Raw genomic sequence first — 66,563 nt, forward strand, 5'->3', positions numbered from 1 at the left:
AAAGCGGCTGGAATAGTCATGTTTGCTTTTTTTAAATAGCAGAATAGCAAACACCACAAGTTTATCACTGATTCTCCCAGAATGCCATTTTACTGAACATCACCAAAACAGCCTGAAATTGTTGAAAATAGACACGAACCAAGGTGTGACTCTCCTTGGTTTGTATGTGAGCCTTCTTCATAAATTTCAACGGGAGGCATAACAAGCTTCACTGTGGTTTAGATGGGTAGATGAGTCTTCTTCTCTTAGTGAGAATTGTCTCCCTTTCCCATAACCAAACCAAACAAACTCCTACCCACCGAGATCCCATTCCTACAAGGAAAGTTAGCCTTTGGAGTCAGGGAAAGCTCAGAGACGTGATTCTGTGGGTCACTCCCTCACATTTAAGATTCATTTTATATAAGAGGGGGTGCTGTGATGCTGTAGTGAAGTGCTCAGATACTGTTGTGACATGCTGTAGACGAATGTAAAGAGACAGACCTCTGCCGCCTTGTGCAAGAGAAATGGAATCCTGGTGCTTGTCCTAAGGTCCCTGAACATGAAAAACAAATGTATCCACAGGATAATTCTCCAAACAAGCTGGAGGAATGGAGGCTGCGAGGATCTCAGCCAATGGAGGGTTTCATGTGAATTCTAGTCAATGTTAGCAATTGTGTGGAAGTGTTAACTGCTTGGCACAGTTGCCCCTGTGAGGCAGGTAAGTATTGTTCCCATTTTAAAGATGGGGAAACATAGGTAGAAAGGTTAAATAAATAGACTAAAGCCACAAAGGGAGTCAGGATTAGAGTGCAGCAGTCCCTTCCTATGTTACTCACTTAGTCCACTAGACCACACTGATTCTCACAACTGTAAGCTGTACCCTGAGGCCATATTAGCTGTACAGGAGAGAGGCTAGTTCACCTGCAAGCAACCAGGGGATAGGAAGCCTGAGGCAGCCCTAGTGCCATCAGCTCAGCTTGGACAGTACCACCCTTTCCAACTGTGAATTGATCCACACTCTTCCCAGAAAGAGACTCATGCTGGTGCCAAAGGCAAGCCCTGGATGGCTCTCAGTGGACCCTCATAAATAAACTGGTCTTAAAAGAAAAAATAGTGACACGGTATGAGGAGTAGTGACTGACGTCCTCAAGGCTGACTTTTCAAAGAAAAGAGCTAGAGGACTTTTTAAAAAAACTGAATGATGAGATTATCCTTTATATTTATAGGTCCCCAAAATTAAGAGGGAAGCTATGACGATGGGCTTCCTGTATCCCACAGGCTGGATTTTGGCAGGAGAAACTATACAATTTCCTACCACTCATCAATTCGCCTGGTGTGATTTACAAAAGCCCCCAAAGGGTAAGACGATAACATTTTCCAAACAAAGACAAACTTGGGTTGAGCAGTAAGCTAGTCCTTCACAGGGGACTGATGTTTATGCACGCCACTGAGCTGCATGGTCATAAACATAATTACCTTTGTAATTTAACTGCTGATATCAGACCAAAAAATATTGACTATTTCAACATTAAAACATTCCTGCCAGCCCAGCGATGCACGAATAGCAATCATCTTAAAGAATTACACTTCCCTTGTGTCATTGCCAGGACAGCACTTGGAGTGGCGGAGAAGGTGACACGGAATTCAACTCTATATACAGGGCACTGCTTCAGTCACTCACTGCCCATTTCAGGCAATTTTAATTTAAAACACTAAAGATAATGCAACTTAGTGCACTGTTAGAGCTGGGTTTTAACCCTTGCATTACTTCTATGATTTGTATACATCTTTATTAAAGTTGGATGCATTGCACACTTGTGCAGCATGCTGTGCTACCATACAGCTGCCACAGCCAAGGGTTGGGCCTAACGTGCAATAGTTTTCATGATGAGACATAGCCTTGAGCTTTCCAGCATGGTGGATACCAGACATGCCACTGATCTGACATGTCAAGAGATGATAGCCTGATGTAGGAAGATATTGCAGCTATGTACACCTGACACACATAGACATATAATGCAGTGTAAATCCTGGAGAAAATCCACCATGGTGTAATACCATGTGGTTAGGAATGTGATAGGTCTCAACCATGCTTTTTTCACCTGATTGTGCACTGGTGGCATCTCAGGCTTGCTAAAGAGAGGGACAGGTGAGGCATTCAGGGTAATTGGCATGGTTGGGCTGCTCCTCCAGTGTGATTGCTCAGGAAAGAACAGCAGGACTCACATCTAGGTGTCTGTGAATTCCTTCTGTCCCGTGTGCCTCTGTACCAGATGAGGAATATTTCCCAGGAAGAAAGAGGACCAGTGAACTCTGGGGATGTGTAGTGCCCTGTACCTCAGTCTGGTATTTGGTCTTCTACTCAAATGCAGAGTTAAATCAGTGGCTGGGACACAAGGATTACGTCTGGCAGCTCTGAGGCTGTGTCAGTCAGACTCCCAAGAGGCTGTCACTGAATAAACAAGCCAAGACAAAATCACAGTTGAAATGTGAGGAGGAAGAAAAATGTGCCCCAGGCAAGCACTCCTTCAGTCTCTTCTGGAAAATCTGATGGACTGTGGGGAGGTGATACTTGAGAGGGCACATTTGTGGGAAGGAAGAACACCCAACATGCGATCACATGTCATCAGTCGAAAAATCATCTTCGACAGGAGTGTAGTCTCCTTAAATATGGGAGGGGAATTCAAGCTTTTGGCACATCGAATCCTCTGTCCCTCACCTGATATCAGTTTAAAATGGTGATACCCCTAATTGTAGAAGAAAACAATGTGGTATATAATTCCCCAATGCAGCCATGTGATGTGTGTCACTCTAATAGTACACTGAGTGCTTGATGGACCCAGGGGAGAAGTCACAGTGCATTATTGTATGTGACTGACAGTGATAGTATTTTCCAGGTAAGAATAATGCCTGTTTGTGTGTGTAGATCTGTTTCAGCTGAAGACCTTGTTTAATAGTCCTTTTATCACTGATATTTTGGAAGCACAGACTCTGCACAGTATCAGAATGATAACTCTTATCCCCATGATGCTTTTTGGGGGTAAAACTGGGGGTAAAACTGTACAAATCAAGCATTTTGTTTATTCCCCTGAATATCAATTATCCTGATGCCTGATTCTTGGTTGTGTCTCTTCTCTGATAATGAGACTTGGCTTCCTTTGGAAGATCTGCCTACATGTTGTTAATAAAAAGACTGATCAGTTATCCAGTTGTTTTGCTACTAGAAAAATTAAACTTCACAAGTTAAAAGTTATTATTTTTGACACACTTTGCTGAAAATGCAGTTGGGGAGGACGGGAATAAAAAAATGGAATTCTTAGTGGCAAAGCTAGGTGAGGAGGGAAAGCAAATGCAACTATCCATGTTATTTTTCTATAAACCAAAATCAGAGCCGTCATTATGTAGCAGTGTTTTCTTCATGTAGCGATTATACAAGCCTTAGACAAGCAACGATCTGCTTCTCTCTGTTATACAGGATTCATGTTAAATGGCCAATTTGTCTCTTAATGAAAAATGTGAAATCTCTGAATCCTGCTTTTAACTACTTACTTCCAGAAGCACTGCTCACAACTTTGGTCTGTTCCTACTAAATTAAAGTGACAACTGGCTCTCTGCTTCTCATTAAAACACTGCTTTTTTAGCACTCATTCACAGGAATAGGAATTACATTAGATCAGACCAGCGAGCCACCCAGTCACAGTGTTCTCTCTCTCATCACAGCCAGTACCGAATATTTCAGCGGAAAGGCAAAAAATCCTGCTGTGCCAATTAGGGACACACCTGCCCAAATGGGAAGTTTCTCCTTAAGCCTGTCTTTTAGTGGTAGTTTTATATCCTGAGATACAAAGGGCTCATAGCCTTTATTATATTTTTAAAATATCCTCCCTAATCTAATTGTGGATGTTCTCATTCTCCATATGAGAACCTCCAGTCCTGTTTTGAATCTTACTAAGACCTTGGCCTCAATGGTATCTAGCAGTAAGGAGTTCCAGGGGGGTGAATTGTTTTGGTTTTCAAAAAATATATAGTACATTTTTTTTAGTGTTGTTGCCTTCCTGTTTCATTGACTGACCTCTTGTTCAAACATGATGAAGAGAGGGAATTGGCAGGGCCTGACTTATCTTCTCCATACCATTCATCATTCTGTACAGTTCTTCATGTCTCATCTTATCTACTTTTATGCAGCAGTTATGAAGGGGCTATAATGGGGGAGCATTAAATGGGGGCAGCAATGGAGGGATATTCCTGGCACTACATCCCCAATTTTCCCCTTCCCTCACATCCCTGTGCTCTACCTACCCTCATTCCCCCCATGTTCCTGCACCCCAATGTCCCCATGAAGTGTGTGTTTGTGGGGCAGGGAGTTATCTGTGCCCTCCAGTGAAACCACTTAGCACTGAGCCCCAGTGACACCCTGTTTCACATCAAAGCTAGCAGTGCTGGTATGACAAGCCTCCTGTGGTTCATATGAGGAGGTGCTTGGGGAAGCTGTCTGCATGGCAGGTCTGGCTCTGTAGCACCAAAAACAGTTTGAGTGACATGCCTTCCCCCTCTTCAAGCCATTGTTATGCCCCTGATTTTACCCATGATTGGCCCAGTCCTTCCTGAGCACCCCCACTCCCACCCCATGCAGAGATCACTCTATTCCTAACAACCCTGGCCCCCCACTGCTCCTACACATCCCTACTGATGTCCTAACCCCATTCTTCCCCTGCTTCCCTGCTGCCAAATCTTCCTCCCTGGGCTCTGCTGAGCCCCTCTAGTGAGTTCAGGAGGCTATGGGAGAACAGAAGTAGCTGACAGAGCAGCAATTGTTCAGCTGTGACACCTGCTGGCAACCATTGCATGCAGCAGCAGATCCTTGCCTGAGCAAGGAAGCTCCACCTCCCTCCTCCTTCCCAGCTTCTTTCTGTGTCACCACCTGGGAGGAAGTTCTTGTTCTCTTTTTCCCCAGCCAATTCCTGTGCAGCCGGCTTTGGAGAAGTAAGGAGCAGCAGGGCCTCCAGGGTCCTTGTAACCCCCTTTCTTTCTTCCTTTTTTCACACACAGTGAAAGTAAGAGAGCAATTGCGTGCTGGAGGGGAGGTGATACTGTGAGGGAGGAAGCAAGCGGAACCAGTGAAGTGGTAGAGTGAGATGAATTGCACTCATTCATTTCACCCACACAGTAAAAAAAAAATAATAATAGAAGGAATATTATAGTGGCAGCAAAATAGCCTCCTTTTGTGTATAAAATGAGTCAGTTCGATTGGGATGAAGTGAGTTCCCAATGAATCATCTGGCTGACCATTCCCACACTCCTACAACTGACATGGTGCATAGTGATGTGACTTCACTGGACAGGAGTCTGAGAAGTTTGGGGTGGGCCAAAAACGTTGGTAAGCTCCCCCCAAACTGCTGTGTGAATCAGCATTTCAAATAACAGGAGGTCAGACTAGATGATCCCTTCTGGCCTTAGACTCTATGAATAACCATGCAATGAATTCTCAGGAGCCAGGTTCAGCATGCTGTGGTTTATAACCCTTGATTCAAAATATGTGCCCGGTTTTCCACTTCACTCAGTTTTTGTCAGAAAGCTGTACTATTTTTCATCATGACTGAAATTACTGCCTTCCAAGCAGAAGATGAGGGCTGCAGATCAGTAACTCCTAAGCGTAGTCACTGGATTTTTAGTATCTGCTCTCTGGCTTTTTATCAACTGTAGGCAGTCCTGTGCTATATCAAGACATCTGCACAGTAAATCCATCTTCACAGGTATAGCAGTCTCCTGAAAACCAGGAACCAAAATTGCTGGTGCCTCATCCTTCAAGAAGTTTGGTGCCTCTTGCAAGAAGTAGGCATTGAAGGTGCTCACTACCTTGCAGGATTAGGTCTTTGAAAAGGATACAGCACCTTGGCTGCACTAGTTTATTTATTACACCATAAAACTACCAGTGTAGCACATTCTGAAGCATCTCAAAACACTCTGCAGGTAGATAACCCAGCACGGACTCACAACCACCTCTACGGTGAAATGCAACAGCCACTTAAGGTCAGTATAATGGTTAATCTCCACCCCTAACCAAAAAACAATGTTGGGAAGAGCTGGTTGGGAACTCAAATTTCTGTTCTGTGGGAGATTCCAACAGTTGAGGTGCGGGGTGGGTGGAGGCAATTGCTCCCAGTTAGAATGAAAAGCTAAAATTTTGAAATATCCCAAGAAACACACCTTCTGAACATTTTTTTTTATTTGGAACCATTGAAATGTTTCATTTCAGTTTGTTTAAACCTTTATATTAAATATTATATAGCTATTAAATATAATATATACAATTAATAAAATTAATATTTTGATATCAAATGAACCTAAACAACATCAGAACAAAACGGTAGCTTTCAACCAAAAACTGTTCCACTGAAAATGTTTCCGACCAACTTTAGTGTCAGGAGTCCTCTGTTGTATCCCTGACTTTGCCACAGTCTATGTGTGTGTAAAAAGGGTTGGCTGCCTCTCATATACACCCCCTCTTGTGGCCAGTGGTGGTTCTTCAACACACTGCCTCAGTTTCCTCTCTTGGTTTATTAAAAAAAAGCACACAGAAAGCTTTCACAACTCCAATAACAGCCCTTCTTGGGGTCTGATTTTATTAAAACAAAGTTCCAAAACAAAGAGAGCATCTTTCATATACAGACATAAACTGGGCACAGCCACTCCTTCCCTAGGTACTGTCTCCTCCTGCTCTCTGAGCAGCTGGAGATGATGCAAGGCCTGCTCTGCCTTCTTCCCAAAAGGAAAACAAAAAACTTTCAGCTGCATCTTCTCCATCACAATTCCCTTTCTCGGGGACCTCTGCAAGAGACTCTCCCTGCAGCTTCATTCAGCAGTTCCACCCCTTTTGACTATCTACTGGCATCTGCTTTTCTATCCCCTCAGAGGCCTGGTTTAGTCACATGACTTCCTATCACATGACTTGCTTCTTTCTCTCCAGTCCACCTGGGGAGATAAATCAGCTGCATCACAGATGGGGTGACTTATCTCCCTTTGGAAGGGCCAGATACCCTGTAACAGTTCATTATCATGGACAAGTCACTTACAGTGGGCATGTCTTTACTACCTTGCAGGGAAGCTATGAAGCTAAACTGATGGATATTTGTAAATCACAAGATCCTCCAGTGGATGGAGGATAGAAGAGCTATTACTATATAACAGCACACACAAACATTACACAACTCTTTAAGATGAGTAGTAAAGAAGAATACTATCACAATGAAATCTCAGGCAGAATGTAATTACTCCAGCTGAAGGCTAGGCAGGACTCTTACTCTGGAAGCATCATGGGTTTTCCTTGGAGGTCTCTCATCCAAGTATTGACCAGGCCTGACCTAGATTAAAGTGTTAAAGCTATTAAGATCACATGTCTATAGGCCATATAGATGCTTCAATACAGTGAAAGAAACTTAGCTCTGCCCATAAAAGGTTGAGGATGTAATGTTCTGAGTTATAACTTGATTTAATATTTTATGTCACCATGTTATAACTAGGCCACTGGCTTCAGAAGCATGGAGCATTAGTAAGCAAGCCATCAGTGACACCATGTCAAAATATCTTTGTCCTTATTTAGTGGAAACACACAAGCCAACTATTAATGCTTTCAGATAATCTGGCCTAGAAATATCTTTGCAAAGTTATTTTACATTGCAGTTATTCCTATTTATACACACAGTATCTTGCCAAAAAGATTAACTGTTGAATTTGTTTTAACATGAAAATGCAGAATTAGATACGAGGTCAGATTCTGTTCTGTCTCAGTGGTGCAAATTCACATTAACTCCATTGACGTTAGTGGAGACTCTCCAGTAGTAAATGAGAGCAGAACTTGTCTCTGTTTCTTTCAGTATTCAGTATACTGAATCAACCCTGTCCATGCAGACAGATTACTTTTTTATCTCAATGGTATTTAGAGATCAGTACAAAATCTCTAAGGCTTAAATTCTACCCTATGCCTGAATTACCTGCACAGGGGGAAAGTGAGAGTTTTCATGGATTCTGAGTCCAGAAGGCACTGCTGTGATCATCTAGTCTGACCTCCTGTGGGCCATAGAACTTCCCCAAAATAATTCCTAGAGCAGATCTTCCAGATAAAACATCCAATCTTGATTTTAAAATTGTCAGCGATGGAGAATCCACCACGACCCTTCATAAATTGTTCCAGTGATTAATTACGCTGACTGTTAAAAATTTACACCCATTTCCAGTTTGAATTTTTCTAGATTCAAATTCCAGCCATTGGATTGTGTTATGCCTTTCTCTACTAGAATGAAGAGGCTGTTATTAAATATTTGTTCCCCATCTAGATACTTATAGACTGTAATAAAGTCAGCCCTTAACCTCCTCTTTGTTAAACCTAATAGATTGAGATATTTGAGTCTATCACTAGCAGGCATATTTTCTAATCCTTTAATCATTCTCATGACTCATCCCTGAACTCTCTCCAATTTATCCACATACTCAGTTTCCTCCAAATCATGGGAGGGTCATGATTTGCCTAATGAATTGGCAAAAGTTTCAGTCTTCTAAGCCTGCTGATGTCCTAAGATCTGCATGAATCTTGAGAAACTGAGGAACTTCAGAGCCTTCGGCATGGATCCTCACCACTCTGTACTGCTTCCCAGCTGCCTTACTTGCCTGGCTCATTCAGGAGCCATGCTTCCATGAAGGCCCTACCAGCTGTTGCCTCTGACACATCCTTTCATGATGAGGGTTCACACATTAGAGGAGACACCACAATTTGGAGGGGAATAGAGTCAGGCCTGTAATGGGGGACAATGCTATAGAGAAAAATATTCCTGCAGTCCAGACCTCTCCAACCCTTGGTTCACTCCCCTCTTAACCACAAATCCTTAACTCGATAGATGGGGATTTGCAAAGGTGTTCCCATGGGCTGAGGGAAAACGTCGAGCATGATATGAAGGTGGGCATTTCCTCCTCCCACTTTCGCCCTGCTCCCTCTGATCCACCCAATTTTGTCCCTTCCACTCTTGAAAATGGAGAGGCTCATTGGGCCCTAAAGCAGAAACCTGGATAAAGTGACATTTTCTTTGTTTTCTTATCCAATCAACAAAATACCAGCATCAGTCTGGATTCAAATTTGTTTAAATCCTTCAAAGCTTGGATTGAGATCCCTTCCCCAAAGCTCCAGGGGTTTCAGACCCAGGGTTCCAATTCAGATCCAGTGTCTCCGATATCATCTAGTGTAATATTCCTTCTATTAATTTCTTAATTCATACTAATGCACCAAAATTCACATTACTGGGATTTGAGAGAAAAATCAAAGGACAATTGCCTATATAATAATGAGATTAAATACTAAACCATATTAACTCCTGTTCCATCAGCAGGACTGAATTCAACACTCAATATGATTTTATTGATAGATTTTTAAATCTAAACAAAAACCTAATAATCTTCATCTTTCCTCCAGTAGAACTCAGGCCCTAGAATTTCACCCACTAATTCCTCAATCAAAGTTGAACTAAAGCATACCATGTAGAAAGACATCCATTCTTCATCTGTAGTCTTTAAGCGATTTTATTTTTTATTTGTATTGGGGTATTGTCTACAAAACCCAATCAGGATATTTTGTTATGTATTTGTATTGCAAGTGTCCCAAATGAAAGAGAAACCCCACTGTGCTTAGTGCTGTACAAAAACACAGTAAGAGACAGACCATGACCCAAAGAGCTAACAATCTAAATAGATAAAGAGTGAGAGAAAGGGATTATTATCCCTATTTTACAGATGAGAAACTGAGGCATGGATTAATAGCCTCATTTCAAAAGGGCTCTGTTCCCATTTAGGCACCTGTCACAGGCTGGCTGGCCCTTAAAGGGTCAGCCTGTGATAGATCAACTACTGCCCACCCCCATGCCCTCCCAAAGCTAATTCTGACTGGCTGGAGATCAGCTGGCTGAACTTAATTATTAGATGCAGCTGGGGAAAAGAAGGGGCTTGTCTCATAAAGAGCTGGGTGAGCTCAGTGGGAGAGAGGAGAAGAGGTGGGACACGGTCTCTCTTTGGAAGCAGGCTGAGATGAGGCAAGGAGAGAAAAGCAGGTAGGTTACTTCCAGGATGAGCTGGGAGCCTGACTGGAGGCAGGAAGCCTGAGGAGTAGCAGTGTGGCTGAAGCCCTGAGTGTGCAGAGAAGTGTGCCAGGCCCTGGACAATGGGGTTGTTTGAGGCTCAGGAGCCTGGGACTAGGCATGGAGACAAACTCTAGCAGTCAAGGCATGCTTGTGAGGAAGAGGCAGCCTGCTTAGCCCAGCTGGGCTGAAGATTCAATTGTTTTGAGTATTTCTGTTAGACTTTGATAAAGGACTCCATGGCTCTGAAAGGGGCAGGACTTTATAATGTGGTCTATCTGGCAGGCCAGAACAATCCTATGCCTGGAGTGGGCTGAAGGACAGTGGGGGGAACAGAGGCAAAACTTGCTGCAGTGCCCCATCCAGCCAGTAGGGGGGGTGTTGGGGTAGCCATTTTGCTACAGTCCCTAAACTGAGAAGAAGAGACGTGGATGCTGAGCACTATAAAAATCTGACCCCAAATGATGTGTTCAAGACCACTCAAGAAATCTGTGGCTGAGCTAAGAATTGAGCACAGCTCTCTTGAGTCCAAGTCCAGTACTTTAACCCCAAGAATAACATTCCTACTAGGATCAGGGCCTCATTGAGTCCTGTACAAACACATACAAATGGTACCTCTACACAGCTCTGAGCTACTAATAGTTAATTGTGTGGGGTACACTCAGCTGATCTTGACAGATTTGCCAGTCTAGAGAGAAAGGCAAGACACTATTCAGCACCTCCTCCCAACCCGTCACCCCCAAGTCCTACCAATGTGCTGTGGAAGAAAATTCCTTTTCATCCATGCAGATTGCAGACTCACTGGGGCCAGGACTGTGTCTTACAACTGACAGATGTAATTCCCAGCTCTGGGAGATGTACATGCCCCAACTTTACTTGAGCTAGCATGCTAATAATAGCACTGTGCCTACTGCAGTGTGGGAGGTGTCTTGGACTAGCTGTCCCCCTACAATCCCGCCTCACACCCACAGTACATATTCAGATGGCTAGCTTAAGCTGCCACCTTCACTGCCATGGGCACAATGCTACGTTTAGCATTGTGCAGGCAGTTACTTGCTGGCAATGCTACGTCTACCAGAGCAGGCAACTACTTGCAGGCTAAACTAAACTTAAGTCTATTGCATCAGCTGGAAACTCAAAACAATATTGTTTTGTAATAGAACCAGCCTTTTGCTACATCAAAAACTCCCCCTGCCTTAGCACAGGCTTTGCCAAAAAATAAATAGAAGCAAACACACGTGCACTTGACTAATGGATCAACGAAAATGCTACTTCCCATGTGGTTATCACTGGGAAACTTATTTTTTAAAATGACTTCATTTTTTTTTAAACCTGGAAGTGCCTTTCAAATTCTCATATGATTCATTTCTAGGTGAGCTGTTACATATTACATCCCATGGAGAATATAATCCTGCGTATTTGTACTATCACTCATAATACTGCTAATCAATCTTTTAGAAATTCAAAATATTTTCAGTGCAAGTTAGCAAACAAAATCCAATTTGTAAAGCACTTTGAGTATTACTGATTAAAAATAAAATAAGATGGACAGTTTAACAGCAAACCTACAATCATGTTGCTTTGTATCATATCTATTGTATGTCACCTAAATTCTGCAGTGACTGGCACTCTATAAGAAGATAGCCAGTGATTCTTGAATAGAGAGGACTCAATAGATACAATACGTGCTTGAAAACATTAGCTGGAGCTTGGGGAACGGATTTGGAGTGACAAATCAATCAGGATGGTGGATCTGTGCACTTATGCATTTGCTTGAATAAAGAATTCAGCTTAAACCTGCTGGTTGCTTGCTTGCGTCAGGCAAAATGCAGCATACAGAAAAGAAACCTGTACTAAAGAGAATTCCTTGTGGCTTGTAAACAGTGTATTTGATAACTGGATATAGAACTTCCCTATCAGAGAGGTTGGTTCAGCCATAAATTGGTTGTCATTCTGTGGATCTCAAAACTCCCTTTGAAATAAAGGATTGATTTTTAAGGTGTGGCCAGTGGAATCTAAATCTGATTCAAAAGTTTACTCTTTAAGAAAAGAGTGCCTCCCATTGGCATGCAAATTGAATACTGAGTTTAGCATTCCCTACTACCCACAGGGCTGTGGCTTCATTGGAAATGATAGTCACTACATAGGGGAACTCCAGGGAGTAGATTTACAGAGGAAATGCCTTATCCCCTTCCAGGTTAGCTAGGCTCTTCTGCCTGAATTTAGCCAGCAGCCATACCAGAGCTCATTTAAAGGTGCAGGCAACCCTCAACTGCCCAAAAAAACCTGGAAACACCCTCAACAAAAGCATAATTGTCCCACTGTAGGCAGGGGTGAAAGTAACTTACAGGACTTACTGGTACTGTCGGAGTCCTAAGGGGGCGTGGCCTCATCCGGAAGAGGCGTGGCCTCTCAAGATTTAAAGGCCTTGGGGAACCAGCTGTGGCTGGGAGACCCAGGGCCTTTAAATCAACCAGGGGCTCCCAGCTGCAGAGGTGGCTGGGAGCCCCCCGGGGCTCAGGGGCAAATTAAAGGGCCCGGAGCTCTGGCTGCCAGGGGAACCCCGAGCTTTGCGGGGCTGGGGCAGGGATTTAAAAGGCCCAGAGCTCCTGCCACTGAGGGAAGCCTGGAGCCCTTAAATCCTGGCCCCAGCCCGGCCGCCAGAGCCGTGGCTGGGATTCAAAGGGCTCTGGGCTGCCCACAGCCGCGGGGAGCTTTGAGCCCTTTAAATCCCTGCCCCAGCCCAGCCGCCGGAGCCGCGGCTGGGATTTAAAGGGCTTTGGGCTGCCCGCAGTGGCAAGGAGCTCTGAGCCCTTTAAATCTCAGCCGTGGCCGGGATTGAAAGGGCTCAGGGCTGCCTGCAGCCGTGGGCAGCCCAGAGCCCTTTCAATCCCTGCCGTGGAAGTCAATGCAGTCCAGCACGGCGTACTGGCTCTTGCTGGTACGCCGGACCGGACCGGCTTACTTTCACCTCTGACTGTATGTATGTGTATGTGTATGAATGTGTCACAAACAATGCAGCTGCAGCCTGCCACCGACCAGCAGCGACCCCAGCAATGGGCCCCTGTGGGCTGCTGCCTGCAGAGAGCCAGCAGGTGCCACTGGGCTGGATCTGCCAAGGAGTAAGTAACCAAGGCAAAAACCACAGCCAGCCAGCCAGGGAGGGAGCCGGGGGTAGGGGAGGGGAAGTCAGGGGTGAATGAAAGACAACTGGAATAGCCTTCATGAAATATACAAGATATTTAGAGAGTTTTGTCAATTTCAGCCTCTGCGCTCTGCAGGCAGGACAAAACAAAAAGAGATCTGAGATTCCACCCGATGTCCTAAGGACATTTCAGGTGTTTAAAACAATATATAAAGAGGGTGGATTGGAATGAAAACTGCTATTTCTTTCAAAGGAGGCACAATAATTTCCCTGAATATTCAGTTTTCCCCTCCAATCCCTTTGTGGTTTTGTCTATGGGGGCTATTTGCTTTCCCTGTGAATCTTTAGTTGCTTTAGCAAAATTGCTTTGCCCAAAATAAACCCTAATCATCATGACACATCTTTCTACTATGTTCTCCATGTTTTCTGTGTTTTTTTTTTAAACAGTAACATTTCAAAGAGGATCTGCAAACAGTTTGGGCATCACAACCATGATCCTCTGCTGGGGAGGGAATGGGATAGATTTGAACTTGGAAATGGTTCCTGATTTTGATTGTGTTTAGGAGATCCCCTCATCCCAGGGGCAGTCACACACACCCAACAACAATTGGGAGTGAAATTAACAAGGATGCCAGAAACGGCTCCGAACTCTGGGCACTGAACTGCACAGGGAACAGCTGAGCTTAAACTGTTCTTTTGCAGACAGCAGCAGCAGGCATCTCAGCCAGTGTCCCTATTGCAAGCTAGAGCCTAGAGGAGAACCTCCGCTGGAAGGGAAGGAATGCAGAGCCTTGTCTGCAGCCTGGCTGGAGGAGGGGGAGGGAGGAGCCGAGAAACCAATGTGACAGTGAGTTTTCCCCTTTCACCTGCTTTTATTAGCTCTGGATTTAAGCTGTGCAGCCAAATGCTTGTATTTGTTGTGTATATTAGTATTGGAGAGAGATCCCCTCATCCCGGGGGCAGAAAAGGACTGCCCCTGCCATGGTCAAACACACCCTCCCCTCAACCTCCTCCCCCCAGCTACTGTGAGTGAAATTAACAAGGATGCCAGAAACCTAGGCCTGGGGGCTGAACCATCAGGGAACAGCTGAGTTTAAACTATTCTTATGCAGGGAGCAGGCTTCTTTCTCCCTCCCTCAGTCAGTCTCCTTTTCTTACCGGTCCTCCGTACCGGCCCGTACCAGCTTACTTTCACCTCTGACTGTAGGAGGCTAGATGGTATTTCTTTAAATAGATTAAAATCTGAACTTGTTTCCTATTATGTGGCTGTAAAGCTCTTCTATTAGAGTAACTGTGTGAGTGGACTGGAAAATTGGAAATGAGGTTTCCCATCTGTCTGTCTGCTTGACTTCAGTTTCAATGTGATGGCTGTTTGAGACCGCTAACTCATTTCTAACAGGTCACCAATCCAGGTCAGGAGTCTACATTAAAAAAACAGACTCAATAATCTCAGTAGGGAGGAGGAGGATTGACTGAGCATAGAGACTAAATCTGTTCTCCTTCAGATCACTGAACTTTCATCCTTGGATGATGTCGGGCAGCTTGCGCCATCTGAACTATACCAGTTTATGTGAATAAAATAGAGGATTCTAGACTCCAAGCCTTGTCCAACAACTGCCTTTAGAGGAATACTATTACATTTGTACTAATGGATCATTGGGTATAGGTGCACATATTGTGATGAGTTCAGCCACCCTGCTCCTCTCTCATGCTCAGATGTTTGGTGTTGGAGGAGATCATGTTGTTGTTGTTTTTGTTTTTTTTAAAAAAGCACTCCTTGACAATTTTTCTCTAAATTATTAGACCATGGGTGAAACTGTTTCCTCTTAATTATATAATCTTGTGCAGGCTTCAGCACTGCTGATGCTGGAATGTTTATATAAATGTATTGCCCTTGAAAAATATCCAAAGGTTTGGTATTGGGAGAGTTAGGGGGCTGTCACATAGAGCTTTTCATTGGTAGAAAGAGGGTTGATTCTAGCCCATATCAATAGTGACCCAAAGTTGAATTAATATGGTAATGCTAATAATTTTCATGTGTATATAGTGCTTTTCCAAGTGTTAAATGATAACGCTGTTGTGAGAGCTGTTCTGTGATCTATGAAATGAGTGGGCTGCCTCAATACAGTTCCTAGTGGACAGGCACTGTTGTTTACAGTGTGAGCTAAAAGGTAATAGACAAATTTAACTTAAAATGGTCCCTTCCTGTTCAGAGTTTGAGGTAAACCAAGGCAGCGCAGATAATGTATCTTTGTAAGTACTTATTAGACTCCTATCACTGAAGTGCCTGAGCCTCTCACAAACATTAATGAATTCACCCTCGTCTTCCTTTTGAGGCAGGGAAGTGTTATATGGCCATGTACTCCCTGGGACTGAGGCATGCAGAGATTAAATACCTTGCCCAGGGTCACCCAGGAAGTTTGTGGCAGAGCCAGGGATTGACCCGAAATCTCCTGAGTCCATCTCCATTTTACCCCTGCTCTCAGGATAAAATGGGGATGATAGCATTTCCCTCCCTACCAGTGATGTTGTGAGGATAAATACATTAAATCTTATTAGGTGTTTGGATACCTCAGTAGCGAGGGATACATAAGAACTAAAAAAAGGTTCAATATTTTTAAAACTATAAAATAAAACTGAAGAACACAAGTGAAGTGGCAGGTCACTGTAAAATGGATATTAAGAAGGCAAGAGGAATTCTCAATTACAGATAGGCAAAACCTCAGGCTTTCAGTACCTCTTAGATCACCAGAGAGTAGGGAACAATCAGTGAAGAGATGGAGGCTACAGAGAATGTGAATTATTTCTTTTCATCAATCTTCACTATACAGGATGGCTGATAAATCCTCCGGTGGTGCAAGGAGTAGTTAAACAGTGGTGAACTACAATGGTGCAAGTGGTGCAGTCATGCCAGAGACCGTGAGGTTATTGGGGGTCCTACCAGAGGGGCTGCCAGGGAGCGCATGGCTCACTGGTCCCCCAGGGCAGGGGGAGGCTAAGAATGGGACCCCGCTCCAGCCAGGGCCACCCTGGGCCCTGGACATGAGCTGCTGGCAAGGATGCACAGAGAATACATCTGGGGGATCACAGCAATGGGGGATGAGCAGGGATGGGAGGCAACCTGGACACAGGAGCATCCATAGAGATGGAGCACAAGGTAAAAGTATCAGCTGCTTTGCATGGGGAGGGGGAGGTTGGCAGAGGGGCAATTTGATGGAGGATAAATCAGAGCTGGGTGATTGGGGGGTTGGAACAGAACTGGGGAGAGTTGGGGATCTGGATCGGAGCTGTTGAGGGTGCGGGGGAAGGGAGTTGGAGTGGAGCTTGGTGGAGGTTTGGTCCAGAGCTGGGGGAATAGGCATGGAAGCAGAGCTGGAGGGGATTGACAGGGAACTGGAGGAGGGCCTGCGGGGGCCTGAAACAGGGCTGAGTGGGGTGGATCAGGGCAATAATGGAGCAGGAGGGGAGTTAAAAGAGCCTGGGGAGGTGATTAGACTGGGGTTGGGGGAGATGAAGGTTGGACAGAAGGGGACTAGAGGGGGGCTGAGGAAGAGCTGGGGCAGCTAGAGCAGAACTAAAGAGGGCTAAGGCAGGTGCAGGGGGAGCTGGTGGGAAGCCATGTGGGAGCAGGTGGATGGGAGAACTGGATTGGGACTATGGGGTAGCTAGGCATGACTTGGAGGTCAGGAGGAGCAGGGAGGGGTTTGATTGGGGCTAGAGAGGAGCTAGGCAGAAACTAGGGGGTTGGCGGTTGGATTGGAGCTATGTGGAAGCTAGAGGGTGGTACATTTTGGAATCAGGAAGTAGGCCTGTTCTGGGCCTCGTTTATGCCATTGGAGTTAAAGCTGAAAATGTCTCAGGCCTGTTACTGGGGAATCTTAGGGTATGTCTACACTGCAATTAACCCTGGGACCCTGCGAGGTGGGAGGGTCCTAGAGCTCAGGCTGCAGCCTGAGCCTGAATGCCTACGCCTGAGCCAGCTGGCATGGGCCCACTGCGGGTGTCTAATTGCAGTGTAGACATACCCTTAGACTAGCATAGAGCCAACATAGTCAACTATGTCCTCCATCCCAATATACAGGGTAGGAGGGGGCTGAGGCTGAACATGCTACGTTCAGGCAGTCTCAGCAAAACAGGTCCTTTGGAGCCTTTACATGCTGGTGCAGCTTGGAGCAGCCCCAAGTCTGCTCCCACTTGTGCCAGGGGCTGATCCAGACCTCAGTTCCTCCTAAAATCTTGGATGTGAGAGGTGGGACCTGTTCCAGCTTACCTGAGAATTCAGCCCCTTGTGTTTTAAGAGGATCCTATAGTGGAGTGATATTTTGAGGAAACTCCTGACATTTAAGGATTCTGGGCCTTGTTTTATCTTAAGAAATTCTATTTACAGTAGAGTGCCCCAGCACCTGGGCTTGTTACTCGATGTATCTACATCTATTCATAATGTGCATATATTTTTAAACTCTGGAAGAGGAGGAGAAAAGTGAGATGGCCACATTTAATGATGACTCAAATTATTTAGGTTAATTAAAGCTCAAAAAGAGGTGAGTAATTCAGAAGGGCCTAACACAACTAGGTAACTGGGCAACACAGAAGATTAAATTCACAGCAGATAAGTGCTTGGAAAGGCACTTTTGAAAGCAACAAATTAAATTACTGATACACACCGATGGATTTTGAATGAACTGTAATGTCTCAGGAAATGTCAAAACATCATTATGAGCAATTTAATGAGGGTATTTGCTCAATGTGTAAGTGAATAAGATGTTAGGTTGTATTAGAAAGTGGACAAAAATAATAAGGAAAATATTATAGAGCTATTACTGTAGACAAATTGATGTATAGCCCTATTTCACTGTAGAGTTCAGTTTCTGGGAAGGACACTTCAGAAAATGCACAGCCAAAGTAGAAAACATACAGAGGCATATAAGAAAAAGGATGAGAGCGGAGGGAGGGGGTTTCCATATCAGGAGATGTTTTAAAGAGACATTGTGCACAGATCCTCATGACTAAGGCTACAATTTTGTCATGGATGTTTTTAATAAAAGTTGTGGACAGATCACGAGCAATAAACAAAAATTAACAGAAGCCGTGACCTGTCCTGACTTTTACTAAAAACATCCATGACAAAATGGGGAGGAAGGAGGGTCCAGCACCGTGCCCCACAGCATGCAAGGGCAGAGAGCTGCAGCCCCCCGCTCCTACCCAGTGGCTGGGAGGGACACCTGACCGCAGGGCTAGGAGCTGGGGGTGGATCTCTAGCTGCTCTGCAGGGCTAGGAGCTCAGGGGTCCCCCGCTGGAGCTGGGATCTGTGGGGTCTCCAGATGGCGGCGGCTAGGGAGCTCTGGGAGATCCCCCCCAGCCCTGCAGGGCTAGGAGCTGCGGGGGATCCGTGACCTCTGTGACATACTTGTAGCCTTACTCATGACAGTAAGAGCTCCATGCATCTCAAGAGAGATACACTCTGGGAGTGTGTGTGTGTGGGGGGAGGTTGTCTTTTTCCCTCCTCCCTCTGTGTTATCCATTATAGGAAATAGCTTGAATTCCTACTGGTGCTCCACAAGAACTCTGCTGATGGAAAATTCTCTGCAGAGCTGCTGACTAGGTGGACTGGCTGACTGCTCAGGCCTGATCAAGCATCTTTTCAGTCAGTGACATCCATTTTTTGTTACTGGGTGAGCTCCTTATATTTCTCCACCCTGTGGACCCTTGAAGTTCAAGGGTGAAGGTTTGACCACAGAGATCAATGCAAGAATTTATACCAGGATGAGCCAATGTACTCCTTCCGGGAATTTGAACTACTATTTGGTGTGGAAAAAGGAGAGGAGATATGACAGAGAATTATACAGAAGTGTGAATGGCAGAGTAAAAAGTCAGTCAAATGCTCCCATTTACCTTTCCATTAATAAAGGACTATAGAACATTAAACTTTAAATGACAACACATTTAAATAGATAATAGGACTTTGAATCCAATATATAATTAGTCTCGTTAACACAGTGCCACAGGATATCACTGTGGTAAATAACCACAATGCCAGTGCCAGTCCATTTTTTAATGTTGCTCAGGGAAATAGTATTTTATACCCTAAAGCAAAATGATTACCAGCTCTTAGCATCCCCATTAACTCCCCTCAATGCTTCCCCCGTGGTGTAGTGCTGTGCAGTTCGGTAGAACATGAGAGTTTTACACCTTCCACAGGAGTATCTGTCACTGGCTTTTGTGGAGGACAAGATATTAGATATCAGACTATCTTCCTAAAATCCACTAAAGAAAGGGTATTTAGTTCTAGAAATATTTGGGAGGCAAAGTGCATATTGCTATTCAATATTTCATAATGAAAGCTGGTCAAAACAAAAAAATAAAATTGTTCATATTTAGTATTTTCACCAAAATTCAAACTTTCAAATTTTGTTATTAATTTTTGACACTCTATAGTTGGTCAAAATGTTTTATGGAAAAATTGATTTCCCCCCCTCCCAGTTTTTCATTGAAATCAGAAACTTTGACCAGCTCTACTCATAATATTTTAGTTATGCAAATATCCCTTCATTTTCTGTCAGTGTTTTCCTTCTTTACTCTTGAGGATATTTAGCTTTTTTCCTTTCCTTAATGTTCATATCTATACATTATCTTTACTGCCATCCTTTTGGCCTCTGAGATTTTTGTTTTGTTTCTAATCAGTGTGATTCTGGGATGATTCTTAGACTCATATTTGTAACTAAGGGTTCTCAAATGTGGTGGAGGTGGTTATATGTGGGGTTGCAACCTGTCAGCTCTGTGGGGCTCACAGTCCCGAGACCCCCTTAAATTAAATCCTCACCACCACCCCATTTTTAATTTATATGGGGGTTCACACTTAGAGGCTTGCTGTGTGAAAGCGGTCACCAATACAAAAAGTTTGAAAACCACTTCTAATCCAAAGCCTATTAAAGCCAACAGGAGTCTTTCCATTGACTCCCAGTGGACTTTGGCTATGACCATTAAAAGGCTAACAACTGAGTAATGACTTTACTCCATTGGATTCATGAAGTCAGAACAGTCTCCTATAATACATCGGTTTATGAAATTGCATCATCTTCCCCCAATATTTTCATGCGTCTTTCTAGGTTCTCAGTCTCTTCCCACCCCAATATCCAAGCACCTCACCACATTTAAAATAGAAATAACAAAAACAAAGTTAATTTTTTTTAGAAAAAGCAAAACACTTACTGTTATGGAAACAAACAGCAACTGCTTTCGTTCAGGTCCAAATTATGACATTGTTAGGGAGGTTTGCAATGTATAAAGCGAGCCCATTTCCGTGCTGGCTTTGAAGAATGTCACTACAACAGGGTTAGGTTAGCTGAACCGCACACACCTTGTGTCTCTCAGGGCTTGTGAGCAATGCCTTCTGGGACTTGCAGTCCTTCTGCTGCTTAGCACCACCTGTTTAAACAGATTATGGGGACAGCAGAAACTACATTACCCATAATTGCTTTCAGTTTATTTCTGATTATACCTGAAACCAGGAGAGCAGGTCTGGCTGCTGGAGTTTCACCTTAGGGAGCGAGAGAAAGAAGTAAGTGGAAAAGGGAAAGTAAGATATGCTCAGTTTGTGCATTTGGAAGACATTCTGTGTATTCTTCTGTGCCATGCTGAAGATATATAGAGCTCTGTGGAAGAGGCAGATAAGGGGAATGTTGAGATAAATCTCTAGTGTTGAATTTTAAAACAATTAACTTCAAAGTAAATAATACAACATCCAAAATAGCACAAACTGGCATAACTCCTTCGGCGTCTATCTGTGCGAGAGACACAATCTCAGCTACTGAATGAGCTCAGCTAGGGGTGGCTCCAAAACCTTTAGTCATCAACTGAGGCGGAAATACAGAAATATATTCCAGGAAAGAGAACAGCCTTTCTGACCCCATGTTTCTTGACAAAACAGACTAAAAGATTCCAAGATTAAAAGTTCCTGTAGTTTTCTTAATCATCACAACAAATTAATATATGAAGCCTTTATTAGACGTGGAGATGAGTGAAATTTTTCAGTTGAAACTTCTTTTAATAAAAGATGCACTTTTGTCAGCACTGCAACATTTAACACGTTCGTGTGATTTTTGCCACATTATTTGTCACAAAAAACAAAAATTCTGAAAGTCAGAATAAAATATTTTGATGTTTCAATTTACAATGACTTTTCATTTCAAAATTTCCTTAAGCCTTATAGTTAAAAAAATTTTAATGTAAGAAAAGCTTGAAACCAAAACACATTTTATTTAATCAGAAACAATCTGTTTGATTTGCCAAAAATTTCTAAAACAAATTCTTCGTTGGCTTCTCCCAAAATTAATTTACATTTTTTAATTGATCGCAAACTGAAAAATCAGTTCTTCACACACTCTGGTTGGAAGAACTTGGGGTGATGGGATTGAGAAGAAGAGGTTGTGCCACTGGAAATCAGAGCAGTCACACGCTTAAATGGTTTTCTTTCATTAGTCCTCACTTCACACCCAGCTCTCACCTGTGGCTCCAATTAGCTGCTAGTATGTGGCAGTGGCCACACTCCATGACATCATGTTTATTGGGGGGCTAACCCAGGTTGAGGGTAGCCATTGGGAAACACTCATAGTGAGGGGAAATGTCTATCCCCAGCACACTTAGTGTGCTTTGGCTGACCAGGCAGAGGAGACCTTTTAGTCCAACAGATGGAAAAGCACTGCAGCCAGGCTATGTGGCATACACAAGGTTTGGCAAGGCACAAAGATGTCAATGGCTATCCATTGCACTTAATGATGTTTCCAGTCATTGCAACCTTTGGTGCCACTGGTTTTTTACTTCAGCAACTGAGAGAGTGAGATTGCCTCTGGGTATTCTAATTTAACTTCATGCACAGGCATTCATGTATCAACCCGTGTTGCCGCAAAGCCATGGTCAGCTACAACAGACAACCATACAGTTTGAAGAATGTACCTATCATATTTCAGTGCACTCAGGTCCAAATCCTGCACCTGGCCAGAGCCCAAGTAAATAGTCTTTGAACAGGGGGTTCTTGGCATGAGTCAGAGAGGAGGTAAATCTCCCATCCTGAATTATTATTATTATTATTTGTGTTCCAGCAGCACCTAGTGCAATCACAGCCCCATGTACTAGGCACAGCAGTCCCTGCCGCAAAGATCTACAATCTAAATAAACCCAACACAAAGGGGGTGAGAGAGAGGCAGCATTCTGACTGTTTAACGGATGGGGAATGGAGACACAAATGGATAGTTTCTCACCGACGTCACACAGGAATGCTTGACAGAACCAGAAATTGAACCCAGATCTTCTGTGTCCTAGTCCACTGCCTTGATCACAAAACCATTCTTCCTCTAACGAGTCTGCACCAGCAGCTGAGGAGAGGGATTTAGCTTGTGAAACTGCATCTAGATCCCCTGACCATGCTGCCTCCCACAAGTTCCCCTCCACTGGTCTGTGATAGCTGCACAGTGCACAGTTTGCACTAGTGTCCTGCCCCTCCCCACTTAGCAGAGCTGCACCAATTCCACTGTATTCATGGGCTACTTACATGGGTCAAAAGAGTAACTCCCTCATTTAGGGTTTTCCTTAATGTATTTTTAAAGTGTCTCCTTCCAGCAAAGAAGAAAATGTTCCTATTTTTCAGTGAGACATTTAAAATCTCACTCATTTCCTTTTCAATCCCATTCACTCAGAATGTCATACTGAGATAGAGCCCTAGAAGGAAATGAATCTGCCAATACCATATTCATCATGGTGGCATCTAAATGCCTTATGGAACTACATAAGCTCAGCCATGTATTTTATTAATTTTTTCCATGGATTTTATAACCAGGAGAGACCATTAGGCCATTCAGTTTGACTTCCTCTATATCACAGACCAAAGAATTTCTCCCAGTACTGAGCCTAATAACTTGCATTTGATTAATTAATGGTGAGTCTCATCTTAAAACCCACTATCTAGAAAATAAGAAGCTCTAGTTTACAGCCATAGTTTGATTTAAGTTGGAGTTAGTTCTGAATTCCTGATTAATAAATCCCACTTGCCAGATGATGCAGGCCTTGGAAAGGCTCTCCTCTGTTCTCATGAGGATGATGTCAGAACAATGTCCACAAACAGACAGGCAGGGCCTGGCCTTCTGCTGAGACTCTGCCTATGGAAATAAAAAGGGTTTTTTCCCTCCACATCCCCTCTAAAGGTCCAACCTAAGGGCCTTCCGAGAGAATTTGTAGTTGGGGATGGGCACTGCCAGTGGGAGGAGAGGGGAGATAATGCCAGCCAGTTCCGCTGGCTTATTCAGAGCCATTGGAGAAACAGGGACTGTTTGTCTTTTCTGTTCAGACTAAGCTCATTGAAGCAAGGATTGTTTTTTGCAGTGTGTGCCCAGAATCTAGCATAATGAGGCCTAAACCTCAGCAAAGGCCTAGTGATGCCATAATAATAATTAAGAACAATAAAGGAGACTTTGTTCTCCTGAGTCTCAAGCTCCATCCCTTTTTTCTGTCCTTCAGAATGATTTTCAAAGCTTCTGTTTACTGACAGCCTTCGTATGGCAGGCAGTTACCATCTCACCCACCACTCCTGGTTTCCCTGCAGGGTCACTGGCCCAGAGCAGAAATGTTGCACTCCCTAGAGAGGCATTTTTAGACACTTTGTCAGTCCTTCCTCACATTTTAAAAAATAAAGCTATTGAAATCAATGACGGTTTTACCTAGTAAGAAGGACCCTTGGATTGGCCACTCAATTCATATTAAACAGCCTCCTTTCCCCGGAAGTGAATCAAAATATTTAACCAATCTGGTGTATATATTTTGTCAGTTTATTAATGAATATATTAAAATACATCTCAGGTGTAAATATCTGTTGAGAATATTTCCTCCTGGTTTTGGAATTGTTCAGTAGGGGTGAAAATTAACCCCTGCAGAGAAAACTTGCATATGCACTACTTCAGGGCCACGTAAGGTCTCACAATAGAGTTTCTGTGGTGCATATATTTATGTGGGCCCTCTGCACAGGAGTGAATGAGTACTGGGTATATGCTTATTTTTATGAAACCGGTGCAAGGCCTGCATGTGCTGGTGCTTTTATATTATTACACGATGGAAGCTTACATTGCAGGCATCTGAAGTATGTGTTTCAAAAGAACCCACATTCTTCATTATCTCTCTAAAAATAGATTTGACCAGTCAAGCTTCTCTTTCCAAACATTGAAATCTATTCATCCCCAAGACCATTTTTCTTTTGAAAACCAGTGATGAGACACTACTGCCTTTCACAAAGTTTGACTCATTTCCTAAGAAAAAATCTTCCACAAAGCAGATTTAGATCATTATCTCTTAGGAATGCTAAGTATTGTGTTGATAGTTAATAAGTGAATTCATGTGTTTGTTTAATTAACTGCAGCGTTTGTATACAGGGAAAACCCGCATGCGGACAAAGCAATAGCAGATGTTCACTGATCCATCTGGCAACATATTTCTACATTTTTGTTTGCTAGACTGTGGCTCTATTCAGATCTCAGATATGTTTTTGTGTATTGACGTCAATGGGAGATGTGGGTGAGGATTTCAAGGCAAAATGGGATCTGTGGGCTCAATTCTGGCTCTTATAGCCTGAATTTTCAGAACAAGCACGTGAAGCACCTGAGTGGCAAGAGCGGCACACTATGGACTTGTCTACACGGGTAAATGCCTGGCATAACAATAGCTATTTTGGAATAGCTCCCCACATGGACACTCTAGCGTGGCGTAAACGTGACTTTATTCTACAATAATTATTCCACATTGGAAGCAAATCGATGGCACTAAGTCACAGCCTCTGGCTTGTGTAGCCCTGCCATCAGTGGTGGCCAACCCCTTGAAACTTGGAGAGTGCAAGCAGCCACATTACAGCTGTTCATGTGGAGAAGGAAAAGGATCCAGATGTCCTCTGCCCAGTCAGGTGCACACATGCAGCAGCAGCCGTTCTTTGACTCTATATTTGCTTATGATATATGCTACTTCTGTATTTACCAACTGTGCTTTTCTTTGACTAATTGTACCCCCAATCAGCTTTATGAACTTGTTAAGAAAAAACTAAGAATACAGAGCCAAAAGTAAATGCCTGGTTACATCTATGAAACTACGTGTGACAGTGCTGGGCAACAATTCAATTCATAAGGAGTCTTGGAGGATGGGAAAGCAAGACAAAAATTGTTTTTTTTCAATGGATTCCATGATATTAGTATATATAAAAGTGATATAGCTGATGACCTGGCCAAAACTGGAAGATCAGAAACTTAGACTGGAATGACAATGGTTGAGGATATTGATGCCCTCTCAAGGGAAATATTAGCTGAATAAATGGTCAAAAGATGAAAGATCCTCTGATTGATATCAAAGCATCTTGGAAAATAACATCCACCATCTTGAGATTGCAGACAGGGCACAGTGCAGGAATGAAAATCCACAGAGATGGGGCCAAGATATATCCACTCTGCAAGATGCTTTAACACTTGTCCATGTTTTTGAATGTAATATTGTAAGGAAAGTGACGTTTTTTAGATGGGGCAACTTGGATGAAGCCCTCAGAAAGGACCCTGGTATGAGTTCCCAAATTCATTCATGGACTGCCATGATAATCACAGGACAAGACAACAAGAACAATAACCAAGAGAAGTGAGGAGGTCAGAACCAGCTTTAGACCAGCAAATGTATTCTAGTGTAGATGCAGTTTATACGAGCAAGAGAGTCCCTATATGTCATATTAGTCTCCAAGTGAAATAAGCTATACTGGCAAAAACACTTTTTATATCTCTGTCTACACTATGGCTTTTGCTGGTATAGAAATGTTGCAAAAAATCACACTCCTAAATAGCATTACTAAACCAGCAAAAGATTCTCGTGTAGACCTGGCCTTAGAAAAACTCCACCCATCCCAGCTGAAGCTACCTTCCTCAAACCACCCCCTCTCCCACGAGGAGGAGGGATAGTTCAGTGGTTTGGGAGCATTGGCCTGCTAAATTGAGGGTTGTGAGTTCAATCCTTGAGGGGGCCATTTAGGGATCTGGGGCAAAAATTTGTCTGGGGATTAGTCCTGCTTTGAGCAGGGGATTGGACTAGATGACCTCCTGAGGTCCCTTCCAACCCTGATATTAAAAAATAATAATAATGCATATGAACTATCACCAGGGGTAAAAGTAACTTAAAGGACTTACCTGTACACCAGAGTCCTGAGCTGGGGGGTGGGGCCTCAATCAGAAGGGGTGGGGCCTTTAAATCCTTGGGCCCTTTAAATCAAGATTTAGAGGCATAAATCAAGATTTAAAGGGCCCAGGGCTCTAGCTGTGGTAGCCATGTCTGGGAGCCCTGGGCCCTTTAAATCACTGCTGGACCTACCAGCTCCAGAGGTGGCTGGGAGCCCCGGGGCTTAGGGCCAGCGGAGCCCCAGGCCCTTTAAATCGCTGGCCTGGGGAAGCCGGTCCAGTGCACCGGCTCTTGCTGGTAGACCAGACCATACCAGCTTTCTTTCACCTCTGCCTATCAGAAATCTTTTATTTGATGGGCAGACCAGGCTCTGAAATGCAGTTTCTAAGATGGCTGGGTCAACGGCTTTAGGTTGTTGTATCCTCCATGGGCTATCTCTTAGACCTTAGTTTGACAAACACTTAGGAAAAGAGGTGTCTCATTAATACGTTACCTAACATGAAACTAATGTAACTAATGTGAGGTAAAATCCTAGTGAAGACAAGTCAGTTGTAGTTTTAACATGTTATCAGGTCAAAGTAAACTTAGGTTCTCTCTAGTGTTTACCTTGACCTGCTAACATGTGAAAACTACAACTACCTTGTCTTCATTAGAGAGACAAGGTGAGCAAGGTAACATCTTTTATTGGACCAACTTCTGTTGGTGAAAGAGACAAGCTTTCATGTTACACAGAGCTCTTCTTCATGCCTGGGGCCCGGTCTACACTACGGAGTTAGGTCGACACAATGTCAACTATGTAAGTGTCTACATTAAAATTTCACTCCCAGAAATATAATTGCCCCACTATGCTGACTTAATAACTCCACCTCTATGAGAGGCATAAAGTCACTGTCAATGTAGTTAAGTCAATGCAGTGTCAGTGTAGACATTGCTTACGTCAACTGTTTCTGGCTTTCAGAAGTTATCTGACGCTTCCAGTATAGTGAGCACAAGCACTTCTGGTGAGGCCATGCACCACTGACACAAGGAGCATAGTGTGGACATACACAAATGATTTAAATATGTGGCAGCCATATGCCTTAGGTCAACATAATTCTGTAGTCTAGACATGCACTGGAAAAGTACACTGAGTGTCACAGCTAAATGCAAGGTGGAACAGATTGTCTAGCATAAGTAGTTAACACATATTCTAAGTTTTGAGTTGGTGGGTCCTGGTCTATAAGTTGCTTGTTTCTGATGATGTCAGGGGGTTGTTTGAAGGCCAGAAGAGGGGGTTCAGGAAAGATTTTTTTCAGGATATGGTCCCTGTTGAGCATGGGTTATAATTGTTTGATGATAACCCATATGGGTTCCAGTGTCGGGTGGTAGATGACAATAAGAGGGGAGGGGTTTCTTTCCCGTATTGAAGTAGCTTCTCTCAGGATATTTTGGTAGTCCCTTCCATAATGCAATCTGCTTCTCTGGTAGAGTATCCTTGTTTGGTGAAGATGGTTTTGAGTGTGTTAAGGTGTATATCTGGACTTTCTCCTCAGAGCATACTCTATGGTATCTGAGGGCCCAGCTGTAGATAACAGATTTTTTGTTGTGTTTAGGGTGTTTACTGGATCTATGAAAGTAAATGTGGTGATCCATCGGTTTCTTGTATATAATAGTCTGTAGGGTTCAATTGTTGAAGCTGATCATGGTATCAAGGTAGTTGATGCTGGTATAGGAGTGTCCCAGACAAAGTTTGATGGATGGATGGCGTTGCTGAAGTTATGGTGGAAATCTATGAGGGAGTTAGGTCATCTGTCCAAAGGATGAAAATATCATTGATGTACGTCAGATATATCATTGGTTTTGTGGTCCATTTGTCTTCATTGGGATTCTTACCATATCAGTTACATGTTAGCTTACTCAAGGCAAGAGAACACCTTTTTTCCAGTGAAGACAGGGCCTTTGAGAGGAGCAGCAAGTCTAACACTTTTATAGGAGTAGGTAACTGGAAAACTGGTTTGGAGAATAAATAGGGGGTATCTTTCTTAAATCATAGGAGGCGTGGACCCAAAGTGAGGAGAAGAGGGAAAATGAGATCTCTGAACACTGAAGAAAATTCTTTCTTTCTTGGGCCAGTGAGGGGGTTGGAACTGTGACCCTGGGGTGAGAGCCAGAGAATGCTTTTTGAAATATGAAAGTATTTTTGTTTCCTTTCTTGAACTGAAGCTGAGAACACCTTGCCAATTTAGTTTATACATATTATAAATCCAAGTATGTTAATCAAACTGCTTCTTTTTGTGTTTACTCCATATTCTCATTTTTGTTTGTTTGTTTGTTTGTTTTTAAAGAAAAAGAGGTTCTGGAATCTAAACCCCTTACAGTCATGTCAGTCAATAAAGCCCAAGCAAAATGTCCACTCCCCGTAAAGACTGTGGTGAGCAAAGGCTCAGGGAGATGCCAACAGAATCAAGGAAGAGTTGACAGTGGGGTCCCAATTCTTAGTGTTAGATTGGCCCCAAGTGTAAACCCAAGTGTTGTCCTGTGCCATCTAGTGGCACTGAGACCACTTAAAGCAAGAGCATTAAATGAGTCTGCTCTACAGCCTTAGCTAACAGCCAGCTGGCTTTTGGCTCATGCATTAAGCTCCAGATGTCCCCTGTTCGATCCTGCCCACCGATGACTGGGGTTTGTCGGTGTTACAAGTGGGGCCTTGTCCAGGATTTCAACTGGGAAGACTCTGAAGCTTGGGTTGTGCTTCCTCAGCTAGAGGAAGTATGTAACCCACACACTGTCTGGTTGTAGAGTAGCAGCTGTGTTAGTCTGTATCCGCAAAAAGAACAGGAGTACTTGTGGCACCTTAGAGACTAACAAATTTATTTGAGCATAAGCTTTCGTGGGCTACAGCCCACTTCTTTGGATGCATAGACTGGAACATATATTGAGGAGATATACATACACATACAGAGAGCATGTCGTCTGTCTGGTTGTGGTGTTCTGTCCCATCTAGTGGCATGAGACCACTTAAAGAGAGAGAGTTAAATGAGTCTGCTCTACAGCCTTAGCTAACAGCGAGTTGGCTTTTAGTTCATGCGGTAGAGGCTCATTCACTAAGCTTCAGATGTCCCCGGTTCAATCCCACCTGCCAACGACCAGTGTCTGTTGGTGTTACATAAGTATAGCAGCTCTTGTGGCAGATAGACTCTTGTTTTTCACCTACTTTCTCACTAAATCCCTTGTCTTAATTATAAGAAAGTGATTCATTTTTATTACATATCACCACCACAAGTGCTCTTTTGTGCGACAATGAAAACATTCAGCTGGCAAGAACGTTGAGCCAAAGAATGGGACTTGAGCCAGGAATTTCTCCTCTTAAAATAGCAGTTGTCCAGTGAAGCAAAAGGTGCTGTGCTGTTCTCAGCCCTGTTGTCTCTTGGATTATCTTCTGATACTATACTTCCAGATATAATTAGTGCATTGTTCCCAGATGCATACTTCTAGAAAAGAGCAGATGATTAGAAAGCTGTTTGGAGGGGCGATTACATTTCAATTTATTTTAAAAAAATCAGGAAAAAGTCTATTTTTCCTTTTCAAACAAACTATCTAGGCACAGCAAGGGCAGTTTTTAGTAGAAATTAAGAACCAGTATCTGATCTCATTGTAAATCCAGAGTAACTCCACTGGAGAAAATGGAATTGCTCCAGATTGAAGCCTTGATTCAGCAAGGTATGTAAACTTGTGCCTAACTTTCATCATGTGAATAGTTAAATTGGGCCAGATTTTCAACAACTACAGTGCTGAGCTCTTTTGAAAATCTGGCCGTAAATGTCACAATGGGACACTTGTTTAAGTGCCTAAATGAGAGCTGAGTCCTTGAAAATCTGCCCCTGAGTTGTTTAGAAAACCTGGGTCATTGACATCAGAAGGTATGTTTACAAGGATATAAAAGACGCAGGTCAGCTGACTTGGGCTTACAGGGCTCAGGCTGGGGCTCGGGCTGTGGGGCTGTAAAATTACAATGTAGACATTCTGGCTCAGGCTTGAGCTCAAGCTCTGGGATCCTGCGAGGGTCGAATGCCCTAGAGCTTGGGTTCCAGTCAGAGTCCAAAAATTCCACCACAATTTTATAGTGCACAGCCTAAGCCCTGCAAGCCCAAGTCAGCTGACCTGGGCCAGCCACGGGTGTTTAATTGCTGTGTCCATGTCTATTAAAAATTGCCCTTGCTGTGTAAATGACTAATTGCTTCACTTGTTCAAAATAATAGAAAGCAAACAATATGTATTTATCAGCTAAAGTTTTATTTATTTCTTTTTGAGCAATAAAAGTAAAATTCTGAAAAAACACAGTACTTTCATATTATAACTTTCTACCAGGTTCTACAATCTTTTCCTAAATTTACATATAATATCTAGAGCTATGAAAAAATAACTTGTACTTTAATATGGTGTCTTTATTCTGAGGCTGTCAAAGCTGATTACGAACAATGAATCACAACACTCCAATAAAATAGATAAGTATAACTGTTCATTTTACAGCTGGGTAAAACAAGGCATGCGAAAGGCTAAGGCTATGTTCAGCCAAGCATTTAAGCTTCTGCTTCACTTTAACTCCACTTACACACTCAAGTTTAATTGCTTTGCTGAACTGGGGCCTAAGTAACTTGCCCGACAACAAATCAGTGGTGAAGCTGAGGAGAGAATTTGAGTACTGACTTCCATTTTCTTCTTGTCATCACTTGGCCAGATTTTGCTGTCAGTTACACTAATGTGTGTTTACTCAACAGAGGTAAATGGAATTATACCAGAGCTCTACCTGTATAAATGAGAGAATAATCTGTCCATTACATTTTTTTTTCTGCACAGGTACGTGCCTACCACCTTAACTATTCATTAGTCATATTTACCATGTAGGTGCTTAAGATAAGGAACTATAAGGAGTTGCCTTTCAAATGTCAGCTTCAACTGAAAATAGAACGAAAGGTTTAAATAATGTATCACTGGCTCAGGTGTGGCCTTTTGAGGGGTCTCTGCTGCTCCTGATTGGCCCTCCGTAGTTTACCTTGGGTCAAGGCAGTTCTTGGACCCTCATCTCTAATTAAGTCTAGCAGTCTGCTTCAGTCTCTTGGCTGTCTTCGTGGAGGCAGTCTGGAGCAAGGATGTCGCCCTTTGCTGTCCAAGACCTTTCTGCCTTCCTTTCCTTCTCTGCACTGTCCTCTTTATAGCAGGCCTTGTTTCCTCTATTGGCTGCAACTATGGGTGCCTGCCTCTATGATTGGCAGCTCTGGCAGCTGCGCGGGGGTGGGGTCAAGCTGCTTGCTTGTAAACATGTATGGCTCTCCTCCCCATTCTGTCTACGCTCAGTGTGGGGTTTGTAGATCCCATTACAAATGTCTATGGCATGAAAAAGATGTATTCAGTTCTGTGCAAAGCTAGCATGAATCTGTAGAACAGAGCCAGGGCCGCAGCATGCCAAGCGCGTGTTTGGGGTGGCAAACCGCCGGAGGCAGCCTGCCTGCCGTGCTTGGAGCAGCAAAATCCCTAGAGCCGCCCCTGAACAGAGCTGATATAAATTTGTTTTGATAATATAGACAGTTTCATAGATGAAATACTCAGAGTTCAGTTACACTTCTTGTTTACTTTCCTAGATCATTCAATCATATTCATATCAATAAAGTAATTAATTGAATTATTCTGTGCCTTTAACAGAGGTCTTAAGTGCAGAATTGTGAATCTGATCCTCTTTTTCTTATCTTGCTCTTTTTACAATTGTACTAGTTACATAAAGCAAGGCATATTGTTTACCTTGAATGAATATACCTATGGGTGCAGTAACAGTGTAAAGAAAAGAAGAAAGAGAGTTCCTTTGATAAGAACACATTTAAACTATGTAAGAATTTAGATGTTGAAATTAAGACCATGAATCAGAGAAGCACTTAGGTGCATGCTTAAATCCCTTTGAAGTCAATGCAATTTTAATTGTGTTTAAAGCTAATCATGTGCTTACATGCTTTGCTGTATAGGGCTGGAAACATCCGACTTAATTTTTTAACTATACGCATAAGTGTTTTTCTGAACACAGATTTAAACAACAAAGTGTATTTCTCAGTTGTATTAACTGCTTGTCCTAAGTAGAAAGTGTTGCAATCCTGAAAATAATAGCAATCCACCTGTTAAAGGTTAAACTTCCAATAGGATTCACACAGGGTACTCATTAATCTGTAATATACTAAACTGGAAATTGAAATATTGTTTGTATCATGTGACTCCAGTGAGTGTTGCTGATCCTTTGCGTATCCTAAATCTGGTGTAATTGCTGCAAATGGACACAGTTGCTGGCAGTACTGCTCTGGCAGGAAAGTAGGGTGTGATATAACTCTCCATTTGCACATCTGGCTGTGGAAGAGCTTCACAGGCAGGAGGAGATGTGCACACTCTCTGCAAGGGACCACTTTGTTCCATATCTGGGTCTAGTAAGAAGAAAGTAATGTGTGCTTGTGAGGTTTTCTGTCAATTTTGTGCTTGCCTGTGGTTTGAGTTTTACCTGTTACATTTGAGGGAGGAGGGTTGGGCTTTTAGTATTTCTTAAAACATGATTTTTCCCAACACTGGCAGAAAACCTGCAGCAAGCATATAACAAATAAGACTATATAAGGACAGAGTATGCAAATCCCTATGTGACCGAGCTGGTGGGACAGGTAGCTAAGTCCACATTGTTACTGCTTTTTGAAGTCGGTGAAAGTAACTAAGGTATCTGAGAGGACAAATTCTAGCCCATACAGTTCAGACATACTGCATCATGTGAAGTTACTGGGCAACAGTTGTTTCTCTTGGCCTCAGGATGAAGTAATTCTGGTATGCAGCCATTTGCATGTATAGAATGTAGTGAGGTTGATCTCTGACAATCTCCACATGGTTCTTTTCCTGTCCCATATGCAGGAGGAGACAGGTGGTACATTGATATTGGCAGGTAAAAAAGGTGAACAAGCCTTAAGCAACCCACTGCAGCATGTGGAAAAGTCACTGCTTGTCCAGGTAGTTTGTTTGCACATGGAGTGATGGAAAAGTGGCCTCTGGTAGGAGAAATTGAACCATTGCAGCAGGTTTAAAACAAACAAAATGAAGTATTTTTTCACACAATGCAGTCAACCTGTGGAACTCCTTGCCAGAAGATGTTGTGAAGTCCAAGACTACAACAAGGTTCAAAAAAGAGCTAGATAAGTTCATGGAGGATAGGTCCATCAATGGCTATTAACCAGGATGGACAGGGATGGTGCCCCTAGCCTCTGTTTGCCAGAATCTGGGAATGGGTGACAGGGGATGGATCACTTGATGGTTACCTGTTCTGTTCATTCTCTCTGGGGCACCTGGCATTGGCCACTGTCAGAAGACAGGATTCTGGTCTAGATAGACCTTTGGTCTGACCCAGTATGGCTGTTCTTATGGGAGATTCTGGGAAAGAAAATATAAATATATAGTGAAACCTTTTTTATGCAACTACTCAGGACTACAAAGGACAATTGTTATTTTACAGTGTGCCAAAGGCCAAACAAACTGTGCTGGAAATATTATCTGAAATCCTTAAAGTGGTTCCCTAGGATAGTATAAGGGCATCTATTGGAGGGGGGTTCTTTATTTCATTGTACTTTTAAATGTATGACATCTACCAAAATGAACATATGTACGTATTGGTCCTTATTAATTGGGACTGTCATGTTTTGGGGGACCTATTTATGGGAATAATTCTGTGAACTGCTGAGCATTGTCTGCCAGGTGCTCAGTGCTTTCAATTCCCATTGCCTTTAGTGAGAAGTGACACTTGTTAGTGTGTTGTCTTCATTTTGAGATTGATTTATTTCTATAGACACCCACAGGAGAGGGATAAGAAGAAGTAATTACATACATTGAATTTTGTTTATTAATTGACATGGGTGGCTTCAGAGAACACTGTACAACAAAACAATGTAATCTGTGATCTCTGAAGCCAATGTCTTGAAGTGTAGAATACAATTATCTTGTCATTTTTTAAATGATTTTTCAAAAGAACAGCGTAAGTCCTGCAGAGAGAAAGATGTTATTACTCAGGGCTGATGGAATTGAGACTGAGCCAGATTCAGCGTTGATGCTGCTCATTACACTGACTTCAGATGTTTTACACTAGTGGTAATTTTGCGCAGGCGAGTTGGATTTCTGGTGAAAACATCAAATAAAAAGGGTTGTAAGTTTTCCTTTAAACATTGCAAATAAACCACCTACTTCCAGAAAACTCACACACAAAAATCAACCACGGCTGCGCAACATGGCATCAGGCTACATTTTGGATCATAGAGGATGTTTTTCATTAAAATCTTCTTTTTGTAGACATTTCTTGCTATAGGACTGTGACAGGGCAGTAGTACCCTGGTCACTGCAGTTCAATGTGTAATAACTCTAGATCTAGTGTAACAAGCCTGGAGAAAACCGACATACTGGAGGACTTGTTGGGACGAGAACAATTCAAGTAGGGAGCAGTGAAGCAGGCAGTGCTAGACCAGGAACACCTAGAGGAGAAGGAGGGCAGAGGCTTGGCTGACTCCAAGGAGAAGTAAGCCATGGACAAGGCACAGGTGCACAACAAACTGAAGAGAGAGAGGAAGCCTTGATGAGTGAACATACCCCAAGAGTCCTGAACAAGGGGCAAAGTAAGCAAGCAGAAGAGAGGGATTCTGAGATTGTGGCTCTAGGGGGACAATTCATGGGGGTTGATACGAGCCAGAAGCAAAGTAAACTGGAGGAAAGACCTATGGGATATGATTGGTGTGGTGATCAGTGGGCCAAGAAGGAGGTGTGGGGGGAACCTTCAGCCTCTATGTACCTTGTGCAGGTGGAAAGCAAGAGTCCCTCACTGGTGGTCTATGGAAGGCCAGTCTTAAAGGTTGCAGGAACCCCCAGTAGAAACGAGGGCTGTCAAGCGATTAAAAAAATTAATGGTGATTAATTGTGCTGTTAAACAATAGTAGAATACCATTTATTTAAACATTTTGGATGTTTTCTACATTTTCAAATATATTGATTTCAATTACAACACAGAATACAGAGTGTACAGTGCTCACTTTATATTTATTTTTATTACAAATATTTGCACTGTAAAAAACAAAATAACTGGTATTTTTCAGTGCAGCTAATACAAGTACTGTAGTGCAATCTCTTTATCATGAAAGTTGAACTTACAAATGTAGAATTATGTAAAAAAAATGCATTCCAAAATAAAACAATGTAAAACTTTAGAGCCTACAAGTCCACACGTGGGCAGAAATTACAATTAATTTTTATTGACAAACATTTTTATTTAAGCACTTTTAAAAAAAAGTTTTGATGATGGAATTGTTTTGACCAGCTCTATGATTAAAATGACTTACTCAAGGTCAAACAGAAAATTGGTAGGAGAGCTGAGGAATTCAATCCAGATTTTCTAAATCCCAGTCTAATATCTTCTACACAAGATCAATCTTCCTCTCAGTTCTGTATTTCCAAATTTTATACCCCCAAGCGTTCATTGAAGTGCCAGCTTCCTCTAATTGTATTCATTTTTATTGTTCCTGAAAATCATGAAACTAGGAAAAGAGTGAAATCTGAAGAAAACAAACTCTTTTTCATAATGCACAGCTGAATGTCTCAGGTTCATCTTCATCAGAAAGGGCAATAGCGCCAGAAGGGAAATGTGCATTTATAGCACTGAACATCAGCAGAAATACTGATGAATCTGAGATACACAAGCACCTTGACAAATTATTTTATCTAATTAGAAAAGTAAAAAACAAAAGAGTAGCATTTATTTTTTTCCTGACTAAAACATAATTCGCCCTTACCTCTTCTCTTCTTCTTTCATTTCACTAAAAAATGGTCCCTAGTTCAGTGAACGGTCATAGAGCAGAAGTTCAGAGGCCCATGTATAATACAGTGGAAAGGAAAGAATAATGTTTTATAAGTTAAAAATCACAATAAAAGTCTAACCACGTATGGTTCAGTTTTTCAACTATCTATTGTTAAGTTACTTTATAGCATGAGCAGGCATGTCAACGTCTTTAATATTTTACATGCACACCTTAATGATTTTATCAATATGGGATAGCATAAATATGCTTTTATGCATTTTTTTCAGTACCCAATTCCATTAGCAATTACTTTAATTCATCTGTGTACTACTGTATGGTTAATTTTCTATTCCTTTAGGCCCAGATTCAAGAAAGGACTTAAGCATTTCTTTAATTTTAAACATAAGTATGTGATTAAAGTTAAGTATGTGCTTTCCTGAATTGGGGTATTCAAACAGAATTAAAGGGCTGAGATTCAATATTGCTGAAAAATTATCAGTATTTTAATACACTGTAATAGATGCCACGTGGAACGTTGCACAGAAGATGTGAAGTGATATTTCTCTTTCATGAGTTATATACAGAATTATTTGTTTCTTGAGATTATTGAATGTGATCTGGATATAAATAGTGGAAATTGGGGTTAACAGACCCACTTTTAAAAGAGAGCTACAACATCTTTTATACTCATTTCCATTGACAAAACACTAGTGATTTGTATTTTTAAAACTTTGGAATAAAAAAAGCTGCTATAAAAGGGCTTTATTATACACATACAAAAATGTTGGAACCTCACATTAGTTTTATAGTAGAATAAATTCTGCTCCAGAGGTTACTACTTTCCCAACTTTTTCCTGTGGAGACAGCAGATCTCTCTCAATGAAATACAAGGGTTGGAACACATTATACTCGGTCAGCTGAAAAGAATGTGGATTTCTGCAGACCTGAGTAAGTGAAATACAGTTTTTAAAAAAAGGAAACCATATTAAAATGTATTTTGTATTTTAGTCAACAAATCAATATATATTATAAATGTAGGATTCATACTGGTGACTAGATGTAGAATTAAATAACATGAATGAAAAGCTGATGTAACACTTCTAAAACATTTTAGAATTTTCCAACTATAAAAGGGTTTTATTTTGATTTTTTTTATTATTTCAAAGTGTACAATATGGATGATAAATTTACCTTCTAATCACTACATCACTGAATTTAAGTCATCTGTTTACAAAATTAGGGCCAAATCCTCACTAGTTCAAATAATCCTATTGACATTACTGAGGTTTGTCATATGAATAGGGTGACCAAGCAGGTTTTGGCCATTTAATACAAAGCAGTGCAAGTATCCCAGAACTATATCCTGCCATCATTTCAGACACAGAACTTTCTTTCAAGTCAGAGAAAATAATGAAATGCATAAAACCTGATTGTAGCTTATGGCTCTTAGAGAAAATCAGTGACAGACTGGCATAGTGAGCATCTAACTTTGGTAAATAATGGAATTTAGTTATCTAGCCCCCTGCCAGTAGAATCAGCTCCCAGAGGCACCAGCTCAGAACCAATGGGTGGGGGAAAAATGACAAAGTGAAATGTTTGTTTGGCAACACTGGAAGCTTATCCAGAGCCTTCAGAAAGGAGCGAGGCTGCACGGACTCCAAAGGTCTGTCTAACCTGTATGCTTGAGACATGCACAGCCTGTGAGGACTAGGCCAGGGAAAAGGAGGCAGAGTTACCAGGCCAAGAACCTGACTGACATACAGTGACACCTAACTGTAGGCCCAGGATAGCCTGCATAAAGCCTGGGTCCAGGCAGACACATGCACTGGGTTCAGACAACCACAGTGTTTGGGAGAAAGGAAATGGCTGCAAGGGATCAGGCTGTAGCAGTAGGAGGAGACAACTGCTCAGTGGTAAGAAAAAAGACATGAAACAGATGTTACTACCAGGGCTGGTTAAATGAAGTTGCCTGTGTTGTGTACCTTCAGGAAAGCCAGTAATTAGGGGGGAGATTTTCAAAGGCACATACAGCATCTATCTCCTATTGGCTTCCAAGGAGTGCTGGGAACATAACTGCTACTGTAAAAATCACCCACTAGAATAGTTTTTACATATCAGTCTTGAAATGTTTGACGTTTATGTTTTAAGGAAAAGTTTCTAGGAAGTTATGTGACTTAATCTTTTCAGAGTTCCACCTCTGCTCCCACCTCTCAGCAAGTGAAAGCACATCAGACTTCAGCAGCTCTTAATCAGAATAATGCAACTGTAAACCTCTTCTGTGATTTTCATGTTAAGGAAACCTATGACAGGGTGCACTCGCCCCACACCGGACTGAGAGGGGAACCCTACATTGTAGGCTGAGGAAGCCACGCCCCCTCAACTCTACTGGGCATGCTCCAAATGCACCAGTATAAAAAGAAGCAGCTCCGCTCAGTTACTGCTGGAGAGTAAGAATGCATGCTACAGGCTCCAGCCACGGATCAGCCAAAGCCAGAGGCCATGGGAGCTGGAGATGCTGCAACCCAGGCAGATGCCAAACTACCCACAGAGGCCCTGAAAAGTACAGAGTTGCCGGGGACAGCACAGCCCAGGGAACCCAGAGACAGCCAAGATGTCCAGACCGAAGCAGCAAGAAACATGGTAGGAAGCAGCCCAGGGGAAACAAATAGTGGCCTGGGGGCTGGTGAACCAGAGTATGGAGTCACTGTGTTTTGGTCGGACTCTCCCCTGCTGACTTAGTAGCACGTGCTCCTGCCACTACCTTGGCCCTGGGCTGGGGCCCAGTGGAGAGGGAGGGCCTGGGTCCCCCTTCCTGGCCAACCACTGCCCCCCTCTCTGGGCATGGTGGCCCCCTACCCCAACTGAGGCCACTTGGCCACTAGGCCTTATTGCCCTGTGAATGGAGGTAGCCACTGGGTCATACTGCCCTGCAAACAGGGGTGAATCCATTGACTTTGATCACTAGCCCTTACTGCCTTGCGAAGTGGGGCAGTTCTAATTGACTTCAGCCATGAGGCCCTACTACCCTGCTGAGAGGGGCAAACCTATTGACTCTGTCCCCTGTGCCACCCTGCCCTGCTAACAGGGGCAGATACAGTGACTTTGGTCCCCAGGCCTTATAGCCAAGCAAACTGGGGTGAATCAATTGACCGTGGCCACTGCCCTGCCAAGAGGGAGGATCTGTTGACTCTGGCCATTGGTCAATACTGCCCCGCTGAGCAGACCTAATACATTGACTTCGGCCATGAGACCTCATTGCCCCGCTAATAGAGGCAAGTATATTGACTTTGGTTATGGAGACATACACTCTGCATGCTTACACCTAAGGGAGACGAGGCACACTCACCCCACCCTAGATGAGGTCCCCCCAACCCTGTCACAAAACCTCTCATCATTCAAGGCTAGTCTACACTACCACACTACTCCACTGATGCAGCTGTGTCGTTGTAGCCCATCTGGTGAAGACACGCTATGCCAAGAGAAGAGTGCTCTTCCATCAGCATAATTATGCCACCTCAGCAAGAGGCAGAAGTTACGTTGGCAGGAGAGCGTCTTCCATCGACTGAGCACTGGTGTTAGGTCGATGTAACTTGTGTCGCTCAGGGGAATGGCTGAGCGATGTAAGTTACATCAATTTAAGCGGTAGTGTAGACAATCGCTTAGTAATTTCCCAGTTTGACTGGCAAATATGTGATGACATTGGACCCAGGGGCTCATTGATCCAAAGGTAGACAACAGAACCCCTTAAGACCAAGGAATAAATGGGGTTTTACTAATCCTGGGAGGCAAGGGGGAGCTACAGTTATTATAAATAATCATAAGACCCTATGATCTTACATTAGCTCCACATGATGTATTGGCAAAATATCATGGTAAGGAGCCCATTCTTGACAGTGTACTGTCTGCCACACATAATAATATAGCCGCTGAAATGTTGCTCTTAAAAAAAAAGTGGGGCCTGATCCAAAGCCCAGGGAAATCCAGAACAGAATAATGTATAGCTCTTACAAATGTGCATGGACAAGCAAAGAGGCCAGTTGCGGGAAGCACTGGGTATAATCCCCAGATGAACTCACTGAATGCTGTTATTACCTTCCTAAAAAGATCAGACTGAGAAATATGGAACACCAGTTACAGCAGTTCGAAGCAATAAAGTCATCTGCCCTTGCACTGCTGACAGCAGACGTTCACTAGTCAGTTCTGTCTGAGCAGCACATTCCACAGGTTCGGTTTGGTCCCACTGCCCATAGTGGCATTGGGGATGAGGAGACCACATATACCTTTTGTCTGGTATCTGTCACGGAATGATTTGGTGGCTGTTACACACACGGGACTTAATGCCCACTTAGCTTACACTAGCTAGTATAAATGAGGAGGGGCTCTATTGGAGCCAATGGAGTTACCTGGTTGTAAAATTGGTGAGAGAGGAGAATCAGGCCAATTGTTTAATTGGCCATGGCTGTTCTATGGTCCAGTTGTACACACTGTTACTCCCACAAGCAGCCCTTACATGTGCAAGTAGCCCCATTGACTTCAATAGTCAATGCTTACAAAAGCCTAAATAGCAGCACTTAGATACTATGATAATATTAGATAGACATAGCCCTTAGATTTTACAAATGACGTAGCCAAATTATCAGAACTGAAATATCTGAAATATTATCTGAACATCCCACAGTTAATAGAAATTCTGTCTTGCTAATTCTTTTTTGTTATCTTCTCTTTTGATATTCAGACACTACGTGTCTTCTCAGGGGACAGGAGCAGTGGGTTTTTTTCATCTTCTGTAATTACTCAAAGCAGCCTTGCTGTGCATTCTTTTTGCAATAGTGAGCAATTTAAGTGAGGTAAAATCCACGGGTTTTTCCCTTGTTCAGTTCATGTAATAGTTGTCACATATGAATGTAAAAGATTCCAATACTATTCTACAAGACCTAAGGATAGTTTGGAGGTATCTGCTCCTCATCTGTTTTAACGGAGTTGTCCAAAAAATAGAGACACTGGACCACATTGCCCCCTTCTGTGAAGAAACCCATTGAAGGGAGGCAGAGAATCAGGAAACCTCGAGGAGTTGCTGGCCAATCATGTCCTTAGAAGAGTAGTTTGGGACACGAGGGAGCACAGAATTAGAGGAGTTTATGGCCTCTCCAGGATCTGCAAAGAAAGGGCCTCCTGGCGTGGGGGAAAAAGCATGTGATCATATAATTCAATGGGGGTAAATTAAGCTTGCATGGGCAACCTTAATTCTGACATTTAATTTCTGAGTGCTTGACTTTCTAACCTCAGTAGCATTTTTTAAAGAAATAATAATAAAGGGAGAGGGACTAGCCATATCAAGTCACTCCCATCCTTCATTGGATGGATGGGGACAACACCAGATGTTTCTTGGTGGGGAAGAAGGACTACCAAGCCCCCCTACAGATATTGGAGGAGATATCAGGTTGTAGTATCTTCCCGAAAACCTGGGGCCTGTTCTTAGGAGGAGGTGGGGTTGCTAGTGTCATGGACCCTTTGGGTTGTAAGGAACTGTTAGGAGAATAAGTCCAGAGGGGCTTTATCAAAGTTTTTCCTACTTTCAAACAAGCCTCTGGTAATGCTATGACCCTTTAGAGGATTAGCCTCAATTAAACTGGACTAGAAACCTTTGGAAGCGCTCCCATTGCTAGAGACGATATTCTTGCTAAAATAGGTGCACAGTTTGTCACTGAGATTTGAAACAGAGAGGGTTGCTTTTAAATGAAATTGTTTTAGGAGTTGATTGTATTAAATCAGACATTCCATAAACGTCATTTTTTAGCGTGATTAACATTCAACATATTTTTCAGTGTACAGGAAAATCAATCAACCCTTTCCCTTCTTTGGGAGCTCTTCAGTTTTTAGTTTCACATTTTTCTCATACATCTCAGTGCCAACAGAGGTCATTATTGCCAGCGACTGTGACTGCAGCTCTCGATGACAAATAGCTCACTCCTGCATGGAAATATGATTTTGTGTGGGTGGGGGAACTGAACTACGCTCACTAATAAGTGTCTGAAGGATCAAAGTCTAAGTAAATTGAGGTCATCTAATAATAGTATCAGGCACAGCCTTGTATAATTAAATGAGCTAATGACAATTAAGGATGTTTGCTTTTACTGACAAACAAACTATCCCATAGACTTTTGTGTGTCTATGATTCTCATTAGCATCAGGATAGACACATGGGCAGAGATGGCATACACAAATCCAGCGTTTAACTGGTCAAGCCATTTAGGTGCAACCCTGCATTGATGCAATGCAGAGCAGCCACATTACAGGGAGCCCTCCATGGGCCATTCCACCTCAGGGAGGAGCAATTGCTCCTGGAGCTCCCTGAAATGAGGGGAAAGTGCAACTGCTAATGCCTTTCTTCAGGGTGGACTGCCTGGCTGCTTCCACTGTCTGGTGGCAAGTGAGGCTATGAGGAAAATATTGCATCCCCAAACCCACATACAGGGCATAGTCTGATTTTGTGTGTGTGTGTGTGCGCGCACACACATTTTGTGGTAACTTAGCCCACAGAGCAGCTCAGCACTATCTGACCCCTAGCCCAAGTGTAAAATGAAAGTGAAATGTGCCAAAATGTATTTGTTCACTGAACAGCCTACTGTACATCTGTTGGGACTGCTTCAGTTGCTCGGTTGGAGAGTCACATTAATCTGTGAATGGAATTAAAGGACCACGTTTTAAAACAAAATCAGTAACGTTATTACCTTGACAATATGATGCCCAAAGTATTATCAGTGCCAAAGACTCTGCAGTACAGTTTTAGCCATAACAATAGCACTAATCTTTAGACAACTGACGTTCCTGCACCTTATGTTTTTATGCTTTTGGCTATCGCTGTAGTATCTGAGCATCTTCTATATAAAATAGCTCCTGGTGAACTTGATAGAGTCTATGGCGGTTCTCTTTTTGGTTATTAAAAGCTTTGCATGGGGTAGGTTTTGGCTGAGTATTTTTTTTTCCAAAATGGGGGCAGATAAAAGGAGCTGATGTGAATATCATTCTGTTTAAGGTGGAAAAACTGTTTAATAAAAAAGGCTTTGCAGCTATAGGCACCTACTCTGTGGGTACTCCAGGGCTGGAGCACCCACGGGGGAAAAAAATAGTGGGTGTTCAGCACCCATCGGTAGCCCTGCCAATCAGCTCCCCGACCCCCCATCCTCCCCCAGCCACCGGTGGGCCCTGCTGATCAGCTCCTCCCACTCCCTCCCAGCACCTTCCTGCACTCCTGCCTGCTGCAAATCAGCTGTTCAGCAGTGTGCAGGAGGCACTGGGGGCAGAGCGAGGGCAGGATGTGCTTGGGGGAGGGGGCAGAACAGGACAGGAAGAGGCTGGTGGAGGCAGAGCAGGGGCGGCAAGAGGTGGGGTGGGGCCTTGGGAGAAGGGGTGGAGTGGGGACAGGGCCTGGGGTGGAGAGGTGTCAAGCACTCCTGGGGAAATTAGAAAATCGGCGCCTCTGTTTGCAGCATTTCCTTATGGTGGTCAGAGTCTTTATTCATTTAATCTCCTCTAGAAATTTGTTTCACAGCCTCTCATTCACATTCTTCATTCTGGCCTTTGTATCTGCATTGTCTCAGAGGAGCACAACTGTCTTGATGGTTCCTAAATATATTTTTTTTCCTCTCAGGTCAGATTTTCCTAAAGGCATTCATCTTGCCTTCTACAATTCCTCTGGCAGAGTTTCATGTCCAACCTTTACATGTGCAAAAACTTGAATTCTGCACGTAAATCAGATAGTTAATCCATTCGTGTGTATGGTTTGAGTTGTACATGTGAAAAACAAGAGCCCATTCCTGTTCCCACTGGGAGCACAATCAGAACCATAGGCATGAAAAGTTGTGGGCTCAAGTCTTTGGGCCGCTTTTGAAAATTTGGCCTTTAATCAAGTGATTTGTCAAAATATTTAGGATTTAAGGAAAATCCAGATGTGGAACTTTATTTATTCCAATAAAAGAACAACTCAGATATATGACTGGAAAGTCTCCTACAGAGAGTAATGAAGAATCATTGGACTAGTGATAGTACTGTATATCACGCTTTCATCTGGCAGATTAACAAGCATAAACACATTCCAGAGTATTAACAGAAGCACGGAAGCATTCAAACCTTGTAAATGAACAGACTTGGGGTCCAGTCCTGTAAAGTGTTGAGCATTTTCAACTCCCACTATTGTCAATGGGAGTTGAAGGCACTTAACACCTGACAGGATCAAAACTTTATATAGTAAATACAGTTATTTCTAGAGGAGGGGATTTCCTAAAAAGGCACCTAAATAATTCCCTAAAAGAATGTATTACTCAATAATAGGAAGGATAGTCCAGTCGTTAGGGCACTAAGCTTGGATTCCAGAGACCTTGCTCTGTCACAGACTTCCTGTATGCCCTGGGGCAAGTCACTTAGTCTCTTTGTGCCTCAGTTCCCAACAAATTGGGATAATAGCACTTCTGTATCTCACAGGGGTATTGTGAGGCTTAACACATTAAAGACTGTGAGGCATTCAGATGCTACCATCATGGGGGCCATGATAAGCAAAAATTACACTGTTAACGAAGCATTACAGATTGATTTATATATTCGCCACATTTTGCCTCATTTGAGAGAGAGGAGAATGAAATCATAAATTACAATAACAAAAAAGTCAGTCTGTACACTTCAAAATCCAGACACTGTGTTTCAGTTGAAATCAGCCATTAACTTGTAAGTTAATTTTTGGCCTGCTATCATTTAAAGCTATTTTTAAATGAGATGTCACTAGAAACTTGCTTACGCTCATCACTTTTGAAAGCTATAAATTACAGCTACCAATGGAGGAGTGAGCAGTAGTTATTCCTTCCTTCTCTGTCCTCTCTTTGCCCCACCACCACCAGTGTCAATCATTTCAATACATTAATCAGAAATATTAAAGGTTTGGTTCCTTAAAAGGAGCACCCCACCCCACCCTGCACGCACATATGCACACACACACAGTTTCTTATTTTTTTACATTCAAGGCCAGTTAGTCTATTGTGCTTAAGTAAAACATTTTCTAAAGGAGTATACTGGTATAGAGACAATAGACTGGTATTTTTATTTGGACCTGGAGAGAGCTATCCTAGAGCTGCTTAATGTGTTAAGACTTGATAGATCATATGCATGCTTGTCAATGATTTCCAGACGAAACCTGCTGAAATGTAAAAATAAAAAAGTTTTCTAACTGCCAGCCAATTAAATTCTATCTGGACCACAAGTCAAACTGAGTCCTTTCAGGCTCACACAGCATCAGCAATAAAAATTCTACAGCTGGAACTCAATTAACAATTCTGCGCATGATACATGAGCCACGTTAGATTCTAGCTCACTCTCTCAGAACTTGTTGATTCTATTATTTATTATTTTTTGTACTGTGGTAGCCCACTAGCCTCTGGGTATTAGGTTACTATTGTGCTAGTTATGGAAAACACATGTACTGACAGACCAACTCTGCCCCAAAATGTTTACAAATATACAGGGCTAATGAGTGAAAAGTTTTTAAAACTCAGGCTTGGGCTACACTTAAAATTTAAATCAACATAGCTGTGTCGCTCAGGGTGTGAAAAATCCACACCCCTGAGCCACATAGCTATGCAAACCTAACCCCCAGTGTAGATGATCTAGGTGGAGGGAAGAATGCTTGGGGAACTTGTGTTCCTACACTGATGGAGGGGGGAAAACCCTCTATGCTACAGTCAGTGCTGCGGTGCCATAGCTATGCCAGTATGATCTCCATCACATAGACACAGCCTTATATTAGTCACTAAAATAAGTGGGTGTGATGCTGAATATACTCAGGGAGCAGACCTGTTCGGCAAGAAGGTGCTATCTTTACATAGTCACTTTTTAGAGCATGAGTTTGCATATGCAAAGTCTATCATTTGTGTATATGTGCTAGTGTTAACAATGTGTGTGAAAATGTGCACAATGAATGTATACTATTTAGGTTATTGCATTGTGTTCATCACCATGGACTGATGTGTTCCTGGTCTGTAATTCGTCAATGAATAATCTGGCTTTGCATGGAACACACACACATTCATCCCACAGGAAGACTAAAGAGCTGAAGTGGAGCCCCTCTGTTGCAGTTATTCCACTCAATATGCTAACATAGATGGTATAGTTTGATAGCAGCTAGTCTCTGGGGAGAGACAGAGCTGGAATATGAATTCATGACTCCCGCACATTCCAGTATTGCCATCTTTTGCAATTTTATTGCAAGTCTGGCAATATTGGGTGTTTTTTTTCTAAAACTCCAGTTCCTGGAGTTAAGTGATTAGCGAGAATCTCTGCTTTTATTTTTAATATATTTTTAAATCATTTTCGGGAAAACATGAACCCTAAAGGCTAAAAAGCAAAAGGCAAACAAAAAGAGCCAAACATTTTATTATTTTAATAATATGATTTTTAAGTTAATCTTGTGATTTTGAGGTGGATGTGTAACTTATCAATTTTGAACAGCTGGGTTTGGCAGTACTGCCCTCCTAGTAGAAATTACAACAGTAAATTCTGTGTTTCTGAAAATGTGATCTCCAACAGAGCCCTAGGAGGTGAGTAGTGGGGTACTTGGGGTAGTAGTGAGGTTTTGTTGTTGGGTGGGTGGGGTTTTTTTTTCATTTTTTTTTTCATTTTAGTAAAAATAAATTTAGAGTTCAGTGGGAGTTAGTACATGTACAGAAAAGAATAGACTGGAGATTAAAACATAGATTTACAAGATTTATACAACTGTTTAATGGTAACTAAAATTTGTAAGTGGTAGATTATGCTATAACAAATCCATAGCTATCTGAGTTCACAGTTGAGTCTATACTGCATGCTATCGTCACTCAAATTTCTTAATAACTGTGGTGAGAGGAACCAGATTCTCCTGCTCCAAAACCACACTCCCCTCCTCTACAGGAGAATTTCTGCCAGCAGCTAGCACTAAGGGCCTATGAACACAGATGAACATTTTTGATTCTAGTAGAAGGCAGTTGTGTGCAAATACACATGTATGCACACTAGTTCAGTACACCACCGAGACCCCTTGCAAACAGAGCTGCTGCATCTTGATCACATTTACTAAATTGTCATCACTTAAGCAATGGAATGGTTTTTACACAACTGACACGTCTGTGATATGTATTTATCAGAAAAGGTTTTCTGTCCATCTTTCATGCAGTACAAAAATACATTTATGAAACCACATAACGTAATGGTGCACACGTCAGTGCTCGCGGTTGACCTACTTTTTCATTTTTGTTATACACTTAGGGGCAGATTTGTAAGTATTTTCTGAAGACTTTACACTGCTCTGGTGATGTAAAACAGCAGTAAAACCATCTGAAATTACCAACTCAGGTGGTTTACAGCTGTTTTGCATCAGCAGAGCAGTACAAAGCACTGGAATTTACGAATAAATCTGGCCCATAATGTACTGGTTTATACATTCATTCCACCGTGAAATCAATAAGCACTTTTTAATTGGGTCCGATTCACGATGAGACTGCTTCCTTCAAACGTGCACTAGAGACAAGCTTGTTTCTGCGTATGTCTATGAATCAATCTGTACTTATCTATAGACTAATGTATGTAACTGCATTGACTATGAACTTTAACACTTTGAACGGCAGATCAAATCTGTAACAGTGTCTCATATTTTGTATTAATTAGTGTTGCTTTAACTTTTTTGGTATTTTGTCTTTTTTGTTAATTTGAGTCAATGGACATTTTAGTTCTTCTCTTGTTTCAACCTTTGTAATCAGTGAGGAAGAACCTTACTAGCTACTCAAAACATGAAATATTAAAAAGGTCAAAAAACTCGGTGTTATGACTAGAGCAGAGTGAGGCATAAATTATGTAAAATGAGACAAACTCTGCTTGCATGTTGATGCAAATGCATTGACTTCAGTGTAGGTGCAGCTAACGTAGCCAGCACCTATGAGCGTTGTAGCCTTCCTCAGCTGTGTACTTTATGATCTTATCAGGAAAAATGACTGTCTTTAATGAACATCAGTATTTGGACCTCAATCTGCTGTGTCGTCACAAAGATTTCACCTCCAGCAGCACAGTGACCCCATTTCGAGTCCTTGGGTCATCATTTTTGGCTTCTGATTAAGTTCTAACTCAGAGGTAGAGTTCCACCTAAGGATAACCTAAGGAAAGCAAATATGAAAATATATAACGGTTGTGATTTACACTGATTTACACATAAAGAAGACATGAGGGAAACTCAAATTTAACATCTACTAACCTATGCACAGTGCAAAGGAATAATTGCATTTAAAACAACTCCACAAAAACTCCTTGACCAATTGTTGCCACTTTCCTGGCACACTGGTCAGTATATGTGTAGTTCTATAGATTAATACTAATTTACCCACTTTATGGGTAATAAACTCATCAAGGAGGAAATTAGCATGACCCTCTGTCCATCAGGATTTCAGGGTTTGCTTCTAAAATTTTGGCTCAATGAGATTATCTAAAAAGCAAAAGACAAACCAGTCACTGTATATTAACTGTACCATATTTCTCCTGTTTGAGTCCAGAAGTGAAGCCATGTACCCAATGAATGAAACTCTTCACAACTTTCTCTGCCACACTATGCCGTTTTGGATATAAACAGGTATCTTTTTTGCCAACCCAGAGTGCAGCATCATGTATTCATAAGATGGGAAGAATTCTGGAGCAAAGCCTAGGTAGGAGAGGCAAAACTGTAGATTAGCTTGAGACACCAGAATATATTGACATTTTATAAATTATTCTGGGATTTTTTAACACTTCTAAAATATCTTTCCCAAAAACATATTTTAAGAAGTTCCCTATACTAGAAGCATATTTATGGGTGAGGGGGGGAGAAGTGTATCACTTACATATTATAGTCTGAATTAATGCTGAATTGTTTTCCCCATTAGAATGATTATCAATGTAAGAGCTGTCATTGAGAACATTGGATTGTTTCTAGAAACTAGGATTCTGGATAAAGAAAACTGTTCTTAAAAGGAAAAGTCTTATTTACTTTCAACTATTTATCATTCTCAATTAGGGGATGAGAAACATAGGGGACAAGTATGTACCCGTAGATTAGGGTTTTGTAAAGATTACCCAGTTGTGAAATCTGAATTGAACTTCACATGCAAATAGATAAGACTTGCAAATGTTGTGGGCTCAGTAAATGAGGCTCAGTGAAAATTGGACCCTTACTGTTGACTGAATATCCTCTTTGCAGAGACATCACTATTTAACATTTGTATTTCATGTCATAGATGTGCATGGCACTTTAAGTAGAAACTAAAGACATGAGGTGAAATCCTGGCCCCATTGGAGTCAATGGGAATTTTGTCTCTGACTTCAGCAGAGCCAGAATTTCAGCCCTGACCCATGAAGTTTACAATTTAGGGGCACAAACCCACAAAGATACTCCCATTGACCTCAGTGGGATCACTCAGAGTAGTAACTGCTATGTTGCTAGTGTTTACAGTATTGATCCTTAAGTTAAATACAACAAAGCACGATGCAGAAAACAATTATGGTAAAGGGATGAGAGAGGACAGAGATGAGGTAGCTTGAGTTTATGGAGTTATGGATCAAATCAGGACTTTATTTAGGGCGCGAGGGTTTGATTCTGTAACAGCTCAGATGTGTAGTCTCCCCTTTCAAGCCTCTGTTTTGTTCATCTTGTTTCTTCTCATCCAGCTCTGATTGTTTTGTGATGAGACATCCATCTAGAGCTGGCCAGGAAATGGACTTTCATGAAAAAAAAATTGGGTTTTTTTTGTTTGTTTTTATAAAAACCTTTGTCCTGAATCAGGTTGAAAATCCAAAATCTTTGAAATGAAGAATTGTGTACTTCCAGTTTCAGAAACACCAACACCAACAATATTTCTGAAATGAAATATGCTTCCATATTTCCTCGGCTTCCCAGCTTCCTGCTCCTGGGCAGCCTGCCTGGTGTGCTGCTGAGGAGCAGGGAGACTGGCAGCCCTGGGAAATTAGATGCAGGGTTCCCAAGGCTTCCGTTCCTTGACAGCCCACCAGGCAGGCTGCCTAGGAGCCTGCAAGCCATGAGTGTGTGGAAAATATTTCATCAGAATATTTCCAGCCAATTCTACTTCCACAGCTCTTCCCTTCACTTCATTTCCATGAAATCAACCATGCAGTGTGATATCTAATCTAATCTTATCTATCTATTCACTATGGCTCCAACTTTAGCTTCAAATTCTAACTTCTTTCTCCAATTAGTTTTGAAACCTGTTTTGCCATAGTGTGTATATATAATCCCTGCAAATGCTTAGTTATTCCAATTTTTGCAATGCCCCTTGATCTTAGTGCTTTGCTTTTTGATACCTGTCTCTTGGGAGGAAGGAAGAGTGAGAACCTCCTTATCAGAAATATTTTGAGGTAGGCTTTCCAGTAATTGCACTGACAGTTTGCTCTTCCTGAAAAATCCTTTGGGGAGTACATCATTAGCTCATGTTAAATAGCACCACAGTGCTCTTCAGACCCAGTACTGGTTAGTGACAGCTTTGTATTAAATAATATGAAAGACGAAGTGAAAACCAAAATACAACTGTCATAGACTCATCGCTACAAGTTTAGAGTTAGAAAAGACCCCTCAGGTCATGCAGGGCTGTTTCCTAATCGTACTGCAATGCTTCCCCTTCACCGCTAGCTTTATATAAGTGTGGCTAGAGGGATGATAAAAGGGAATGTAGAAGCTAAGTGGTTTTGCTGTGTTTCCTGTAGCCAGCTCTAGGGGAGACATCTGCTTTTAAAGGTAGATAGGGCCCCACATCCCAGAGTCCATCTGTTTGTGACTTCCAGGTTTGATTACTGTGTCTCATCATTTATATCACTGAAGTATCATCACACCCTGAAATGGCTCCAACTGGTAGAAATGCAGCAGTTTGTCTATTTTGGCAACACAGCAACCTTTGCACTGTTAAAGGTCTCTGTGCTAATATTCTCAGTGCTCAATAGGATTGACCTGAACTACCTGAAAGATCGCCTCTCTGCCTTCATGACCATGACGTTCCTCCACAGCTACGTACCTATAGAATTATTGCATGTGTCAGCCAATAGCATGAGGTTTGAGTGCCAGAGACAGAATATTCACAGGAACTGCCCATATGGTAGGGTAATAGCCATGGATTTCAGTGTTCAGAAATGAATTCAAAGCCTATCTCTTGACTTAATGTTCTCACAATAGCTTTCCACATACATAGTTACCTTCACACACACTGTCAAACTACTATCCATTCAAGTTTTATTCCTACAACTGGGAAAGGGAGAATGTTTTTATAAGTTGTTATTGTTGCTAAATGGGAGTACTGTGGTGACATGTGTCTATGTAGAAAGAGATTAAGGTCTGTTGGATTTATGGAATTGTAGTTTCTCCCCTTCATTCAGATACAACAGAGTTTCCATTGGTGTCAGAGTTGCAGGATGGTGCTGAACTTGATCCACATGCGAATATAGAATGAATATGTACCAAGCAAGTGTTACTGCTACAATCTGAAAGCAACAGAAGAGGCTAGATTTAGGGAAGACCAAGAAATGAAGGTGAGAAGACTGAGGACGTCCTATAGAAGGTGAACAGAGAAATGGGGGAGATCTGATGCCACCTAATGGGGTTGGAGAGCTTGGCTTATGCTTTTTGGTACATATTTTGTAATCTGAACTTTGTATAAATGTAATGTAAATAGAATCCATTTTATCATTTCTAGTGTCTCAAACTTTTATTTCCAGAACTGTAACTTTTTTTTAATCTAAGGCATCCAAGTGTGAAATACCTGCTGACCCAATCAAGTACCAGTGGCTTGGCTGGAAGGATAAATATTCACAGTGGTTTCAGTCACATGCTCCATTTATTGAACTTTATTGAATTCAAATCTGTCCTGAGATTGGACTCTTGTTTCTAAATAATATTGCATCATATGCTTTTAGACATTATTTATTGTTCTGTAACAGTCCGGTGCGGGGGGGGCTCGGCCCTCTCAAGGGCGGCCGGGAGCCAGGTCGACTCACTACACGGCCTCAGTTCGTTATCAGTCTCCGAAGGTCCAGGGGTTCCGCCCCTCAGGCGGGCTGAACAAAAGGCAAGCAATCAATAAGGCCCACGCCCTCAGTCAGGGCGGGGCAGCAAATAACAGTTCTAAGCTCAGCCCCTCAGTCCGGGCTGAGCACACAGAGTCACTGAGATAAACCCAGGCCCTCCGTCAGGGCGGGCAGCAAACAATAGTTCAAGGGGCTCAAGTCCTTGCAGCGGGGACTGAGCAATAACACAGTCAGAAAGCCCCGGCCCTCAGTCAGGGCGGGGCAGCAAACAATAGTTCAAGGGGCTCAGGTCCTTGCAGCAGGAGCTGAGCAGTAATCCCAGTTCAGGGCTCAGGTCCTTGCCTCAGGAACTGAGCAGCGGCATCAGTCTCAGGAGGCCCAGGCCCTTAATCAGGGCGGGGCAACAAACAATAGTTCAAGGGGCTCAGGTCCTTGTAGCAGGAGCTGAGCAGTGGCAGCAGTTCAGAAAGCCCAGGCCCTCAGTCAGGGCGGGGCAACAAACAATAGTTCTAGCCCAGATCCTTACAGCAGGAGCTGAGTACCCAGAGTCAGAGGTTTAAGCTCCAAGCCCTCAGTCAGGGCTGAGGAGCCAGCATTAGTCCAGGGCTCAGGTCCTTGTAGCAGGAGCTGAGTAGTCACCACAATATAGGGGCTCAGGCCCTTGTGTCAGGCGCTGAGCCACAGCAGGTAAGTGCAGGCTTCTTTGCCTGAATGCTGGTGGGAGGGGGAGTCTGCCACCCGTGAGTGCGGTGGCAGGGGGGACACAGGCCCACCCACTCCACTGTGTCCCAGCCCGGGGCCCTAGTAGCGGCTATTACTGCCGCCGGTCAGTGGGGTCCTGACCGCAACACACTGACATGGGCATGTCAGTGCCCTCAGCCTGACAGGGGTCGGCTACCCCCGGGCTCCACTCCATCTCCCCCTCCTCGGGTACCTGCTCGTCTCTGGGGTCAGGCGCTGGATCCAACACCATGGGCTCCTCGCCGTGCTGAGAGCCGGCTAGCTCAGGCGGCTCCTCCGGACTTGGGTCGGGGGAATGCTCCAACAGCTCCTCGGGGTACCGAGCTCGGGGCAGGCTCGGCCAGTCCTCTTCCGGATACCTGGCTCTGGGAAGGCTCGGTCCGTCCACCTCCGGGTACCTGGCTCGGGGAAGGCTCGGTCCGTTCACCTCCGGGTACCTGGCTCGGGGAAGGCTCGGTCTAGCAGGAGCTCGGGCAGGAGCGTCTGTCCTCTCCGGCCGCCGGGCTCCAACTGAGCATTGGGGCCGTGCCTTTATACTTCCTGTCCCGCCCCTTGACTTCCGGGGGGCGGGGACAGGTGGTGATGGCTCCGCCCACTGAGGTGGCTGTTCTGGTTCCTCTCTCTCAGGTGCGGCCGGGAGCCAGGCCGACTCACTACATGTTCATTAGACCAATTCTCTGTGAGATGCAGGAGGTTTAAGACTTTATTGACCTCTTACCAAAGGAATTTCAGCATATCTGTTTGTTTGGACAATATTTTAAATTCTGGTCTCCTTTATTTTGATGGAATAATCTTGCACTGTTGGCATTATCCTTATATAAAATATATATGTTGTTATATTCAAAAAAATGATCTCACCTTGTTTATTCAGATACTTCCATATAATCTCCAATTCTTTGGGTACTGAACTGAGAGTCAAGAGACACAGATTGAATTCCTAGCTCTGCCACTGAGCTGATGTTTGACCTTGGGCAGGTCATGCTGTGTAGCTAAATTTCACCATCTGTGAAATAGAGATGATGTTTACCTGCCATTGTAAAGTATTTGGCCATCTTTATTATTAGGCAATTGAGTTCCAAAGAACTGAAGTGTGGCAGGGTTACTACTTCTCTTGGGACTTTATTGCACAGTTAAATCATGCTTAGTCTTAAAAATTTCTGCTGATATTTGCCTAAATTTTGTTTTGCTCAATATCATCCCATTCCATTACTCTCTAGTTATACTCCCATGTACCTTCCTATACAATTCTCTAAACTTTATCCTGGCTCTCTTTGTTCATCACCTGCCAGATAACTTCTTCTCTCGCTAGGTTTGTAAATCCTTTTGACAAAAGATAACATTTTCAAAAGTACCTACACTACTTGAAAGCTAAAATGCATTTTCAAATGCATCAGTCACTTACACTGTTAGTGCCCTGGGCTCCTATCTCTGATGCACAAGTTGTACAATAGTATAATTCTCTTGAGTTCAGTGGATCAACTCCTGATTTGAAATGGTATTAGTTAGAGGAAAATTGGGCCTACAGCATCATGTTAACGATTATCGAAAATCAGAATTTTCATCCTACAGAAAATTCTGATATTTTGACATTTGTGTTTTTTCCCCCAAATGAGACAAAAAGTTGAAATATCTCCCCCCCCCCAAAATCTGGAAAGAAAAGTTCCAAAAATTTGATTTGTTAGAAAAATGTCAAAATAAAACATTTCCAAAACAAGTTTTAACATTCTTCATGTGTTTTAACAACCTGTTTCATATGGGTCAATTTGACATTAATATGGGCTTCCCCTGACCTCCCACAATGCCTCATGGGAACTGTAGTTTGGGTTCCTCAGGCCCCTAGTCTCCTCTCTATGCCAGACTAATTGTCCGGACTACTATATCTCCCATGATGCACCACACTCACAGGATGTCCATGATGTATCATGACGTATCAACTAGAGGAGACTCCATGGTAGGTCGTGGGGCCTTCGCTCATGCGGGAGAATAGGGGCATGAGTTACCTGAACTACAACTCTTATGAAGCATCACAACAACTCAGGCGGACACAGATTAATGTCAAACTGAACCAACCCAAAATATTTCAATATGCTTTGACAAACTGAAATGTTTCAATTCAAGACAACCCAACCCAAAAATGAAATACTTGATTTGGATTTTCCCAACAGAAAATTTAGACATTTTAGCAAAAACAAAATTTACCCTCAGAAAATGTTGATTTTGGGGAATCAACATTTTCTGTAGCAATAACATTTTGATGGAAAATTCTCAACCAGTTCTAATAATTTACATATATCAACAAACTGTCACTTCCTCTTTCAAAGTTCCTCTGTAATTGTTTTCCATTCTGTCAGACATTTACTTAGTTTAGTATTTCTGTCCTTCTAGATATGACTGTATCCTTTACAATCACTTCCATTATCAGGTAGATTTCATGCAAACTACAGTACTGTATGCCTTGTTGTATTCTATTTTCTGTAGTTAGACCTTTTGTGGTTTTGTATTTATAGCACACGTACTGTGAATAACATCGGACCTTCCGTTTTTGGTAGCCCACAATGTATTTTTTTAAATTGTTGAGATATTATGGATCCTTCTCCTGCCTCAGTGTGTAAAGCAATCTTTTCATATCTGATATTCTGATTAACTCCTCTTGGATTTCCTATATACTGAGTAAGATATTTTGCTGAACCTCTTAGGAAGTGGACTAGAGAAGCCAAAATACAAGAGGGGAAAGGTGGACATGGGGAGGTAAAAGTGGCTTGAACCTGGAGTGGCCTAGTGGCAAAATCACCCCACTATTAGGGGCTACTCTGACTTAGGCAGTCATGAGGTGAGTGCCACAAGGGCTGCTGTGCAGCATAGAATAGGTGGGAGGCTCTGTGTTCCCAGAAGCCTCTACCCTGGAACTGAGAGAGGTTGCATAGGAGCATCTTCACCATCCCAGCACTGCTTCAGCACCAGGAAGATTCCTCCAGATTCTATTATGTATTCCCTTTACAGGTCCTATATGCTCTTAGAGGGGTGTAAACAAGGGCCACAGTGGAGACCAGGATCTGCCCACTGACTTTCAATGTTCTCTGACGGTGGGAAATATTTCACTGAGTTGTCTCCTGTTATTAAACAGAGTATTTACTGAAACTGGGGCTCATACTTCATGTCTATATTGGGGAAGGCAAGTTCTGTAAAACTGTCAGTACGGCCTAGCATTTACTTTCTCTTTTGAATGGTTCCTTTATTTATTCTCATCTCTGCTTTCAAATTAAACAAATGGTGCTCAAGGTCTGTCTGATATAAGGAAGGGGAATCTGATGTAGAATGGAAATCCCCACATAAGTGCCTTTTTTAATTATTATTTTATTTGCTAGGAGTTTTAGTATTCTATAATTAGATTCCACCAAGCCAGTAACAAATGTACGCTCTGGATTGCTATTAGACTCACCATGGAGCCACTCAGTCCCCTTAAGCTCTCCAGCACATCTTGCCACTTAAACAAGCTGGACTTCTGTGATGAAAGGTTATTAAAACCAAAAATCACCTCACATTAGGTTACTCCCAGCCCCAAAGGGCCAGTCACTTACCCCAGGTCAATGGATGCTCTGGATATTACACCAAAAATAACTCTGGTAGCCAATCCTTTAGTAAACTAACTAAAGATTTATTAGCCAAGAAAAAGAAATGAGTTATTGAGAGGTTAAAGCAGGTAAAGTACATAACAGATGAAGCAGAGGTTGTAAGTCCAAATGATAGCAGTGATGTGGTATCTGCTAGTTTCCCATAGGTCTCTCAGGATTGCCCAAAATGGCTTTGGACATCCCTGTCTTTTATCTGGAATACCCTCTGACAACATCCAAATAGATCAGAGATTCAGAATCGCTCCCAGGGTTCCTTCTTATAGCTGAAAACAGTCTGTCAAGCATTTCCATCACAGCATAGGTTCATACATTTCCCATTGTTGAGCACACAATGACCCACACTTTGAGGTCAACACGATCCTTCATTTACAATCCAAAGGCTCCAATCTCCAGTGGGTAACCATAATTTAACCACAATATGATAAATAGAAACAATTCTTCATTAGTTTTCATGCAGCTTTACACATCAAGTAAATTCACATTTAAACACTAACATACATTTCAATCTAAGGCTAATTAAGTACAGGATACAGACAGACGAAACAATACTGTCAGTATCTCTCTTGATTTCTATCAGCAGAAGTGAATTGGCTTGAATACATATTGACACACCCAACCCTTCTTTGATATTCAAACACAAGTGAATTGCCCTGTTGCTCTGATCTGAGGTGGTCTGTCTGCATCAGAGCTGGTAACCTGTTTAGAAAGCATCACAGGAAGATCTGCTCAAAAGGGGACTTGACAGTTAAGTAGAGAGAGGGAAGCTGAGGCTTGGGTTTCTTGATGACTGGGCTGCTGAGGGTCTAGTAGCTGGGAAACCCAGAGAGTGCTGGCTTGCTCAAGGAAAGGTAGATCCAGTTTGCAGTGGGGTTGGCAGTGGGGGAAGGGGTGCCTCGTCTGAAGACTGAGCTGCTCCACAGGACTAGGAAGGAGAACAGACAGAGATGGAAGATTTAATAAATGATACTGAAGCTAGTTTAGAAAATGTTGAAGGGGATGGCAGGGAGAAGACTTGGTTAAAGGTTAGAAAAAAAGAAAAAGATCCAGAAGAAGGAGCAGCAAGGAATGAGCAGAGGGGAAAACTTCATAATTGTGAAATCACTGCTAGCAGATGTGAAGAGAGGGGATATTAATCCCCTGAGAGTAGCAGAGTGGATTCAAAAATGTGATGGCGATATAGTAAGAGCTGAGGAAGTACAGGTGGTGATTTGTTAGTGGAATGTAAAAACAAAGAATAAGAGGGGAAACTACATAAGGTTAAGGGTCTAGGAAAACTGAAAGTAAGCTGTCAGCTCCTCAAATTTCTGATGGAAACCAGAGCGGTAGTTTATGTTACTCTGACTGAAATGATTGAAGATGCAATAAAGGAAGGTATAGGTAATGATAAGGTGATTTATGCTAAGTGGTTAATCAGCAGGAGAGGAGGTGAAGCAAACCCTCAGCAGCTGTTCTAGTCACATGTAAAAGGGTCTCTGTCAGAAAGAATGACAATAGGGTACCAGATTTTCTGGATTAAGCCATATATCCTTCCTCTTTTGAGATGCTACAGATGCCAAGGATGGTTAAGAAAGCAGTGGGAATACAATTCACAATGCTAATAAGACCATTTATTGAGTATGGGTGTCAGACTTTTAGTTTGGCATCAATACTGAATTTAAGAAAGCTCAACTCAGTCCAAGTTCAGGTGTTGTGAATTGCTTGTGGTACCTTCAACACAATACTGCTGTGTGTACTGCAGATAGCTGTGGGTGAAATGCCTATTACTTTAAGAATGAAGCTTTTAGACTTAACCTTTTAGGCAAAAGTAATTGGAAACCGTGAAATAGGAAACACTAAATTAATATATGATCAATGCTGGGAATTAAGCCGTCAGTGTGTAGGACAAAAACTCAAAATGACTCAGGTGAGTAGGGTTAAAATTTCGACAAAGGATCTTAGTGAAAAGAAAGACCTAGAAGAGATTAAAATCTATAGCTTTGGGAAAATCCATTATAATTGGAAAAATTTACATCCTGAGCTAGATATGGAATTGTGTATTGAAATGAAAAGAGGAAAAGGGGGGTTAAATGTGCAAGATATAGCAAATAAATACTTTTGTGATAAGTGGGGATGCTACTGCCTAATGTATACTGATGGCTCCAGAGAGGGTAGTAACAGGAAGAGTGGGAACAGTATTCTGTGTTCCTTTGCTCAGAATCAAGACAATAGTATGGCTATCAAATTTTGTAGCCATTTTGAAGGCTGAACTGGCAAGGATAATGCTGGCATTAAGGTGGGTCATAGATGTGTGCCCAGCTGCCATGGTCATCCTCTCTGATTCCTTATCAGGATTACTGGTGAACACAAATGGCACTTCAGATAGCAGAAATTATATACTTAATGAAATATTGCTGTTAACAGAATTGATGTAGTTAGATGTAATCATAGTAATAGCATAGATCCCAGCACATGTAGAGTTTGTGGGTAATGAGATGGCAGACAAAGTAGTAAAAGATGCTATCAAACATGAGCAAATTGATATAGAAATCCCTTTAAATAAACTGGAATTTTAAAATCTAATTAAAAATTAATTCAGAAAGGAATGGCAGGATATATGGGCAAAAGAAACAAAGGGAAAATATTCTGGGAAATATTCCCAAGAGCAGAAAATGCTGATATAATCCAAGGCCCTGACAGAGTGAAGTGAATCTATTTAGAATTTTAACTGGCCATAGTGTCTTAAATAGTAATTTGTTTCTAAGAAACAGACCTAAAGATGGATTATGTGGGATGTGCAAGGTCCAGGAGCCAGTTGATCAAAAGGAGGTATTCATATGAAAACGTAGAGGATTTAAAGTAGCAAAATTTTCACTGCAAAACCTATTACAGGCAGTCAAGCAAATGGGGCCCTATATAAAAACGCAATATTGAAATTCTTTAAGAATACTTGGAACAGTAAAAGACTTTAATTCTTTAATTATCTATGGTGCCCAGTGCTCGGTGGTCAGAGACTCAACAAGTGAGTTTGCTTCTCCATGAAATAAAAGAAGGAGACAGAGAGTGAAGAAGAGGCTGTCCAGAGGGAGGAAGGTGGTTTTCAGCTTCTAGGGACAAACTGATCCTCAGGAGAGGGTCTGGACCATGGGTAATACCCAACTAGGAAGATAGAGGCCTGCCCCTTTTCCTCTCCCGCACTCTCTACTCACGGAGAATTACTGGACACTAGGAAGAGAGCTGGGGCATGCTCAGTTGACTGACTGAGCTACTGGGACTGATTGGGAACTCCTGCTGGGGAGAAAGTAGGCTGTTACCACACCCCAAATTGAAAAGAGAGTGGGGAGGTAGGAAGCAACCCAGGGGATGCTGGTCAGATGCATCAGAAAGAGGTGACCAAGACATTATCTCCTTTGGACCCTGGGCTGGACCCAATGGAGAGGGAAGACCTAGGTCCCCCTACCTTCCCACCTCCCCATCCGTCTGAGAGAACTCCAGGGGTACTGGGGAATTGATAGGCCATGGTCTGCCCACTGGGCATGCTGGTTGTGACACTGCACCCATATTCTTCATAAATTATTATGATATGATTATGATATTTTATGCAAGACGGATCATGTGAGATGTCATTGAAAAGGTTATGATTTGCTGAATATGATTATCCTATTTGTACATGGTTGTGGGCAGGCAGGATCGAACCTGAGGCCGCTGGAGCTAAATGCATGAGCCTCTACTGCATGAGCTAAAAGCCACATGGCTGTTAGCTCAGGCTGTAGCAGACTCATTAATCTCTAAGTGGTCTTGGTGCCACTACATGGGACAGAGCACCACACCCAGGATGTGTGTGGTTACATATGCATGTATCATTTTTGTATCTGAAGTTATGAATATTGACTATGTATCTATTTCACATGTAGTTATTCATGGGCAACGCCCACTAGGCAAAATATTCTCAGTCTAGATGGCTGGCTTGGAAGGGCCCATACAGGTTAATGAGCGATTAGGAAGAAACAATAGCCTTAGGAGAAGCTTCTTCTCCCACATGGTGAGTCTTCCTGTAAATGCTCCAAACAACCCATGAGGGATGGCTGCTATGACGCTACAGGGACATGTGACCAGGTCAGCCTGGTGCTGGACTCCATCTTGTGATGTCAGTATTTTTCCATTAACTGGCGTGGGAGCCAAGCTTTGAAACAAAGGGTTCCCACCATGTGCAAAAGCTATATAAGGCAGAGGAGTGACATCATCTTGGTTCTTCACTGACTCCTCGCCCAAGAAGACTCCTGGAAATACCTGAGGAACAAAGACTGAACTGGAGGAAGTGCGGGACCCAGGCTAAAGGGATTTTTAGCTTATGAATGGAACACCTGGGGATTCCAAGCTGTAAAGCAAGTGCAGCTTCCCCTTAGGAATCTGCAGCCTGCTTGTATCATCACTTAGGGTGAGAATCTGCTCTTCATATCCAATCTATTTAGTATATTAAGCTGTTTGCTATTTTGTTTATTTGCTAGTTAATCTGCTTTGATTTGTTTGCTATCCCTTATAATCACTTAAAATCTATCTTTTGTAGTTAATAAATTTGTTTTTACTTTATCTAAACTAGTATGTGGAAATCATAACCAAGGGGCAGAAAGCTGTGCCATATTCCTCTCCACATTGAGGGAGGGGGTGAATCTTATGAGCTTATGCTGTACAGTTCCCTGTGAAGCACAAGATGGTATAATTTGGGGTTTATACTCCAGAGAGGGTGAGAGCTTGAAGAGCTGGAAGGTACCCTAGCTTGAGCCTTCCCAGGCAGGGGATAGTCAGAGAGCTGCTTGCATGAAACTGAGGCTCAGAGTGTCCCTAACTGTATGTATGCTGGTGAAAGTGCAGGCTAGAGAGCACTTTGCAGCTTGCCACACAGTACAATGTAAAAGGGAGCCCAGGCTGGTGGGTCAGGGGGCTCAGTGGTATTTCAATTCCAGGTGGCAACCCTGGGTGAACCTGTCATACTGTTCTTTGAGTAAAACTTGCTACAAATTGGTGGAGAATGCTGGCAACCTGAAAGGGGCATGGGGTGCGGGGGGTGGGGAGGAGAGAGAGAGAGAAGGGAAGAAAAAAAGGAGATAGGGATTTGAAGACGGACATGGACGAACTACTCAACTGGTCATCGAGCAGCAACAGCATCAGGTCCAGCTGCTCTAGCAGCTAGTTGCTCAGCATTGGCAGCAAGCCTAGCAGCAGCAGCAACTCATTAGAGAGTTATCTACACAGCAAAGGGATCAGCAACAACAGCCAGTAGAACAGAGGCCCACAATGTTATAGCCCCAGAATATGCCAGGTGACCCAGTACCAGGAGGTGTCAGTCTGAGTCCCACACTAAGGGCTTGTCTACACTTACTGTGGATCGATGCTGTGGCAATCAATCCACCGGGGGTCAGTTTAGCAGGTCTACTGAAGACCCACTAAATCGACCACCGATCACTCTCCTGTTGACTCCAGTACTCCACCAGAACGAGAAGCATAAGGTAAGTCGATGGGGAGAGTTTCTCCCGTTGACCCAGTGCGGTGTAGACACCGCAATAAGTTGACCTAAGTGACATAGACTCCAGCTATGTTATTTACATAGCTGGAGTTGCATAACTTAGTTTGACTTAACCTTGTAGTGTAGACGTGCCCTAAGTATCCACTCTGAAACTAACAAAAATGGAGCTGGATGAGATATCTGTGGCATTCCTTGAGATTGTTGCCACAGTGGCCTGCTGGTCCGTGGATAGCTGGACCATTCTTCTAGCCCCAAACCTCATGGGGATGACCCAGGCTGCAGATCGAAGCCTCGATGCAGCAGCTTGAAAGATTACCCTAGGCTTAAGGCAGCCATCTTGGATGGCTTTGATATTTTATCTGAAACTCACTGCCAGCATTTCTAACGGGAAAGGTTCCCACCTGCGTCATGACCTTGGAGGCTGGCACAATGTCCAAGAGAACATTGTCAGTGGTGGCTCCAGCCCAACAAGAAAATGGGAACCGAAGTAGCTTAAAGAGTTGACTTGGAGCAGTTTATCCAAACCCTCCTGGCCAGGACAAGAGTGGGGGGTGCAGCACCATCCCAAAGTGTCCTTGGAGGCTGTAATGTTATCCAAGAACTATATACTCACCACTGGGCCCAAAGTGGAGACACCCCTTCCCCCCCCCTCCGAGGTAACTCAACTCCACCCTGGCTGAGGCAGACCATAGAAGAGAGAGCAAGAAAGGGATGGGGGGCAGGAGAGGGACATGGCAATCACACCATGGCAAGACCACGGCCACAGCTCAAGGGTAGCATGTGGGGGCATAACCCCTCCAGGACCCAGGCCTAGGAAGTGCAACTCGCACTAGCAGGAGCCCTTCCCACCTCCAGCTCCTCCAAAGCCAGCAGGGGTTGTAGGAGACGAAGCAGGGACTGCCCTCAGTGACAGATTTGCTTTGGGTGTGGGCAACTAGGCCTCTTCCACTGAGATTACCCATACATAGACAATAACTATAGCCAAGCCTGGGTGGCTGACTCCAGGGCCTGCAAGAAGGGGCTGTTACGGGTTCCCAAACAAGTCAATGGCATGAAGGCACAAGACTTCATAGATTCAGGTTGCAGCCAAACTCTGGTGAGGGTCAAGTCTGGCAGGACCTGGAATGGACCCTGCAGGTACTATATGCTTGCAGTGCATTCATGGGGATATGCACTCTTACCCCACAAAGAGGGTGCAGTTGAAGGGTGCAGGACCACTATGAGGGTGCTTGCATGCCCAGTAATAATCAGATAGGATTGGAGATTCTTTAGGGACTTAATAAGGTCTGAGAATAAGGGGCCTATGGAAGAAGCGGATGGCAATATAGGAGACTTGGTGGAAGTGGGGTCTTAGATCTTGGTGTAGATGAGTATGACAGGGAAGGAACATCAGCCCTCACAGGACCCCTGACCCTATCCAAACTTCCCTCAGGAATGTTAAGCAACAGAAAGGACTAAGCGAGCTGATGAAGACAGATTTATTTTCTGACAGAGTTGAATTTATAGAGGAGCAGAGAAATGACCCAACCTTAATCCAAGCCTATGAACAGCTTTCCCAGGTTAATCAGGAGATGGCAGAACTGCAGCTCCTAAAGCAGTGGCCACATTTCAAGCTAAAAGGAGTTAAAGCATATAGAGTGGAGAAAGAGCGTGTGACCAGAAAGCTTAAGAATCAATGCAACTTCTCGTCCCAAAGAAGTACTGGAGGGAAATAGTATGGTTGGTGCATGCAGTATCCTGTGGGGAACACATCAGTCAGGAGAAAACACTCGAGAGAGTGATGTTTCAGTTCTATTCACCAGGTGACTGCAAAGAAGTGTGAGAGTACTGCAACTCCTGCCCAGAATTCCAGAGGGCAAGTCAAAAGAAGGTACCCTGGGCCTCATTGATACTGCTTCCTGTGGTGGGAACTCCATTTGAGAGAATCAGCATGTATCTGGTGGGTTCCTTCAAAAAGAGCATGGCAGGTTACCAACACATATTAGTTATACTAGACTACAGCACATGATACATTGAAGCAATCCCCATCCACTCCATGAAGGCAACAACCCTCACACCAGAGCTCATAAAAGCGTTCGCCTGGGTGGGGATCCCTCGGTAAATAATTACCAATCAAAGTACTAATTTTATGTCCCAGCTTATGAGAGACCTGTGTGGCCTGTTAAAAATAAAGACCTTAAGACCATTGATGTACCATTCCCAATCTGATGGGTTGGTGGAATGATGTAATAAGACTTTGAAAAGCATGCTAAGGAAGTTGGTAGCCCTCGAATCACACCACTGGTACCAGTTGCTCCCGCCCCTCCTATTTGACATCTGCAAGGTTCCACCGGTGTTAATGGGGTTCTTCCCATTTGAGTTATTGTATGGAAGGCAGCCAAGGGGAATACTGGACCTCCTTGATGAGACATCGGAGGAGCAAATTTCCAAGGAAACTAACATCAGTGTGTTCTACAACTGAGGGAAAAATTAAAGATCCAGAGCAAGTTCGCAAAGGAGAACCTAGTGAAGGCACAGCAAAAGCAAGGGCTAGCCTACAAGAAGGGGGCCTGCATCAGGGAGTTCCAACCAGGGGACCAGGTATTACTTCTACTACCCATGTCCGCATCCAAACTGTTGGCCAAAGGGCAAGGCCACTTTGAAGTAATCAGAAAGATCAGCACTGTAAATTTCAAGACTCACCAGCCTGGAAAGAAGAAAGACACCAATTTGTATTATATCAATTTGCTAAAGGCATGGAAGGATTGGGAAGGGTTCCTGATAAGCCATTTTCCCCCAAACCAGAACTTGGACCACAGGTCTTCATATCGTCCAGTTCTGACCAAGTGCCACTGGGAGAGGGCCTATGGGCGGAACTAGAAAAACAGATCCAAAAGCTTATCCAGTCTTTTTCTGCAGTCTTTTCAGTGATGCCAGGTCAGACTCACCTGGTGTTGTACTACATAGAGTCTGAGCCAAGAAAAAAGGTGTGAGATAATTTTCAGTTGTTGCCGAAACACAACTGGTAAACAGTGCAAAAGGAGCTTCAGTCCATGTTGGACGTTGGGGTAGTCAAGGAGTCACATAGTGACCTGGCCAGGCCCCTGTTAGCCCCAGCTCCAATTAAGGGGAATTAATTGGAGTTGGCAGGGTGTGGCTCGTTGCCGGGCTAAAGAAGAAAAACCTGTGGGTTTTATGGGACAGGGGGCTGTATAAAGCTCACAGGAAGGAAGCGGGGAGCTGGTGGGGGGGACAGGAAATGGGGGAGCCTTAGGCTGGAGTTCCCAGCTAGCTGCAGGAGCTAGCTGTCCCCCAAGAGGCTACCTGGACTGAATTGAACTGTATATAAAAGATGGTGGGAACAAACACTGAAAATAAAAGGGCACTGGTGTTTGCACAGAGGTGTCTCCGATTGGTTTTTGAGAGGAGTGGCGAAGCGCACCACTACACGTTTGGTCTTTTCCCGGAACCTGAAGCCAGCACACGTGGTTGGCGGCCAGGCGATGGAGGAGACCCTGCAATGGCTCGTCAAGCAGCAGGAGCAGACACATCAGGCCCTGCAGAACTTCCAGCAGGCCCACCAAGCGGAGAGACAGGCCTTTTTGGCCTGGCAGGCAGAACAGCAGCAGAGCCTGCAGGATTTTATCCGTGAGCAGACCAGTGTTCAGGGGCAACTCCTGCAACGTATGGTGAGTCCTATGGCAGGGGAGGGCACCCAGCTGCCGGGCTGGAGACTATGTAAGATGAGCCCGGTTGATGACCCGGATGCCTTCCTGGGGACTTTTGAGTAGTTAGCCACAGGTGCTGGGTGGGAGAGCACCTGGGCCCTCTGACTTGCTTCCTATTTGACCAGGGAGGCTCAAGCAGCCTATATGGTGTTGTAGAAAGAGCAAGCCAGAGATTATGAGGCCATAAGAGCAGCCATTCTGGATAGAGTCGGCCTGCCAGTGGAGCGGTACTGGCAGAAGTTCCGGTCGGCCAGGTGGACATCGGTATTACGGCCCTGGGTGTTTACCCAGAGGCTGAGGGACTGGGCCACGCGCTGGCTGAGCCCAGAGGCATGGACCCTCGAGGAAATCCTGGATACCTGATCCTCGAGTTATTACAGAGCCTCCCAGAGACCATACGCGTATGGGTGAGACGACACTAGCTGGTGTGTGGGGGGGAGTTGTTCACTTGTTATTTATTGCCCCTTATATTGTAATAAAGCTTGATGTAGCCATAAAAAGATTGTTGTACTGTCATTTTATCTAAAAAGAGATAAACTATTTTTAAAGGGTGCTTAATCTTGTTCGTAAAGCAGTTCCCACTAATAGTGGAAGATAGTGAATATTTTATTGTATCTTTGAAGCAGCAGTTCTCCAAAACAAGACATGTCTGGACAGGACTTATAC

At 43.1% G+C, this 66,563-nt stretch overlaps 2 long non-coding RNA genes across 2 annotated transcripts; one reads left to right on the top strand and one right to left on the bottom strand.

Moving 5' to 3' along the window:
- Positions 1-10,017: 10,017 nt before the first annotated feature.
- On the top strand, positions 10,018-51,887 carry LOC120398725. Its single transcript, XR_005594663.1, has 3 exons — positions 10,018-10,070; positions 38,437-38,889; positions 51,670-51,887. It is a non-coding gene; the product is annotated as an uncharacterized LOC120398725 (long non-coding RNA).
- On the bottom strand, positions 46,719-54,042 carry LOC120398726. The gene is made up of 3 exons (XR_005594664.1): positions 53,917-54,042; positions 48,786-48,955; positions 46,719-48,416 (listed from the first exon to the last, which is right to left on the bottom strand). It is a non-coding gene; the product is annotated as an uncharacterized LOC120398726 (long non-coding RNA).
- Positions 54,043-66,563: the final 12,521 nt, after the last annotated feature.

The sequence above is a fragment of the Mauremys reevesii genome, linkage group 2 (genome assembly GCF_016161935.1).
Source record: "Mauremys reevesii isolate NIE-2019 linkage group 2, ASM1616193v1, whole genome shotgun sequence".
Classification (NCBI taxonomy): domain Eukaryota; kingdom Metazoa; phylum Chordata; order Testudines; family Geoemydidae; genus Mauremys; species Mauremys reevesii.